This window comes from Myotis lucifugus, unplaced genomic scaffold (genome assembly GCF_000147115.1).
Source record: "Myotis lucifugus unplaced genomic scaffold, Myoluc2.0 scaffold_56, whole genome shotgun sequence".
Classification (NCBI taxonomy): Eukaryota; Metazoa; Chordata; class Mammalia; order Chiroptera; family Vespertilionidae; genus Myotis; species Myotis lucifugus.
The window spans coordinates 6,658,505-6,729,886 of record NW_005871104.1 but is presented as its reverse complement, the minus strand read 5'-3'; the positions used below and the strand labels follow the sequence as shown (position 1 = coordinate 6,729,886).

The 71,382-nt window shown below is 45.3% G+C and overlaps 3 protein-coding genes and 1 long non-coding RNA gene across 5 annotated transcripts in view; 2 read left to right on the top strand and 2 right to left on the bottom strand.

Annotated features, from left to right (window-relative positions):
- Positions 1-6,086, bottom strand: part of DCTN4 (dynactin subunit 4) — a 33,544-nt gene extending 27,458 nt beyond the window's left edge. The window contains exons 1-3 of the mRNA XM_006089136.3: positions 5,913-6,086; positions 2,697-2,767; positions 1-146 (exon numbers count right to left, since the gene is read on the bottom strand). The exon at positions 1-146 is cut by the window's left edge and continues 33 nt beyond it. Coding sequence (XP_006089198.1) covers positions 1-146; positions 2,697-2,767; positions 5,913-6,047 — 352 coding nt within the window. The 5' untranslated portion in view covers positions 6,048-6,086. The remainder of the gene's footprint in view (positions 147-2,696; positions 2,768-5,912) is intronic.
- A 12,139-nt stretch (positions 6,087-18,225) lies between these two features.
- On the top strand, positions 18,226-36,358 carry SMIM3 (small integral membrane protein 3). Of its 2 annotated transcripts, none has more exons than XM_014456195.2 (2): positions 18,226-18,463; positions 35,008-36,358. In XM_014456195.2, the coding sequence occupies exon 2, from the start codon at positions 35,019-35,021 to the stop codon at positions 35,199-35,201; it is 183 nt and encodes a 60-aa protein (XP_014311681.1). In that variant the 5' UTR covers positions 18,226-18,463; positions 35,008-35,018; the 3' UTR covers positions 35,202-36,358. The 2 variants fall into 2 exon arrangements, with proteins under 2 accessions (XP_014311681.1, XP_014311683.1); XM_014456197.2 differs by lacking the exon at positions 18,226-18,463 and adding an exon at positions 18,869-18,891.
- A 12,016-nt stretch (positions 36,359-48,374) lies between these two features.
- On the bottom strand, positions 48,375-54,866 carry ZNF300 (zinc finger protein 300). The gene is made up of 4 exons (XM_023754123.1): positions 54,799-54,866; positions 52,180-52,306; positions 51,816-51,942; positions 48,375-50,637 (listed from the first exon to the last, which is right to left on the bottom strand). Exons 1-4 carry the CDS (start codon positions 54,808-54,810, stop codon positions 49,095-49,097), a joined length of 1,809 nt encoding a protein of 602 aa, XP_023609891.1. The 5' UTR covers positions 54,811-54,866; the 3' UTR covers positions 48,375-49,094.
- On the top strand, positions 51,844-54,823 carry LOC111826130. Its single transcript, XR_002829383.1, has 3 exons — positions 51,844-52,069; positions 52,776-52,956; positions 54,524-54,823. It is a non-coding gene; the product is annotated as an uncharacterized LOC111826130 (long non-coding RNA).
- Positions 54,867-71,382: the final 16,516 nt, after the last annotated feature.

Genomic DNA, 71,382 nt, shown 5'->3' with positions numbered 1-71,382 from the left:
ATGTCCAGCGACAAAACCCACAGGCCAGGTAATAGGCTTTCTTCATGGTGGTCTTGGCTGGGTCATCGGGAAGCTGTGTGGAGATGCTTGTGGCCCGGGTGGAGAGGGTGTGCATGCAGCCGGGACAGTCAAAGCAGTTGGCGCATCTATGATACAAAAAATACAACAATTCATTCACTCCACAAATGTTACCAAGCACCTACCAATACCAGACCTTGTTCCAGGTGTTAGGAATTCAAAAGAGAACTGTAAGGGAGGATTGTCTCAAGCAAAAAGAAATAATCAAGTACTCCTGAGACTCTTACAAACTTTGTTTTAAAATTTCAAAAGTATTATATGTTCATTATTAAAAAAATAATAAATAAAAAAATAATAAAAAAATAAAAAGCAATCATCACAAAAGTTCCTGAAGAATTAGAGCCTGACCCAATCCTACTCCACAGAGACAATCAGTGTTAATAGTCTGGAGTTAACTATTTCCAGCCTCATTTCATGCTTGTACAGACCACAAAGAGTTCTGAGGAAAACAGAAATGTCAGAGCTTATGCCTTTAGAGAGAAGAGACCAATTGCACAATGGAAAACTGAGAGGCGACAATACAACGATCGGGAAATTGGTTTGGAAAATAACTTCTTGTTTGCTGTGCCAGAGAGCTGAAACGGATACCACACAATGTGATCAAACTGGAATGGTTCTGAAGTACTGCATGTTCAGGCTTCCTGGCACTATTATCCTAGTGCTCAGCCAGCATTTCCCCTTCAGGGCCCCTGTACCTTGTTGCTTTAATGTTTTCCACAACCAGAGATTATCAAGATTTCACCACGTCCTAGACTTGGTCTGAAGTTCCATGTCAAAACTCCAATTAGCTCTGATATTTTGCCATCTGGATAATATCCTCAAATAAAGATAATAGTATCCACTTCACAGGGATATTTTGAGGATTAAATGTTAAAATTAATGTGTGGACAGCATACAAAACTGTCTGGTTTATCAGAAGGTATTTCTCAGAGACAAGGAAGACAAATAATAGTGGTTCACATCCATGGAGGCATACGCATGTGAGTGGTAACAATGGACTTTCACATCAAGCAAAAAACCAAATGGTTCCCAGGAGCAATGACTACTATCCAGATCTTGGTTTTTGTTGTTGTTTTTTTAAATATGTTTTTACTAATTTTTAGAGAGAGAGAAAGGGAGAGGGATAGATAGAAACATCAATGAATGAGAGAGAAACATCATTGATTGGCTGCCTCTTGCACACCCCCTACTAATTGAGCCCACAACCTGGACATGTGCCCTGGCTGGGAATGGAACTGGGGACCTCTCTGTTCCTGGGTCAATGCCCAACCACTGAGCCACACTAGCTGGGCCAGATCTTGGTTTTTAATTCCATTCTCCAATAAAAGGAACCAGGGTTCCTTGGAGAAATGGCTAATTCTAGGAGTGAGGCAGAAAGTACACATGATGAGCCTCGAGTATTTTGTAGTACCAGAAAGTAAGAAAGTGCTCTAATGAATGAACAAACACCCCCACACACACACAAACAATGACTGGGGTTAAGTTAAAGGGATACAGTAGTCTACTGAAAAGTTACCAACAGCCAAAGGTAGAAAATTTGAGCAAAAAAAGTAGTATTGGATTACAACCTAAGGTATAAAATAAATATCCAGGAGCCCGTCTGCTTTAAGTAAATGATTACTTAAATAAGTGGGGAAGAAGAGAAATATCTTCCATGCAAAAGAATTCCAAATAATTTATGTAGACAACCCTCACAGAGGGGGAGCATAACTTCCTACTATTTAAGTGTGGGCTGTGATAGTTTTCCTTCTAAAGAGTACAGCATGGAAAAGGAGGTCGATAGTCATATTGAAAGTATGTTTCCTTGATATGCTGAGAGATACACTTTACCTCAGTGATCCTCCTCCCCAAAAATACATTCCCCTTCAATGGTTCACAAACTGCGGCTCACGAGCCACATTCGGCTCTTTGGCCCCTTGAGTGTGGCTCTTCCACAAAATACCGACTTCTGCGCATGGGCCACGAAGTTTCAATTGCACTGTGCGTGTGCGCCCGCACATGGTATTTTGTGGAAGAGCCACACTCAAGGAGCCAAAGAGCCGCATGTGGCTCGAGAGCCGAGGTTTGCCGACCACGGCCCTAGCTGATGAGAAAAACAGACACATTCCAACTGAGGGACATTCTACAATATATCTGATCACTATTCAAAACTTTTAAGGTCATCAAAACCAAGGAAAGTCTAAGAGGATGTCACAACAATGGGAGCCTAAGGAGACATAACTATTAAACATAACGTGGATATCCTAAATAGGATCCTGGAACAGAAAAAGGAGATTATGAAAAAAAAAAACACAAATCTGAATAAAATGTGGAGTTTATTTAACAATAATGTACCAGTATTGTTCAGTAATTGAGACAAACACACCATTCTAATGTAAGATGTTAACAGCAGGGGACACTGGGTATGGGATAAAAGGGAAATCTCTGTATCATCTTCACAATAATTCTTAAGTCTAAAACTGTTCCAAAATGGAAAGTTTATTTAAAGGCTAGTTTATCTTTGGCAAAGGTGATGCAAAAAAATGAAAAGAGCTAGTTAAGAAAGAGTTAGTTTCATGTGTTTTCTTACCAGCTATTACAAAAAAATTGAGAAAACAAAAAATAAATCCTGGTCTTACCTGTTCTTTTTTAGTTTGGCTTCAGCCGATGGCATATTTTCTAAGCAACTGGGGCAATAATGAGAGTCCACCTAGAAAGAAACAAGAAATCAAAAATCAGAGGGAAGGAAATTCAGTTTAGCTTGTGTGTATGTCTCTGCCAAACAGTAAAATGTGAAGTACATTATCATACTGAAGCAGAAGGTGAGAAACCACTCACCTGGCAGAGAACCTAAATTGTTTTCAGCTCAGGTTTTATTCCTCAATCACCTTTGTTTTTTCAAACCATCCACATTTTGTAAACCTTCTATTTTTTCTTTATGATCTTTCCGTGCCCTTTCATCAGGGTTTTATGAATTAGATGTGTTAAAAATTACCTATGTGCCAGAACTGGTTTGGCTCAGTGGATAGAGCATCAGCCTGCGGACTGAAAGGTCCCAGGTTCGATTCCAGTCAAGGGCATGTACCTGGGTTGCGGGCACATCCCCAGTGGGAGGTGTGCAGGAGGCAGCTGATCGATGTTCCTCTCTCATCGATGTTTCTAACTCTCTATCTCTCTCCCTTCCTCTCTGTAAAAAATCAATAAAATATATTTTAAAAAAAATTACCTATGTAAAAGAAGAACTCTATAATAACCTAAATAATAGATTAATAAATAAAATAACCTAATTTGTAAAAATGTGATCAATTATTCTTCTACCTGGTTTAGCTTTATTGGATTGTAGTAATTTGACCACACTTAAATTGTGAGATACTTTAAAGGTTTTCTCATTACTGAAGCAATACATGTTCACTGAAGAGCAGTATAAATTATCATTTACAAAGTCAGCTACAGCCAATCAATTAGATATTTAAACGACAAATTAAACTATTAAGCTAAACTATTGTATTTAACTCAAAAACACAGTATAAAAAATTCATTGTACTTTTTAAGGTCTGAATAATTATTTTCTTAAATGTAGGCAGATTCTATTTGACAATTCTAGAACTGTAGTCACCTGCAGATGGAAAGACAGATTCACTTGAACATAAATACTATAGAAACTGGCTTCTCTTTTCATCATCTGCTATAAGCAGAACCATCTTTGAAAAGATGAATACAATTGCTGCTCAAATAACCTCCCAGAACATAAGCTATAGTATTGCTAACAGATATTTGCCGTGACTCATCATAAAAGGCAAACTGTAAGTCATTCCTTTGCGTCCCCTTTCCAAAGAATGCTTGTCCCTTCATGTGCAGCTCCAATCCAGGTTCTCCATTAGAACCTTCTGGACTGCTCACGGGTATTAGCCTTCCCAAGCCCTAATGGCCTCTATCTCCCAGGTACACATCCGTCTGTAAAAGATGCAGTTACAGACTGAGTGTCATAGCTGAAGACATTCTTGGAGATTATGAAGATTAAGCTCCCTAGGAACCACCAAAGGAGAATCTAACCCAGCCGTGGGCAAACTACCGCCCACGGGCCGGATCCAGCCCGTTTGAAATGAATAAAACTAAAAAAAAAAAAAAAAAAGACCGTACCCTTTTATGTAATGATGTTTACTTTGAATTTATATTAGTTCACACAAACACTCCATCCATGCTTTTGTTCCGGCCCTCCGGTCCAGTTTAAGAACCCATTGTGGCCCTCGAGTCAAAAAGTTTGCCCACCCCTGCCCAACAAATTGTAAGGGTGGAGCTGGAGCAGGGAAGCATCTAATGAGAAAGGAACTGCTAAGGAGATACACACAGGTACAGCCGTTCGTGTACATACACACACACACACACACACACACACACACACGTGTTAATGAAGAAATCCATAAAAAATCAATGCCATGTTAAATACATGAAAAACCAATACCATATTATACATAAATGGCATTTATTTCTCTTGTATTATTTAAATACTTCCCCTGACCTTTTAAAATATATTTTTATTGATTTCAGAGAGGAAGAGAGAGGGAGAGAGAGATATAAACATCAGTGATGAGAGAGAATAATTGATCGGATGCCTCCTGAATGCCCCACACTGGGGATCGAACCCACAACCCGGGCATGTGCCCTGATCGGGAATCCAACTGGGAGTCAAACAGTGACCTCTGGGTTTGACACTTAACCACTGAGCAACACCAGCCGGGCCTGACCATTCTTAATATTGTGAAAAATATCCCCCCTCAAAATAATTAATAATATGTAAAGTGGCTTATAGTATAGGATATGTTTTTCATATGTGTTTCTTAATAGTCCAGGGATCTTCACTGAAGTTCTAAGTCAGGATACTCGTTTTCAAATCTTGGTCCTCCCAGTGTGACTTAGGGCTAACATTATGTGTCTGTTTCTTTACTTGTAAAAATGATTTTTTAAAAAAGGTATCCATTCCACTGGGTTGTAGAAAGATAAAGGAGATTAAGTAAAGCATATGGCATAGAGTACTGGATAAACTATATCTATTATTACTATTAGTGTTTCCTTCAGGAGACTGTGAGTTACTCCACGGCAGGATTTATGTCTTCTCGTCTTTGAATCCGCAGCGCTTCCTGAATAAAGGAGATGTGCCCAGCGCCGCAGGACTGGGTGATTTTTCACGGGGTGGGGTCTTCTACCTTCTAACAATCCCACCCCAGCGCCCATTTGCTGTGAAAGACGATAGCACCCTCCTCCCGGGGGAAGCGCTGTTAATATAACACTTCCAGCTTCTTACACGGCCTGCCCGACTCGCAACGCTTTCGCTCAGCTCGCCCCATCCCTGCAGCAGGCAGGCCTCGGCCGGAGCCAGGACACAGAGGGGCCAGTTTCCGGCCAACGTGGAGGCAGAACTTCCAGGATGGGAGGGGCATGAATACAATGCCTGTGTCCACTCCACGCAAATCAAGCGTGGAAAGTCAGTGTCTAATCCCGCAAGTGGCGCGAACTAAGCACGCCCACACCTTTTTCTCCCGGACCCACCCTGTCACCAAACCCCCAGGAGACAGCCAGGCTTCCCGAAGTCAAGTTCGTCCAATCGGAGGGTGCCCGGCCACCAGCCGAGCCGCTCAGCTCCACCCAAGGCCGCCCCTTCTTTCCAAGTGACAACTTATGAGCAAATTAAAGCTCGGGCAAATCTGAGTGACGGAAAACAGGCCAATCAGCAAGGTAGGAAAATGGTACCCGCCTCCAACCGGTGGGACTTCCCCGCCCGCCGCGGTGACTAATATGAATGCCTCTCCCCCTCCCCCTCCGCCCTCTCCATCCTCTTCCTGGGACGACGGCGTTACCTCGTGAGACACACATTCCAGCGACCGCAGCTCGCTGCAGTAGCGGCAGAAGTAAAGCTGCGAGAGAGGGGCCCGAACCTTCTTTTCTCCCTGGACGAGGTAGAGGACCCGCTCCGATTGCAGCAAGGACGCCATCTTGGAGAGGGAGGAGCCGACGACGCTCCGGTCGCGTCACGTGACCCGAGAGCCGGCGTTCGCCTCGCCGCCTCCCCTACGTCTTTCTACGTCGACTTTGACATCAGGTTTCCGACGCGGCGGGGCGAGAGTCCGAACGCGCCTGCGCAGCAGGGATTCCCCGGTTTCTCCCCCGCCGCGGGCCCGCCCCCTTCAGCGTTTCAGGGAGCGTCAGTGGCTTGTGTGGAACTCAGACTTGCTTACGGTTCAGTACAGAACCTCAGATCAAAGCCAGACAAGCTCAGTGCCCTCCTTTCGTTTCTTGCACAGAGGAAGGCAGCTGCTCGTTGTTTTATTTACAGCTGCCACTCCTGCCCTCACCTTCCAGGCGCACATCCAGAGGTGGACGGGAGGTTTCAGGGAGAGAGTTCCATGGGAACTGGAGGCTGAGTCACTCCAGCACGTTCTTCTGATAGTCTTGTCACCGGCCTGTAGGAGACTTTCACAGCCTTTCTCTCATAATGGTACAGTAGGCAGTGAGACACACATGAGCGAAGCAGGAACGATAGGCCCCGTACCACCGAAAGCCCTAGGTATCTAGAAGGACCTCACCCCCAGGGCAACCTTTCCTACCCTAACGTCTCACTGACCGTGTGGTTCAGACCCCCTGGCCGTCCCTCTCCTGGTCATGCTGTTCAGACCCTCCCCTGACCGTCCTCCCCTGGCATGTCTAGTCATGTGGTTGACCCCTTTGGAAGAGGAAGGGGGCGAGGCGCAGAGAATAGCCTCATGTGCCTCCCATACAGGCCCTTGCAGGACCATTCCCTTAAGCTTGAAGCCCTAGGCAGCGGTTCTCAACCTGTGGGTCGCAACCCCTGAAAATACATCCTGCATATCAGATATTTACATTAGGATTCATAACAGTAGCAATGTTACAGTTATGAAGTAGCAACGAAAATAATTTTATGGTTGGGGGTCACTACAACATGAGGAACTGTATTAAAGGGTCACGACATTAGGAAGGTTGAGAACCACTGCTAGAGGTAACAAATAGGCCTCGGTTGTGTTTCAGCTCCAGGCCTGAAAAAGCAACAAGGCCAGGCAGGGTGACACCATGGCTGACATCAAGACCAGCGGCAAGGACTTAATGACCCTCTACCTAGTACCAACCAACCAGTGGACACCAGGACCCTGAGGAGATGCACCTAGAAAGCTGATAAATATTCTATCGAGATCCTCCCCTGCAACCTCCAGATAAGCCCTTAAAATAGAGGACTCGGTGGCGCTCTCTCTCTCTCTCTCTCTCTCTCTCTCTCTCTCTCTCTGTTAATCCTCACCAAAGGATATTTTTCCAAACTTTTTTTTTTTTTTTAGAGAGTGGAATGGAGGGGGAGAGACAGAGAGAGAGAAACATCGTGAGGGATACACATCGATTGGTTGTCTGCTGCAGGGATTGAGCCTCTAATCGAGGTATGTGCTCTTGACCTGAATTGAACCCAGGACCCCTCAGTCCGTGGGCCGACGCTCTATCCACTGAGCCAAACCGGCTAGGGCGGCTCTTTCTCTCTGGAGCACCTTTCCTCCCCGCTGCCTTCCCTCTAGGCGCTTACCTTCACTTTCTTTTTCCTACGCTCCAAGTCCCTTCCTTTGCCTCTGTAACTTGTTTCCTGAGCCTACACAGTCCTACTGGCTCACTTCTTTCATGGCTCATTTCTTCTATCTCTGTGACATTCTAAACAAACTTTTGCTTATATTTGAGTCTTAACTCTAAATTCTTTCTTAGCCAACACTCAAGGACCTTGGTCTAACATCTGGTGCTATTTCGCTGTTTAACAATTTGAAATTTCTTAGACTGTGAGCTCTTCCACGCAGGGCCAAAACTCATTCATTTGCAGGTTTCAAGTACTTAGCATTAGGATTAAGTCTGCACAGTAGACCCCTTATCTGCAGCTTCACTTTCTGTGTTTCAACCTTGGTCGGAAAATATTAAATGGAAAATTCTAGAATTAAGCAATTCGTAAGTTTTAAAACATGAGCTGTTCCAAGTAGCTCGATATAATCTCATTCCGTCCCGTTCTATCTCCCCAGGAAGTGAATCATCCCTTTGTCCATCGTACCCATGCTGTATACACTACCAGCCCATTAGTCACTTAGACTTGGTTATCAGATCAACTGATATCGCAGTTGTGGTATTGCAGTCACCCTTGTTTTACTTAATAATGACCCCGAAGTGGAAGAATAGTGATCCTGGCAGTTCAGATATGCTAAAGAGAAGCCATAAAGTGCTTACTGTAAATGCAAATGTATGTATATGTAGGAAAAAACAGTACTGTGTATATAGGGTTCAGTATTATCCGTGGTTTCAGGCATCCCCTGGAGGTCTTGGAATGTATCCTCCATGGATGAGGGGGGACTACTGTATGGCGGATGTTCAATATGTATTGATTAATGATGGAATGATACTAATGAGTGAACCTAGGTGTCACTTACATTTTTATAATGCATAAACTAAGGTTTAGATATGTAACATGATCACTTTTTAAAATATTTTTATTGATTTTTTTACAGAGAGGAAGGGAGAGGGATAGAGAGTTAGACACATCGATGAGAGAGAAACATCAATCAGCTGCCTCCTGCACACCCCCCACTGGGGATGTGCCTGCAACCAAGGTACATGCCCTTGACCAGAATCTAACCTGGGACCCTTCAGTCCGCAGGCCGACGCTCCATCCACTAAGCCAAACCGGTCAGGGCTAACGTGACCACTTGGAACTGACCTAGCAAAGATGAACCCATGTTACCAGTACTTGACACCAGTTTTCTCGCTGTATTAGTGCTGTATTATTACAACACTGTCTGACATTTGACTTTGTTATGCCCAGATTTCAGGATCCCCAAGAGACCACACCAGGGAGCCAGCAGTGTCCGATGCAAAAGCATAAGAATCTTTATTCAAGCCCGGGCTTGGCTCCTCTACCCTCCTTACCGACTCAGCGGCAAGTGGCAGAGAGAGCCAGCTCTGTGGGGAAAGGGGTTTTATAGTAAGGGGAGGAGAGAGGACTGTGGGCCCTGCCGATTGACCAGGCGCAAGTCGGTGTCTTGTTACACAGGATGTGGTCGTATCTATGGCGCACACTTCCCTTGATTATCATTGGTTAGTTTAAAGAAATCCTAGGTGTGGCTAGCAGAGGCTTGGGCTTCTTCCGGGAAGAAGCTCCTTGCTGAGCACATGGCTCTGCCCAAAAATGGAGGATTTGGGGCAAGATGGAGGGCGTAGCCCTCGCCCTTTCAACTTGGTGATTGAGAACAAGTGGAACTGAATATTAGCTAACATTTACTGAGCTCTTATTGAGTGCAGAACACTGTGTCAAAACTATATATGTATCATCTTATTCAATTTTCACAAACACTCCAAAGGCAGTTATTATTATCGTCATCTCTATTCTACAGTGCAGGAAACTGAGGCTCAGAGAATTGCAATGACTGGTCTAAGGTTTCCTAAATAATGCAGAATGTTGTTCTGTCTGAGTCCACAGTTTACATGCATTACCCAATGCATACTGCCTCCAGCAAATTTTCTTTCTTTTTTCTCTAGCCTGATTGAGGAAATTAAAATTTTTATTTTAAGTATTACATATGAAAAAAAATAAATAAATAAAGTATTACATATGTCTCTTTTTTCCCCCATTGACCTCACCCCGGCCCCTCAAAATTTATTGACAATTAAAATTTATTTAAGGTGTACACCTTGGTGATTAGATATACATTGTGAAATAATCAGGATTATCAAGCCAATTAACATAGCCATCACCTCACATAGTTACCGTTTTCTTTTCTTTTTTTCTGGTAAGAACACAAAAGATCAGCCCTCTTAGCAAATTTCAAGTATATAATACAGTCCTGTTAACTATAGTCACATTATTGTACACTAGATTTCCAGAACTTACTTTGCATAACTGAAACTTTGTACGCTTAGACCAACATTTCTCCATTTCCTCTCTCTGCTAGGCCTTGGCAACCACCATTCTCTCTGCTTCCATGAGATTGGCTATTTTGGATTCCATATATTAGTGAACTCATGCAGCATTTGTCTTTCTGGGTGTGGTGTATTTCACTTAGCATAATGTCCTTTAGATTTATCCATGTTGTTGCAAATGGCAGGATTTCCTCCTTTTTTTTTTTTTAAGTTGAGTGAGATTCCACTGCTCAGTGACCAGCAGTCGCCAGTAGCACAACCCTGAAGTGTAGGTGACGATTAGCATGGGCCCTGGGCAACAGCAACACACAGACACTGGCGTAGAAGACAGGCACTGGGAGCAGAGGGAGAAAGAAGTAACCAGGGAGGACACCTGGCTTGGTTCCCAAGGTGCGCAGTGCCAGCCTGCTTCACTGGTGCTTGCAGGCTTACAAAAACATAAGCCATGGGTTGGAGTTTGTTACAGCCATAATATCCTGATGTAGTAGACTAGGTGGCTTACAATCATCACGTACTAAAAAGATCCTAGTTCAACCCTTGTATTTTTCAGATGGAGAAAATGAGGTCCGGAGAGTCAAAGGAACATGCCCACAGGTTTTCTCACTCCTAGTATCATATTCTGTTCTCTAATTCTGTAAATGCTGTTCTTTGCCCACCATATCAGTTCATTCATACCCATAGCCAAGTAGGAAACTTGTTGCTCTTTTAACAACACTTAAAAAGAAAAGAAAGTTGCCCAGCCAATGTAGCTCAGTGGTTGATCATCAACCTATGAATCAGGAGGTCACAGTTCGATTCCCGTTGGGGCACATGCCTGGGTTGCAGGCTCAATCCCCAGTGTGGGGCGTGCAGGAAGCAGCCAATTGATGATTCTCTCTCATCACTGATGTTTCTATCTCTCCCTCTCCCTTCCTCTCTGAAATCAAAATAAAAATATATTTAAAAAATAAAGAAAGAAAAGAAAGCAACTGCAAGGGAAAGTGAGACGCTAATGGATAGTCTATTCAATTTGCCCTGGAAGTTTGCTGGAATTGTGTCATTTTTGGCACATGAGTTTCAACATCTCTGGAATGCTCTCCCCTTGGTTTTAATAAGAATTTCTCAAGGGTACCTCAAGCCTAACCAAAGCTTGTTCTCATGCTCCCTTCTCTGTGCGTAGTGGACTAACTGGAAGCTAATGTCAATTCTGTGGCACCAAGGAACACTTCCTCTGTGCTCTACTGAGGATACAGAGACATGAGCTGGGCATCCTATTTTGGCTGGAGGATGCACAGGGTGGCCTTGGATTAACCACCACAGCTGTTACCCAATGGCTGCTAGTGCTTAAGGAAGACCTCTGGCCCCAAAAGTGCTGACTCATAACAGACAGTTCATGGCCATACACTATTCCACTCTTCTCCTCCTGCTTGTTTGCCTGTTCACCCTTGAGATTCACAACCAACTCAAGAGACCATAGTTCTTAGTGAAATAAGAGTAAAATCATGAAACAGTAAAGCCAGAAGTAACCGTAGAGATTTTCTAGTCCACTCCCTTTATTTTAAAGACTAGAGGCTCAGTGCACCCTCTCACAATCCAGGACTGCTGGCCCCTAACCACTCACCTGCCTGCCTGCCTGATCACCCCTAACCACTTGCCTGCCTGCCTGATCACCCCTAACCATTTGCCTGCCTGCCTGATCACCCCTAACCACTCTGCCTGATTGCCCCTAACCACTCGCCTGCCTGATCACCCCTAACCGCCTCTGCCTCAGCCCCCGCTGCCGTGGCTTCATCCAGAAGGATGTCCCAGAATGACGTCCGGAAGGTCATTTGGCTATCTGGTCTAATTAGCATATCACGCTTTCATTATTATAGATGGAGAACTGATGCCCAGAAGAGGAAAGGACTTTCCCAAGGCCACTGAGGAAGTGAGAGGTGAAGCTAGGGTTTAAACACAGGTCTTCCTGTCAAGTTGGTTGTCTTCACTGACTTGGCTGAATCTCCATCTTGACACAATTCCCCACCCAACCCAAAGGCTCGCTGCTGGAGACCACCAGTATAATGCTTGTTGAGTTGAATAAAATAGAGCAGAAGATTGAATTCCTGCCTTGCTCAGTGCCTGACACAGAGCAGGCACTCAGTAAGTATCTGTTGGATGGGTGAATGCCATCTTCAACTACCTGAAACTTGCTGGCAGATGGAAGATGGTAACTGGAAAATATTTTTCTTTTGATTTTTAAGCAGCACCTTCTTTTAGAAGAATCAAGGGAAGGGAGGTAGATCACAATTTTAAATAGGGTGGTCAGGTTAGGCCTTGTGAGAAAGATTTGAGGGAAGAGTTGAAGGAGGAGGGGAGTGGGCCTCGTGGATGTGGCAGAAGAGCTCTTCAGGCAGAGGCTGAGCAAAGTCTCTAAGGCTTAACTGAGGAACAGCAAGGAGGCGGGGGGGGCATTAAAGAGTGAGCAAGGGGGAGAGGTAGGTATAGGTGACGAAGTCTCAGAGGTAAAGGGGTGGGGGGTACACTCATGTTATATCTTTCTTAGGCATTTTAAGGATGTTGGATTTGCTCTGAAGGAACTAGGGAGCCATCACAAGATTGTAAGCAGTGCAGTGACATGATTGAACCTACAGTTAACAAGGGTCACCCTGGACACTGTTTTGAGAATGGACTGCAGAGAGACAAGAACAGAAGCTGGGGGGTCAGTTTGGAGATACGGCAGTGATCCAGGCCTGAGGTGACAGTGCCAGGAACCAGGAATTCTGACTATATTTTGAAGGTAGAGCCTGAGGCCCAAATCTGGGGGGAGGGGGTGCGGGGGGGGGGGGCGGCGAGACACGGACATGTACGTAAACTGCCATGTGAAGGATAGTGTGGAGCCACACCAGGGAGGCCTTTGATGGGCCAGGGGATCATCCATTTCATGGTTTGGCCGAATTCAGCCACTGGGAGTTTATTTGCTCAGAAATTATCAAGACTATTTGTTTCTTCTCTCTGAGGTCAAAAAGAAAACATCATGGAAAGAAGGAGATGACGCTAACTTGTTAAGTCTCTAGTTTACTTGGTTCCAAATCACAAAGCATTCTGATTACCACACAGGAAAGCATATTTCACAAGAGGCTCAGAGAAAAAGCCAGTCCTCCCTAAACACATTAATCGCATGGTTAGGGCTCTAGCTTGGGCTGAGAAGGAGAAACTGATGTGGGACAAAGCCCAGCCTGTTTGGAATGGTGCCAAGGGCTCGAACAAACAAGCTTTGTCCGCTGCTGTGAAGGCAAAATGAGTTAATAAAAATTAATGTGGGTAGAACATAGAACATCATAAGTTGCTATGTAAGTATTTGTTATTAGGCCACAGCGATTAGTCAGGATTACAAGTGGGAAAACAGGTTCAGAGAGAGGAAGTGGTTCGCCTGAAGTTACACTGGATCTCCCGCTTACTTAATGAGCACTAAATTGGTTTCTTTTATTATGTGTGGATGATTGGGATTTCCAGTCTTGCCCACACTCCCATCTTGGGTGCCTCTTACAGTTTGTTTCTGGAAGCTCTTTTAGACTTGGAGCTGTCTGTGCCTCATCTGAAAACCTTCCTGTCCTCACAGGGAAGGAAGTTCAATGGGATATATTGTTACTCTTGAGCACCTATGCAAGCCAGCCTCCAAATCTGCCCTCGGTGGTATTCACACCCCTGTGTGCACTCCTTCCACATTATACCAGGGTTGTGACCCATAGCACACAACAGAAGTAGCAGTAGGACACTTCTGGGATGATACAAGTCTATAGTTCCTGTGCTGGGTGCTTTCTTGGATCACTTGCTTGGGAAAAGCAAGCTGCTGGGTTTTGAGCAGCTCTGTTGCAGGGAACTAAAGCCTCCAGCAACAGCCAGTGAGGACTGAGGACTGCCAGCAACCAGTACATGAGCTTGGAAGTGGATTCCTCAGCTCCAGTCAAGTACAGTGGGGCCTTGACTTACGAGTTTAATTCGTTCCGTGACCGAGCTCGTAACTCAAATTACTCGTATGTCAAATCATTAAAGTGAACGAGTGAGACACGTGATGCTGGGCTGATGTTGTGGTGTTCACTCTGACGTTTAGCGGTGGGGTATCTGAAGCTGGCTCGTAACCCGAATTTTAGCTCGCAACTCAAAGCAAAAAATTGGCTGAGAAACGGCTCGTATCTCGAAAAACTCGTTAGTCGGGACACTGGTAAGTCAAGGCCCCACTGTATTGAGTTGAGTATAGACCCAGCTGGCATCCTGACTGCAATCTCATGAGAGACCCTGAGCCAGAACCACTTGGCTAAGCAGCTCCTGGAGTCCTGACCCCTAGAAACTGTGAGATAATCAATGTTTAAGCTGCTAAATTTTGAGATACTTTGTTACACGGCAATAGCTCTCTAATATACCCACCCTCCCTTACCAGTTAGCCTTTGTTGCACTGTGCACTTGTCTCTCCATCTCTGCTCCCTCCACCATTCTTGTCATCGCCTGTGCACCCTCCATATACCCTCATCACCAACTATCTGAGGCCAAATCCAGAAGTCGTCAAACCTGCTGAATCACTAGTGATACCAATAGGAGCGATGGTGGGCTAACATCAGAATTAGAGAAAGGTTTAATAAAGGGATTGTTAAGAGGGTGAAGAGTGATCACAAGGAATGCTGCAGTGTCCCAGGGCTAGTGAAGGTGGGTGCTGCTTATGGCCTGAAAGTGTAAAGGGAGGGAGCCTCCACTTCCTGGAACCAGAAGAGAAAGAACTGTGTGAAGAGGCCCCTGACAGGAGCAGGACCTTTGGGTCCAGGACAGAGCCAGGCATTGGCAGCCCCTGGGGTGGAGAGTAGAAATGCAACACGCCTCAGCTCTTGCTGGCACTTCCCTCTTAGCTTAACCCGACAGGAAGCCAGACCTCAGGGAAGCCTATCTTAGTTTGTGTTCCCTCAGAAGCAGATGATGGGATAAGGGCTTAAGCGAAAGTCTACTTGAGTGAAAATTCATGTAAGAAGTTCAGAGTGCACGAGTAGAGGAGTGAGGGAGTGATGCCCAAGAGAAGGTGACCAACAAGATTGTGTTATTAAGCCGGCTACAAAAAGGGTTTGGTCTCATAGAGAAACTCTGGAAACAATGTAAACACATGCCCCAGACTCATTCCTCCAAAAGGTGAGGGCTTTGGGACATTCATGCCCCTGGAGTCTGGTTGAGGGCTGCTCCTGGGATTGGGCTATTTCTTGGGTACTTCTGGATTGCCAGGCTGGCAGACTGGCCTTTTTGTAGGTCTGGGGACAGTCCTCAGACACAAAGATGCAGGTCTTGGCAGTTGGAAATCTGGCGAGAGCTGAAGTTGGGTGAGGTCCAAGGGATGTGGGCAAGGCATTGACCGTGCCTGCTGCAGGGCTCCTTGATGGGGCCAGATGTGGTACCACCCCATGCACAAAGCAGGATGGAGAAGTGTGTGGAGGGTGAATCTGGAGGGACAAAGAAACTTGCATTCATATTTAAAGTAAATAAGTAATATTTACCGACCATCTAAATTTAATATCACTGTTTAGATGTCAAAACAATTTTTCTTCTTGATTCCCACAACTATTGTCCTCTACTGTCTATCACAGTCATGCATCTAATGGTCTGCTTGTGCTTCTGTATTTTGCATTGTGCACTAGCTAGGGCGGGAATCACCCCATTTCATAGAGTAAAAGACAGAGGTGCAGAGGGGACTTGGTTCAGTAGGTGTCAGTCAGGTGTAGAACATTTAGAAACAGTTTTGCCACTTACTGGCTAGCTAATCTTAGACAATCCAACTGGTCCTTTTGGGCCTCTGTTCTCATGTGTAAAATGGGGGTTAACATTTTCACTATAGAATTGTAGCAAGGACTAAATGGTATGATGTATGTGAAACACTTGCTACATGTTAGATGTTCAAGAAGTGTTCTTAAAGTAAGTTTTCTTTTTTAAGGCAGAGGCTTTTATTATACAGGGTGGGGCAAGAGGGTTTACGGTTGTGAGTACATGAAACAGAGTTTATTCTTGTATTATTATTTCTTATTTATTGTGTTATTTTTCCATAAGAACAAGTGTAAACTGACTTTTCCCCCACCCAGTGTATTTTTTCTTGAGACCACATTTACTTCAAAAATAGGTGGACTGGACTGAGGATATCTGCCAGTAATAGGCAGTCTTTTGTCTCTCAGCTACATGACTGTGTAATAATTGAACACTTTGGAATTAAGCCACGAGAATGGATTCAAATAATTATAACCACACTAATGAGACCACATGACTATCGCTCCACTTCAAAGCTAGAAAATGCAACCCTTCCATTTCCTTCTCTTTCTTCCTGTCTGCTCAGTTTGTTTTATCTCAGATACCACATGTTTGGAAAATTCCACCATTTTACCTCCTTGCCTAATCATTAGCCCAATGAGGTCTTCCAGCTACAATTTTAAAAGATGTAATTAAAAATAAAAATTCCTACATCAGTTTTCAGACTAAAAGCATATTTCTTTTGAAGGTCAGCAAGCAAGTGCGGCTTCCTCAAAGAACAGAGGCATTTTGCCCAAGGATCTGTAGAGCAAAAAGAACCTCAGGAATTTTTCCAGCGGGACAGAGGAAGGGAGGGAGAGAGACAAGGGGAATCTCAGTGCCTGCCTCCTCGGGAAGAACTGAGCTGTCTTGGGGTCTGTAAGGAGGGAGCCGATACCTCAGCCAGGACGTGTCCATCAGTGGGACAAGATGGATCACCCCACACAGACATGATTTTAACTCAAAACTGTAATAATCTTAAGATCCTTGAGCCTCAGCTTCGAAAGCATTTTGGAAGTGTGAGTGACTTCAGAGAATAGCTAATTCAACTCCCTTCTTTTCACTTTTGGAGTCACACGACAAGGCAGTGCGAGAGCCAGGGCAGGAAGGCACGGTTTAGTGCCTTTTAGTGTCAGCTTAGGGCCCTTTTCATGATCCCAGAGTTCTGAACTTAAGGCCTTGATAAAATCAGACCCTGCCCCAAATCCTTAGTGCAGAGTGCGTAGACTTTCAGCTCTGTAATCAGACAGTCCTATTCTGGTGACCGTGGTACGTCACTCCACCTTCCTGAGCCTGAGTTTAGATTTTCCATCTATAAAAGGAGCCATTTGGGATGAGATGGTCTTCAATTTCCCCTTTTATTTTGAACATGCTCCAGGCCTGAGCTCCTGCTTTTCAGAAGAGTAAGAGTGAAGAACGCTGGACTGCTGAAGTAACATCTGTGGGTGCCACAACAGGCCCTGCAGCCTGGCCGCTGGGTGGATCATGGAGGTGGGCAGGAGATGGCAGAGCTGGCTTTGTCCTGTGTGGAGGCTGGGCGGGGACTAGTAGGGCATGGCAGGCCTCTCTGAGGCTCCGCTCTAATGGGCCGTTGATCACCTTGGGTTGGACTATCTCACTGTTATCAGAAAATAAACAGGATGCTCAGAGATATGTTACAGCCAACAACCAACCAGCTTCACCCTGATCCTCTAAGTCAGCAATTTTCAGCCGGTGTGCTGCAAGAATGTTTAAAGCATGCAATATCTGACTGTTTATTCAGGGGCCCTGACCCCTTTCCCTTGTCAAATAAACGAATGACAACAGCCAACACAACAACAGCCGTCCAGTTCGAATGAATAAAAATTATACTTATTTTTTTGGTCAAAATATAACATACTTGGTGTGCCACAGAGTTTTAGTCAGGAGCTCATGTGTCATGAGATGAAAATGGTTGAAAATCGCTGCTCTAAGCCAATTTTCACAACTGGGGTGGGAGGCAGTTGCTGGTACCTTCACTTTACAGAGAATGAAAGTCCACCAGGCGAAGTTTCTTGTTAAGGATCCTGCACTCAGTACATTGCAAAGCAGGGGCTCCGAGGCCGGCTCCTCCATCCTTATCCGTGGGTTAGGCTTTTCCCTGGTAGCCTACAGCTGGGAAGGCTCTTGGAGGACACATTTTGGGTCAGCCCTACAGGGCTTACATACAATACAGAGAGCGGGAGCACCCCCCACCCAGCACCCCTTTCCCCCTCCCCCTCCCCCCCCCAAAAAAAAAAAAAAAGGGGCAGATAAACTTGAAGGGGCCCTAGGCCCTGTGGCTGGAAAGGGGTGGCAAGGGGACCCCAAAAACTCCCCCCCCTCCCCGGCCAAAGGGGGCTCATTTCTCACCCGCAGCCCCGGGGCAGCAGGGGGAGGAGCTGAACCGGGTGGCGGTGCCCAGCCCTGCTTTCCGGGGGGCGGTCCCTGGCAGCCGCGAATTCCTGAGCCTCCGGATCAGAGAGTCCGTCCGCTGCCAGCTGCTCGTCCCAGCCGCCGCCGCACGCGCCTGCCTCCCGGGGCGCGGAGATTCCAGGGCCGGGGCCGCGTCCCGCTCCGGGGACTTGGAGAAGCGCTGGGGCCGCTCCCGTCCCAGGAACTTCTCAGACCCGGCGCGATCCAGCTGCGATCCAGCTGCGGCGGGCGCCGCGCTTTAGAAGCAGCCGCGGAACCGGTGAGTGGGGCCGTCGGGGTGGTGCGTGGGGCTCCGTCCTCGCGCTGCCCTGTCCCAGTGCCTCCCAACTCTCCTCTCTTGTCCTCTCCGCGCCCTCATTTCCCGCTTCAGCACGTTTGCATTTCCCCTTTTTCCTCCTCTCAGCCGTCAGTTCCACCACACACACACACACACACACACACACACACACACACACACACACACACATATATATATATATATATATATCTTGGGCCTCAGGGGAGGCCGGACCACGGGCGGGTGCGCTCCAGCCCCACAGGAGACAGACTTCTGTCCGGTCGGGAGTTTGGGGCCCGGGGTGGTGGGTGGCCGCCCTGGCCGTCACTGCACTGTCAGCGCCCCAGTCTCGGAGCCTTCTTTCTCCATCTGTGAAACGGAGGAAATAGCCTTTGCGTTACAGAAGTCAGGTGAGAGGGGGGTGTGCACAGCACCTTGGAGAGGAGGCCTCCTTCCAGGCTTCCTCCTTTCCTCCTCGGCCTCTTTCCTGCGTGGGGACCTGGTTGCTCGGGTGGCTGGTTCCCTTGCATCCGTGTCCCTTCCACAGATTCCTTAAGGGTAGGGACTGTCTCTAGGCGCATCTCTGATCCTCAGCACTTGGCACCGGGCCTGACAGTGCTGTTTACGGAGGGAAAGGACGAGAGATGGGAGCCACAGAAACTGTCCCAGGGGCAGAGGTTCTGATTTTGAAGGAGCGGCCAGGCTGGGCTCTTACTCACAGGGCCGGGCCCAGCGCTTCTCCGGGTCCCCCGCAGCTCCACTGGGTTCTTCCTGACAGCACTGGTCCTGTTGGCCCCTCGGGCTCACACATCCCCCCTCCGTCTATAGGTTCCCCAAAGCGCTAGACTGCAGGTGTGCAAGTGGCCCAGTCATTCAAGTATCAGAGATTCCGTGCACACCTGCCGTGAATGGTGCCACCACCGCAGTGCCCAAGTAGTCAGGAAGGGGTGTGGACGCCTGAATGGGGTCAAGAGTGGGGGGTGGAGGTGGAAAGTTCCCTGGGAGTCAGGAGACACTGAGTTACCTTCCACGGTCTGCACCGCGCCTTCCCATCTGTAGGATGAGGAAGTGGGGGTTAAACAGATGGGCGGTTGTAGTTGAGCATCACGTGTTCTTTGGGTTACGTAGGCCACTTAGCCATCCTCTGAGCACATTCGAGACAGCCCCGCTGAGCTCAGGACAGCATGCACGTTTGCAGTAACAACCGAAAAAGCCGAGGAGAAGGGCTTCTCTGCTCCAGCAGGGACCTCCTGTTTCCAGCTGTCCCGGGTCATGAGTCACGCTGTGGGAGGTTACAGTCATGCTCCATCAACTCTCCCAAACACTGACCTCTCAGGGCGTCAGGACTGTGGGCCCCATTGCATAAAAGGTCTGGGGGATTCCCCCTTTCTAGCACAGCCTGAGAATCACCGAGCTGTGTGAGACATAAAACAAAATAGAGACTGGGGCAGGAGGGGTGGGTCTGACGTGGCCGGGTTGTATTCTGAGGCCAGGGGTAAAGAGGCAGTCACAGCCTCCGGGCTTTTCCCAGCCTTGTTCTGATCCTTCTTTGAAAGATGCACTTCTGTTTCCTCTCCATGGATGAAACCTACAACGGAAACAACTCCAAGGAAAGAGGATCTTTATCTGAGTCGATCTTACACTGCCGCTATTGACTGTATATCAAAGATAGACACAAGTACTCACACTCACAGTTTATAGGAGCCAATGTTGGTATTGTCACACCCCGCAGGCTCCCACCCTGATTGGCTAGGTAAGATGAATGATGTAGTATAGTTGGCATTTATTGAGTGCTATGAGCCAGACATTATTGTAAGCATTTTATATGCAGTAATTCATTTAGTCTACCTCAATTCTATAAGGTAGAGACCATCATTACATCCATTACATCGAGAGAAAGAGAGAGAGAGAGAGAGAGAGAGAGAGAGAGAGAGAGAGGAAGAGAGGAAGTGACACACCCACTGTCACTCAGGAACTAAGTGGCAGAGCTGTACTTTGAACCCAGGCAGTGTGGCTCCAGGGCCTAGATTCTGAATTGCATTGAAATTGGGGGCTATGCGTTTAGATCTTGCCTCAGTCACTTACTTGCAGGGTGACCTAGGGGGGAGTTAAATGACAGCCGCTGGACTAGTGAATTATGAGGGGCCGTGGTACCCTTTCAACTCCCTGAGGAAACAGACAATGAGTGTCAAGTGAGAATGGTGTATTTCCAGAAGTTAGGTGGCCAGAAAGGGGAACAAGTCAGAGTTATAACTGCCGGACACATTAGACAACAGCGAACCAGATTCAGTACGAAACCATGTACTTTAAATTGCTTAGTTGTGTATAGAGATAGCTTCCTTATTTGGACTGATTTGGCCTTTGACTGGGCAGTTGGGCATGTGAATTGCTGGTGACCCACTATGTAGGATCAGGGGAAATGAAATGGGAGAGAGAGAAGGAAAGACAGAAAAAACTAAACTGTGTTTCAACTAGTGATGACACATATCTGACACACATGTCCCTACTCCCCCATCCCAGGCCCAGGCAGACATTGATCATCAGGGCCTTGCACAGAACCCCCACAAGGCCAGGAAATCCTTCTTTATTTTTTTATTGATTAAAAAATATTTTTTTTATTGATTTAAGAAAGGGAGAGGGAGAGAGAGAAACATGAATGATGAGAGAGAATCATTGATCAGCTGCCTCCTGCATGCCCTGCACTGGGGATTGAGCCCACAGCCTAGGCATGTTCCCTGACGGGGAATTGAACCATGACCTCCTCCTTCATAGGTGGATGCTCAACCACTGAGCCACACTGGCCGAGCTAGGAAATCCTTCTGAACTCAGTGCTCTGGACAACCTCTACCAGTTGACTGTGAAGCTTTTATCTTGCTCTCCCAGACTTCCCACTTCATTCCCCTGGGGTACAGTTGAATCTCCTTCTGAGTGTCCTGGTTGCCTCTTAGGAGACTCCTTGGGGCTTTTTAAAGATTAATCTTCTCTCCCCGTCACTCCTTCCCATTTTTTCTTTAATGGTTTTCAAACGAAGAGGTCCTGGACTTGGGGCAGGGCTCTCGGGGAGGCGGAATGTCAGGAGAGCAGAGGCAGACCCTTGGACATAGATCACTTTGTCCATCCTTTCCAATTGACAGGAAACTAAGGCCCAGTTTGAAAGAAAGGATTATTTAGGGTCACACAGTGCATTGGTTTTCTAATGTCATCACAAGTTACCACAGATTTAATGGCTTAGAGAAGTCAAATGTATTAATATATCACAATTCTGTAGGTCCGAAGCTTCCCTAGAAGAGAATCAAGGCATCACTAGGCTGTGTTTCTTTCTGGAGCCTTTAAGGGAGAATTGGTTCCCTACTTTTTTGAGTTGTTGACAGAATTCAGTTCCTCTGGTTGTAGGACCAAGGTCACCGTTTTCTCATTGGCTGTAAGCTGAGCGCCATTATCTGCTCCTGGAGGCCACTGCATTCCTTGGCTCATAGCCGCCTTCCAGCATCTTCCCAGCAAGCAGCGGAGAGCCGGGTCCTTTTCATGGTGAATCTTCTGCCTTCCTCGTCACCTTTAAGGACTCGTGATTAGATTGGGCCCACTTTGTATCTCCCAATCCCAAAGTCCTTAACTTTAATCACATGGTTCCACCCTCTGAGTCATGTTTCCTTTTTCGTATTCAAGGTTCAGGGGCCCAGGACATGGACACCTTCAAGGGGCCATTATTCCATCTACCAGACGCAGCGAGGCAGGGGATTAGTGCCACTCTAGTGCCCTTGCAGCTGCCACCGAGCCCCCCTGACAGCCCACCTTTTGGACAGTCTCCCAGTCAGGCCAGCAGGCAGCAAACACTTAGTCACTGGCAAGTCACAATGATGGATGGTGGAGGTTTAAACAGGATGCTGTGGATTTGGCCTGGGTTTCTCCTCTGCTGGCTCCCTGTTGGTTTCTAAGACTCTGTGATTGGCTGGGTCGGATGGTACGTGCAGTCTTGTGCAGCTCTGCCTGCTTTCTGATCTCTTTGAAGTATCCTGGTGTTTTTCCATTTTCCAGCCACAGAGGAACAGAGAGAAACTCGGACACAGAACAAGTCTTTAGATTGTTAAGAATTTTGGAGGAGACAGAAGCCAAATGGGGTAAAATGAGAACAGAGCGCTCCTCAGGGACGTTGGGTCATCGGAGAAATGCCTCCGATTTGATTTATTTCACATTTTTGATAGTTGTGTGTCCAGACCATTCCTCCCTCCGGCCCCTTAACATGGAACAAAAGTCCCTGGTGAAATGGACTCTGTGCTGGGTTGGTAAATGCTTGAGACTAACTCTTACATTATAGGAGGGGAACTTTTTCCAATATGAATGTGAGCTGGGATGGCCTTTTCACACCGAACTTGGCCTGGGAAATCTCCTCCCTTTTTATCCGCCTCCCTGTCCTCTTCTAAGAACAAAGAAAGGAAGGTTCAGACCCTGGGCAGCAGCTCCCACATCCCTTCACCAACCTCAATGCCCAGCGTCTGAGCACAGGGAATCAAAACACTAATATGAGTTCACCAGCCCCAGCAAATGAGCAAGAGCAGATTCTAGAAGGCATTATTCTAAAAGTCCAGTTCTCCTCTGCCTGGTAAGGACAGGGTGGGCTGGGAAACAAAGAGATCCCCATAATCCTTCCTGGATGTACAGAGAGCCCAGAAAATGATCAAATCAGAGATTGTCATTATTTTAGAGATAGGGTTCTGACTTTTAGGGTCACTGGACTTTCTGCGGGGTTGAGAATCCTCTCTGGACCTCCAGCACTTTAGTCCCAGGAATTGAGCTCAAATCGGAAGTTCCCCGGTTAGCCCATATTCATTCCTACACCGATCTCAAGTGTATTGGGCATTTACTGTGTGCCAGGGCCGGTGATAGGTGCTGAGGGTACAGCAGCGAACAAGAGCTGAGGCTTCTGATCTCCTTGGGCTTGTATTGGAGTGGGTACAGATGGCCAATAAAAACAAATAAACAAGCAAATAAACAGGCTTTAGATTGTGAAAAGTGTACAAAGAAAATAAAACCAGGTCAGAGATAGAGAATCTGGAAAGGTTTTTCCTAAGAGGTGACATTTAAGTTGAGATTGTGGACATTGAGACACTGGATGTTGAAAAGGAAGATCTGGCCTGACCTGTGTGGCTCAGTGGTTGAGCATTGACCTATGAACCAGGAGGTCATGGTTTGATTCCCAGTCAGGGCACATGCCTGGGTTGTGGGCTTGATCCCCAGTGTAGGGAGTGTAGGATGCAGCCGATCAATGATACTTTCTCATCTCTCTCTCTCTCCTTCTCCCTTCCTCTTCGAAATCAATAAAAATATATTTTAAAAAAAAGAAAAAGAAGATATGGGGGGAAGAGCATTCTAAGAAGAGGGAACAGCTCGAACAGAGGTCTCAAAGTGGGACCAGCATTTGGGACACAGGTCATTAGGTTACCCAAGCTCCTAGGTGGCCAATGGGGCCCCATCTGGGTACTTGGGTTGTCTTCTATGTCTTGTCTAAATGCTCCAGCCCTAGCTGGTTTGGCTCAGCGGATAGAGCGTCGGCCTATGGACTGAAGGGTCCCAGGTTCTATTCTGGTCAAGGGCACATGCCCAGGTTGCGGGCTCGATCCCCAGTAGGGGGCGTGCAGGAGGCAGCCAATCAATGATTCTCTCATCATTGATGTTTCTCTCTCCCTGTCCCTCTCCCTTTCTTTCTGAAATCCATAAAAATATATTTTTTAAAAATAAAAATAAATAAATGCTCCATTCTCCTCTGATAGTCTCACCAGCTCCTGAGGGTAGAGCTTTACAGGGGTCCCATAAGCTGTGTGATGCTGGTAAACTCCCAAGTCTACTGCCCTGAGAACCATCAGCCTCATTGTTCACATTCTGCAAGATGCTTGAAGAGATGCCGCCAGTGTCAGTGACGCACAGCTGGTTCTAGCTGCCTCCTCTCTGGCCCTTGTGTCTGGTGGGAATGAAGCAGCAGCAGCAGCACTGTCTGTGAGCTCTGGCAGTGACACCTGCAGGAAGCAACCTGCCTCTCTGCCTTTTCTCCCACTTCGGGGTAATTAAGCTCGCCTGCCAGCAGGAAGTCATTTCTTTTATTGCCTTCTTCCTCAGTGAACTCCTTGGCGATAAAACTGGTCGGATAACCTTGGCAATCTCTCAAAAGTTAACTTTTAGCAGCAGTTCAGATGTGGAGGGTGTGCGTGTCTGGTGAAAGGTCAAAGCTGGGACAGACTATCAAAGGGTATTTGTTGATGACACTATCACTGTGGTTTCCTAGACCAGATTCAGCGCAGTCACGGCACCCAAACTGAGGGTGAGGCCTCTGAACTCTTGGAATTTAGGAGCTATGCTGTGCTCACTAGCTCAGTTGAACATATATGAAGCCCTCACTGTGTACCAGCCATTGTCCTAAGTGCTTTATGTGTATTCGCTCATTCAACTTGCCTGGCATTCCAATGAAGTAGTTACTGTCATTAATTGCTATTATTTCCACTTTACAAATGAAACTGAAGCTTACAGAGGCCAGCCTCTTGCCAAAGCCACAAGGACTACATATGCTCCCAACACACCAGGTAGCTCATCACCTCTGGGCTTATTCTGCTTATCCTGCCTTTCCCCTTATTTCTTCTTTTTGAGCTCCTACTTATCTTCAAAGCCCGTGTCCAAAGGCCTCCTTCCTTGTAAAGGCTTTTATTTTACTTAGACAAAAACAAAGGAATGAGAATTAATATTTTTGAGCATCTATTATGTTCAAGGACTTTACATATTTCGCCTCACTTTATTCTCACAATAGGATGGTGCAATGCAGTGCTTTTAGCGTTCCTAGTGTACAGATCAGAAGACTGAGGTTTGGAGATTTTAAATAACTTTTCCAAAGTCACACCTCCAATAAGGGTGGAAAGCAGGATTCAAATTAAGATCCTCTTAACCCCAGAGTCAATGCTCTTTTTAATTCTTCCCTCTTGTCAGTAGCATGTGGTTTGTACCTTCAGGTAACATTTCTTTGCCTTCTATTGCAATTAGAAGTTGTAGTTAATGTCTTTTTTCCTCCATAAGAGAGTGAACTTCTTAAGGACACTTTTATTTATCTCTGTCTCTACACCACTCCTTGATCCCCAATGTTAATTACAGTGCCGTAAATGCGTCTTGAATTAGATTCAATTGCTACTCTACCAGTTTCATACTTGAACTGGAGGCATAGGTCAGGTAAATCAAGCATGCTGCTGGTTGATTTTTTAAAATCATTACTATAGATTAATCACCTATCATTTTTGTTGATAAAGATATGATCCAAGTTAGGGATTCTAACAAACTAGCTGAAGGAGGGTGGAATATTTGCTTGGATCAATGAGTTCCTACATAAGGCCAGGAATTATTAATCATAGAACAAACATTCATAGAGTACTAATTGTGTGTGTTGGAACACTGCTGAGAACTATGTGTGATTGTCCCATGGAATTCTCTGAACCCTATGGGGTAGATCCCATTCTTTCCTCACTTTTGTTTTTTTGTTTTCAGCTGAGGATATAAAAGCATTATGAAATTTAAGTAAGTTGTGCAAGGTTGGTCAGCTAGAAAGTGGTGGAACCAGATTTAAATCCAAGCCCCCTGGCCCCTAAGCCTGGGCATTTAACACTACTCTGCAGTGTGAGTGTGAGCGTAAAGGACGGACTTCCTGCCATTTCCCAGGATTCCCTCCACCTATTGCATTCCCAAATACAGGAGCTTGGGGATTGTGGATTTAAGAATTGTTCGCTCGGTATCAATACCACTGAGGAGAGAGGAAAGGCATTCAGGGAGGAAAAGTGAGGTCGGTTGGGTGAAGTCTGTCAGGGCAGAGTGGAGCCCAGACAAAGTTATCCATTGCTCTCCTAGTCCTTCATCCCATATGCATGTGAGCTTTTCCCCCAATTTGGTGGAATCTCCCACTACAAATAGGATTCCAGTGTCTCCCCCTCTCTTCTCTGATGTAAGTTACAAGATTTGGCCATTACCTTCTTCACTAGATTTAATTGCATTTGGGCCTTAGGTTTGGCCATTACCTTCTTCACTAGATTTAATTGTATTTGGGCCTTAAGTTAAAAGGATGGAATGTAAAGGACCGATTCTGACAGGACATTTCTGTGTGTGTGTGTGTGTGTGTGTGTGTGTGTGTGTGTGTGTGTTCGTTCCTGGAAAACAATCTCACCAAGATGAAGTTGCTTAGGGCTCCGGGCCTCAAGGTCCTCTGTAACCGTTTACAAGTAAAAAGGTATAATCAAGAAACCTGGCTAGTGATGGAACTGAAAAGAGTTCTCCCCTCTGTCCTGCCATGAATTTGCTCTGTGACTTTGGGGGAGTCATTGCCTTCAATCTGTAAAGTGGAAAGTAGGTTATGTGGGTTAAACTAGATAGTGTCTAAATTCTGTGTAGATTTCCAGAATTCCATTAGTTTGTAGAAGTTTCATCTGCACAGGACAAACCCAGTATTGCAATATTTGTTTTCTAATGTTGCCATTAAAAATGAACACAAATTTAGTGGCTTAAAACATACATTCATGATCTCACAGTTTCCATTTATTTCTATTATTATATTTTCCAGTTCTAGAATTTCTATTTGGTTCTTTAAAAATATCTGTTGTGTTTTTTCTTACAGTTTCCAGTTCTCTGTCAAATTTCTTAATCTTCAATTTTTTTTTTCTCTTTGAACATAGTGGACAAGTTTATTTCAAGTGTGACGATTCCAGTATCTGGAGTCCTACAGATCTTTTTCTATTGTCTCTTGTTTCTGATGGTTCTGTACATGTCATCGTGCCCTTTTTTATTCCTGCTTACTTTTTGGTTATGTATTGAACATTATGTTTGAGGGGGGGAAAAATTGAAGCCTATTGTGATGTTATCTCCTTGAGAGAGGATAAAGGTTTGCTCCTGCCAGGCACCTGGCAATCTGGAACAACCTTAATTCAGTTTCAGGGACTGTGATGATTCAAAGCTGCTTGGTATACGTCTAGTACACGCTCAGCACTAAAAAGTGCTCCCTGAAATCCAACCTCAGAATGCAAGGGTTTAAGTCTCCCTGTCTTGGCGGGCTTGGACTCCCGAGTCTGTCAGAAACACTGCTTAGTTTCCATTCCCCACCAGTGGGAATGCCGCTTCAAATGCCGAACTCAGCGCCTGGATTTCTGTCCACTCCCAGATCTTAGCCTGGTAATTCATTATTTTGTTATTTCTTAGTGCCTTCAAGCATATTTTTTGGGTCCAATTTTTCCAGTTGTCCTCAGTGAGTATTGGTCAAAATGGTTTAGTTTGGCATTTGGTCTAGAACTGGATATAAAAGTCCTGATCTTTGTAGATTGCGTATCTCTTCTTAATTCTCTAAATCTAAAATGGCTTTGGCCAAAGCAGTAAGAGCCTCACCTGGACTTAGAAGAGAGCTGTGGCTCCGCCGTACGCCATGCTCGCACACTTGGGGTCCATGTGGCTGCTTTGGAGGTAGCTGTGGGCTGTGGTGAAGGCAGGGTCAGGAGACCCGAGTTTGAACCCCATTTACTTAGCTTTATGGTCACTAGCCAGTTTCCACATCTGTGGAATAACATATCCCGCACAGGATTGTTGGAAGGGTGAATAAGTTAATGTATGGGACAAGGCCTAGCACAGTGCTTAGCACTTGCCCCATACGTCTGTTAAAGAAAGGCTGGCTTGTGGGCTTCCATGTTTAAGGGTAGAAAGGAGAGGGGTACTTAACTTCTCTGTGCTCCTTGGAAGTAAAAGAGCTACGTCTTCTGAGTAAATAATGGTAATTCCTAAAAGAGTAACTTGTACATAGCAAGTACTTGACAAGTGAATGAATGAATGAATGAACGAACGAATGTCCTGGACAAAGTTACTTGGTCTGGTAAGTGCCAATCAAAAAGAATATTGCTCTGTCAGAGAGGTAAAGTTGCTGCTGGGGATGAGCCTCATAATTAAAAGGTGGGTAGATGGCACAGATTATTCCCCTTGAATTCAGTTATTCTAAAATTCTGACTTGTGGGAAATTTTAATGTAGGAAATTAATATATTTTTTATTAGAACTAAAAAATTTGCCATATGATGGAATTGGCTGGAACGGTGACTTTTTTTTTCCCAAAGGATTTTTAGTTGCTTACAAAAATGGTCTCAGAATCAAACTTGGTGTTTCCCCAAGGAGGAGACGGGGCACCCATCCCCTTCCCTTCTTAGACTGGACCATGTACAGTACTTGATAGATGGGATGGATTTTCCACCTTTGGAGAAGGTACAATGTTTTCTTCCTTTGGAGGAAACTACAATTTTTCATCCTTACACTTAATTTTGTTAATGGACACAAAAACAGTCATTTTGGGATTATTAGCTTTTGCATTACATTGTCCATACTGCTCAAACTCAGGGCAGGTGTAGGGACCTGGGAGTGTCAGTGGTTGGTGAGAACAATGGCTTCCCTGCTTATCAGCTCAGGGTGGTGTTAATTCAGTTTCTTAGACAAACTTACATTAAACACATGTCCAGTTTATTATTCATGAATGAGGTCAGCAGATAAAGGATGCCAGTTTAAAAAGACAGGAGTTTAGGATTGACAGCTGTTTTACCTCCCATGGTCATAAAAACATCACGTTTTTATCAGTAATAAGGTTAAGTTTGTGACGTGAATGGATTGGGCCATAGTCTGACGTGACCCATTCATTAATCAGAAATAATAAGGAATATATCTGCAAAGCCAATGAAAAGCAGGTCGATCTTTGGTTATTAATTAAATGTGCTGAGAAGCAGGGTTTTACGCATTCACAAGGAGCCAGTGCACCCGGATGCCAACAGAGGTCAAACAGAAGTCAGCTGCAGCAGCTCAGAGCCCTGCTCTTTCTCAAGAGGATTTTTCCAGCATGCCATTAAGGATGCTGAACGTTTGCGGAGCTCTTATTTTGGGGACAAAGTTTTTCTTTCACGGTGCGGGGAGGTGGAAGTGAGTGGAATCCCTGTCACCTGGGAAGGAACAGCCCGCACGAGGACACGGGCTCAAGGATTGAGAAGGTTGACACAGGCAGATGGCGCTCCCTGTGCCCTCTGTCATCTGGCTACGTGGATAGCCAGCCTTGGAGCCCTGGGACCTAGGGGTCAAGGGGAAGCTGAACAGCTGTGCTGTACCAGGTGAGCAGGCTGTGCTAAGCAGACACCAACAAAATAACTGGGAAAAGTGATTTCCTCCGATGTTTTCAGTTACCAAAAAAAGCGACTTTAATGTCACTGTAACATGTACATTTTTGTGTTGTGGTGTAGTATTACTTTTATTTTGAATTGTATATGTGAAGGGGTGAGCACTCTAATCTTTAGTGCTTAGGGCCTCTAAGGATATTTATCCAGCCCTGTTGACTGAGTAGGCCCCAAAACCTCCCTCCCTCACCCCCTCCCTGGCATTCTAGAGTAGCTGCACTTTTATCTGTGGTGTGTGTGTGTGGGGGGGGGGTGTTAAACAATCTTATGTGCAAAAGAGTAATATTAGTACAGTCGAGAATACACTTTACAGAAAAAGTTTCATTCATTCATTTACTTGTTCTGTTTTCTTAGATGGGACAGCGACTTGATCTGATTTATGACTTGGAATGATTCTTCGGGAAGGGAGTGGGGGTGAAGGGGGGAACCTCGGGCCTCAGCGTTGCCATCTGTGAAATAAGGTTGGCTCTGGCTTCAGTGTTCTGTGAGTCTTGGTTGTGGATGAGCCCTGAAGCCTGAGTTCCTGTAAATGACAGGTTTTGCTTACGAAAAGCAGCCAGGGAGATGATGTGTTCCTGGCATCTGGAGTCACAGACTCATGTTAATGGGTTTACCAGAAAGAGCTTTGTGGGGTTCTTTTGGCCCAAAGCAAGCTAGCTATTGATGTAGTCAGGAGACCACAGAGAATAAGCTCTCCGCCCCCATACCTCCCGAGCACTGTGCCATCCCCGGTGACTCATGCTTCCACGCTGTAGACCTTGGAGAGAGTGACCACGTTCCAAGGCTGAGGCAGGGCCAGCCAGTGCCTCTCCCTCCTCCGCAGGCCTGAGGGAGCCTGGCCAGAGGCTTCTCCTTAACCTCAGACTTGCCCAGATCTGACCAGACTGGCAACGGAGCACCTCGGAATCAATTCTCAAATCCTAGTGCTAGAAAGAGTTGTAGAGGCCTTAGAGATTGTTGAGTCCAGGGGTTCCCAAACCTGGCTGCGCATTCAAATCACCTGGGAAATGGGGAGAAAAGCCCCCCTTCCATCTCCTCTTGAGTCTAATTCACTAAATCTGGCATAGGACCCAGAAATTAGTGTTTTTTATACTGTCTGCAGGTGGTTCTCACTGAGCACACTCTATAGCACTTGCTGACCACTGATCTAGTCTCAGACTAGAATCTTATTTGACTTAAAACATCATAAATGTATGTATTTGCTCTTATTAATACAGAGAATTATAAATAGCCCCCCCCCCCGCCCCGTTTCCATTTGTCCCTCCATCCAGTTGATGTAAAAAAAAAATTAAAAGTAAAGAAGACATACAGCTGGCCAGAATTCACATGAAAAGATGCTCCACATCACTAATCATCAGGGAAATGCAAGTCAAAACCACAATGAGATAGCACCTCATACAAATGAACGTCAAAACCACAATGAGATGGCACCTTACCCCTGTTAGAATGGCTGTTATCAAAAAGAAATAGCAAGTGTTGGTGAGGATATGGAGAAAAGGGAAGTCTCATGCACTGTTGGGAATGTAAATTGGTGCAGCCACAGTAGGAAACAGTATGGAGGTTCCTCAAATACTAAAAAATAGAACTGTCACATGACTTAGCAATTCCACTTTTAGGTATTTATCAGAAGAAAATGAAAACACTGATTTGAAAAGATAGCTGCACTCTCATGTTCATTGCAGCATTATTTACAATAGCCAAGACATGGAAACAACCCAAGTGCCCATCAATGGATGAATGGATAAAGAAAATGTGGTATATAAATATGGAATATTATTCAAAAATAACGAAATCTTGCCATTTGCAACAACATGGATAGACCTTTAGGGCATTATGCTAAGTGAAATTAGGCAGAGAAAGAGAAATACCATATAATCCTACTTATAAGTGGAATATAAAGCAAAACAAAACTTGAACTCATAGATTCAGTTAACAGATTGGTGGTCACCAGAAGCAGGTGGTGGGGGCTGGGTGAAATGGGTGAAGGGGGTAAAAGGCACAAACTTCCAGTTATAAAATAAATAAGTCATGGGGATGTAATGTGCAGCATGGTGACTACAGTTAATAATACTGTGTTGCATATTCGAACATTGCTAAGAGAGTAAATCTTAAAAGTTCTCATCATCAGAAAAAAAATTTTTAACTATGTGTGGTGATGCTAACTAGATTTATTGTGGAGATCATTTTGCAATACATACACACACACACACACACACACATATATATATATATAAATTCAAATCATTACGTTGTGCACCCAAAAGTAATATAATGTTCTATGTCAATTATACCTCAATTTTTAAAAAAAGAACAAAAAATGCAGAAAAGAAGAAAAAAAGAAAGAAAATGGGGTTGCTTCTTGGACAAAATCAAATTCTTAGGCCCTGGAGATTCCTCACCTGTGCTGCTTCCAGTGAATAGAAAATCTATGTCCATCCCCATAAATCTTAGAATATTCGAAGCAATTAGCAGATGTTCTATAAATACCAATAAAAATAACAATCGCAGTACATTTTCAGTACAGTAACTTCAAAAAAAGCAATACATGCGCATGTAGAAAGTTCAAACACTGGAAAGACATGAAGAATGAAAAGCAAAACCTTCCACTCCCAGTCTAACACTCAAAGGTAATCACTATTAACACTGTCCTGGGATTTCGCTCATAAAAGACTTTTCATTTTTATACCCTTACCTATCTATCTGATTAATTCTATGAAATCCAAACCAAAGGAATGATCCTATCCATATTATCCTGCACTTAATTTCCCCCCACAGACCATCATTCTTTTAATAACTATTAAATAAGTTAATACTGTAACATATTGGGACAATGCTTGATGTGTAGTAAGCACTACATATTTGCTAAATGAATGAATGGAATTGCGGTAAGGTATTTCATTATGGATATACCCTACTTTATTTTACTACTTATGGACATTTCTGTTACGTTGGTTGATATAATAAACAATGCAGAAACGAGCATCCTTGTATGTACATCTTGGGGACTCTATAATCAGTAGCAAAGTATGGTAATCAGTACTGTACTTAGAAGTACTGTACTTAGAGTGGCAACAGTGGGCATGGAGCCAAAGGGTCTAGAAAGGAAAAGTTACTAATTACATAAAAGCAGGAAATAGGACTGGACTTGGGGATTTTGTCTGGGACCCAGAATCACCAGGATTAAAGATCTTAGATCTAGTCTGGCTGGTATTGCTCAGTGGTTGAGCGTCGACCCATGAACCAGGAGGTTAGGGTTCGAGTCCCGCTCAGGGCACATGCCCAGGTTTTGGGCTTAATCCCCAGTATGGGGCGTGCAGGAGGCAGCCGATCAATGATTCTCTCTCATCATTGCTGTTTCTCTCCCTCTCTCCCTCTCCCATCCTCTCTCTATAATCAATAAAATAAAATAAAAAAGACCTTAGGTCTAAAAGGAACCTTGGGAGGTTGTTTATACCAGCCTCTGGGCGGGGAATGTATCACATACTAGTATGATGTTCTCAAGTTGTGCACTGGGCCCTGGGGAGCCACAGTGAACTCACTGGAAAGTTGGGTGTATAGGGACTGCAAGATCTTTAATATTTTTGACAAGAATAGTGATATTTGACATCTCTCAGACACTGTGTAAACGACTGGCTCAAGAGAGCTTACAGTTTAACATTAATCCTACTACATTCCTTTTGATGATGTTATAATTTGTAGAGCTGAGCTTTGGGTGGTTGCTATGATACAGCAAGTACTACACACCGATGAATGTAGAATAGGAAGTGAGCATCTCATTGTCCAATCTGACTCTTAAGTTTCAAAAATTGTGCAGTGTCCAAATGTTGCACACATCCCATTACTCAATAACTGGTTAAGAATTAAAAACATATTTTTTTCTTTCTATTTGTGTCTATTATTTTTTTCAAATAGTTACTATTTTAGTTCGGACATAAATGCTTATTAAGTTCCTTGAACTTAACTACGTAATAAACAGAACTGCTAGCTATTTCTTTTGGCCTGGAGTGCTGTCAGGAAATTACTAAGACATTAAGGGCGCTGTGAATTGAAAAAGTTTGGGAACAACTGATTTATATATTGTATCCATCAGAACTCTTTTAGCTCCAAGTCAGAGAAACCAAATTGGCAATGCTTAAGCAAAACCCAGAAACCATCCTATTTAATAAAAGGCTAACATGCAAATCAATCAAACAGTGGAATGACCGGTCACAATGATGCGCACTGACCACCAAGGAGGAGCTGCCCGCTGGTGGTCAGTGCACTCTCACAGGGGGAGTGCCGCTCAGCCAGAAGCAGGCTCACAGCGCTAAGGATGTCCCACTGATGGCTTAGGTCCGTGGGGAGTGCGCATAAACTGTTAGTTGGACATCCCCCAAGGGTTCCCGGACTGCAAGAGGGCACAGGCCAAGCTGAGGGCCCCCCACCGAGTGCATGAATTTTGTGCACTGGGCCTCTAGTTGGTTTATAATCTGGGATGTCCTGGTTTGCAGATGGCGTCAGACTGGGCTGGATTCAAAACAGGCTCTATTTTTCTTTCCTTCTCTAGCACAGGCGCTCCACATATGGGCAAGATAGCCCCACACCCATCCTTTCCAGACTCACACCCTTCAGTTTAGCATCCCAGCAGAAAGGGTCATCTTTCCCAATAGCTTGTGCATACGAGCCCTGGGAGGACTTTGGTCGATCTACCCTGGGTTGCTCGCCTGTTCCTGAATTGAGGCTATGGAGATTTTGAATGGCCAAGCCCAAGTCACATATCCACCCCTGTCCTCAGGCGAGCACCCTAAGACATGGAGTGTGTAGGTTCTTCACAGAAAAGAGGGGGTTCTGTTACCAGGAGAATGGGAAAAGGGGTAGAGGACCAAAAGCATTGAATCTCCCATTTTATAGGAGAATAAATACACTGGGAATTTGGTGGTTTAATAGTTGAACATCGAGGCGCTGGAGTCCCACCCAGCTGGCTTCACTTCCTCAGGCAAATCAACTACATCTACACCTTGTAAGGCTTTAGAGTCCTCGTCTTTAAAATGGGAATAACTGAAGATAAAGGGCAACAGACAAAAAAGCCCTGAGAGTCCCTACCTCCTAGGGTTGGTGGTTGAAGTGAGGACTAAGTTAGTACCTATAAGTGCCTAGCACGGTGCCTGGCACATAGGAAGCCCTCCGTGAATGAGGCCGTTGTTATTATTGATCAAGCAACTTTAAAGATCACACAGCTCGTCAATGACTCGAGTTTCTGACTCCTGGAGCAGGTTTTCTCCCCACGAGGGAGGCAGGGAGAAGGTACAAAACAGTGATTTCCTCTTCGCTGTCTGTTACAGAGTGCAGCAGCATGGATCCCGGCAGTGAGGTCCTCACGCAAGACACGCTTCCCAAGCACATCCTGGATATCTGGGTCATTGTCCTCATCATCCTGGCCACCATTGTCATCATGACCTCCTTGTTGCTGTGCCCGGCCACTGCGGTCATCATCTATCGCATGCGGACTCATCCTGTCCTCAACGGGGCTGTCTGAGAGCCTGCTGAGAGCGGGCAGGGGAGGGATGAGGGCGGCGTCCCCTCCCTCAGGCTCTCCCGCTTTATCAGAGAAGCAGCAGGAAGGACTTTGGAGTGTAGACTCTGAAGCTTGATATGGGAGGGGAGACCTGAGTTCTGGTTTTGATTCTGCCACTGACCAGCTGCATGAGTTCCACTGGGGGACCTAATTCCATGAGTTCCAGGTTCCTTACCTTTCAAATGGGGATTGCAATCCCTGCCCTTCCTACCTCATAGGGTTGTGAGAACAATGACGTGGTGGAGGTTAAGGCTGTTTGTGAGCAATGAAGCCAACACCGATATACAGGTGTTACTGCTGGATGCTGAGAAGCTCGGAAGAACCAAAGAACCCAATTACTGATGATGGCCTTCAAGGTGGCGAGGGAGACAATGGGGCCAGAGCAGCCTTTGTCAGTGCCCCTCAGGTCAAACCAAGCAAAGGCACTCTGTCCTCATTCCAAGGGCCCAGCAGCGCACTGGCTCAAAGCGATTTTCTTTGATGTGCCACTCCCTCAAGTTTTCTAATTTGGGAAGGAATTCATCATGGCAGTGGGAGGGAGGGGGAGGGGAACTTTCCAGGACTTTCTCTGTGCCAGAACCTCTGCCGGTCTACAATCTGGAGGAGGGCTCTGCCACGTCCTGGCGATGCCAAGGGAGCTAGGGCAACTCTTTCTGCTCTGGAGTCTCAGAGCTCTGACACTCCAGCAATGTTGGGAAATGCAGGGTAGCGGAGTTCCCCGGCCAGCTTTCAGCATCTCCAGTCCCCAGCGCCTCGTGACCCCGCTGCCCCAGCTCCTGCTAGAATTAGCTCCACGGTATATGTACCCCCTTCACTCACTCCCACCAGCACTGCAAACAATCCGAGGTACAGACTAATGTTTTAAGAGATGTTCCCAGGACTCTGGAAACTAGCTCAAAACAATAATGGTTATTTTAGATGCTATGATTTATATTTATATAAAGAGATTTCTGGACCACTCAAGCTCTTTGACTCAAATCAGGAGCCTCATTGGATTTATTAAATTATGTAAAAAGATAGCACAGATATCAGGATATTATTGTGTGAACATGATGCTTTTACTTTGACCTGATCTCATTGATGTACACAACCAATTTCCAATAAAGTACTAGAACGAGCATGTCTGAGTCTTTCTTTAAAGAGTACTAACACATATTAAACTTAGGAACTCGGGTCAAAGACTCCACTGAATTTATGGGTCACAGAGACACAGTTCGAATGTAGGAACAGAAATGGAAAGAGAAGAATCAAATAGACTTCTAGGGTTCTAGCTTTGGCAAGCGGGTGGATAGTTGTGCCATTTACACAGACACAGAATGCAGAGAAGAAAGATTTTGGAAGATAAGAATTTAGTGTTGGATGTGTTGTGTTTGAGGTGTTTGTGATATTCAGGAGGACACTTTCAGGGTGCAGTTGGGAACCTGGGTCTGTTCGTTGGGATAGATCTTATGGCTGGAGTTAGGTTTTGGGTGGGTGGGGGGTCACCTGCATAGGGCAGATGTGGCACAAAAGTGGACAGGAGCAGCCAGGCAGAGTGTAAGACTGAGAGGGGGGAGGTGCTAAATGCAGGACCTGGAGACCACTACATAGTAGTGGAGGGGACTAGAGAGAACCAAGCGAAGCCAGGAGACGGAGAAGGTCAGGTGGTAAGGGGTGATAATGAGGGATCATATACTTTGAGAATTAAGGAACAAGTGGGAGCTTAGAAGTGGACACAGTGGGAACAGACAACTCTTCCCAGGAACAGGACTGTTGCACAGAGGCAGGAGGTAGAAGAGGGTATCGGGAAAAGTGGTCAAGGGTAGACAAAATGTATGAGGTTGCTGCCAGCATAAGATGGCACAGTAGTTTACAGCAGACTTTTTCTTATGAGTAGAGAGTACACTCTAGGATGCAGACCCTTCATGCCCCCGCGGACACACTGATTGAACAGCACACAGACCAATTCCATTTCTGAGAAACCTTAAGATCAATTTTGAGGATCCTGTACCCAGTGTGAGAACAAACCCAGCTGTATTGGAGCTGGTTGGAACATCTGTGGCTCGGTCTTGCCATAATTCCTTTCTCCCCCCGCACAGCGGCACATGATCACAAGGAAACCCTCAGCTCCCAGCTTCTCCCTGGGGAGGAAGGGAGAGGAGTGGACCCAACACCCAACATTCTGACCTTTTCAGGGGCTGCGGGAGGGACTGGTTTCTGTCTTGCCTGAATCTAAACACTGACAGGAAAGGACCCCAGGTTGGGAGCCACTGAGAACTAAAGCAACAGCTTGGACTAATACACAGTCATTTTTTTTGGCTAACAATACATTTAGGCCTTACTTTATTTTTTTTTAAATTAAACTAAGTTCTGAAGGCAGTAATAATCCAGAAGTCACCATAATGTACCAGGCAAATGGGCATTCATGTAGCCCAGTTGGTGAATGGGCGGGTATAAGCTAAAGAACTCCATTGTGTTACTGCTCTTTGGACAGTTTAACCTTGACTCCCTGCCCCCAATAACACTCTAAGAAAGAACTTAAAGCACCAGAACCAGTAATGGAGACCAGCCAGGTTAGTCATATTGCTGGTGACTTACAGCAGAGGCACCTGTCCAACACATTCAGAAGATGACAGTCTCGGGGAAATAACATAATGTCACTATATGGGTTTTAAAAAACAATGCGGAGGATGTGGCTGGTGTGCGGGGCCCTCTGGGCCTGGGCCCTGCCCTTGGCGTGGTCCTTGGGGGTGTGGGCCCGCAGTGGGGCTGGGGGCGTCGCCTACACTCAGAGCCAGAGCCCGGTGCCCTGCACTCGCGAGTACTTTTACTACATGGACCACCAGGGCCAGCTTTTCCTGGATGACTCCAAAATGCAGAACTTCATCACCTGTTTCAAAGAGAGAGCTGAAGGGAGAGGGAGAGAAAGAGAAACATCCATCAGCTGCCTCCCGCCTGCACCCCAACCGGGGATGGAATCTGAAACCTGGGCACGTGCCCTGATGGAATCAAACCGGCAACCTTTTGGTACATGGGATGACACTCCACCGACCGAGCCACACCGGCCACAACAGTAGTAGGGACACAAATCTACTTCCTGATTTACCTAGTCTGAGTAGTTCGCATCAGCGGGATCATACAATACGTGACTTTGTGTGTCTGATTTTTTTAAACTTAGCACCATGTTTCTGAGGTTCATATAGTGGTTTTAATAACAATCACCACCACGATGACAATGATTAGGATTAGAATGATTGAATGGAAGCAAATTCTGAAATTGCAGCGCATGCAATTCTGCTGTGTGGGAACCCAAATACTCCCTTGGGGGCGGGGGGCTGGACCCGGACTATACTCCTTCCCGGGTAGTTGGTGTTCACTCTGGGATTCTTAGCCCATGGGGGCTCAGGAAACCAGGGTTTGTGCACGACCTCTCCTTTCTTCACCCCAGGGCCCCCTGTCACTGTATCCACTATGGTGCTACTCCTTGTGAGAGAAGGTTTATAGATGGGGACCCCAAAGGTAGGTGTGCTTAGTGTGGGAAGTGAAGGGGACTCTTACCTTCCGCAGTAACAAAAGCCCTGCAGACACGCCTCGCAATTGTCAGTGTCATGGGGCCTTTCAAGAGAGATTCCTTGATTGTAGGAATCTCCTCCATGGACTTAAATCCTTCTCTACAGCATTTCTTCGGAATCCGGAACACCAGGCTGTTCAGGATCCTTGAGACGTCCTCTTCCGTGAATTCTGGAACCTCAAATGGAGGCTCAGAGCACATCTGACATCTCTGGGCAAAGATGCTCATCTTCACCTGGCCCGGGGTTTCCCTCTTACTCAAGTGCACGTGGAAAAGGACTTACACGTGGGCAGAGGCCCAACTGCGAGAGCACCAGGAGCACGCGAACCTGTGGAGGCAGAAAACGAGGCCCTCAGCTTGACCGAACCGTGGGCTGTGCCAGAGGGAACGTTACAGAGACACGGCTGGACTGGGGTCCTGGATCAGCGGGGGAAGAAGCGACCAAGTCCCTCGTTTCTATCTCCGTTGTGGGCCAATAAGCTCGTGACTCACAGGTGTCTATCATTACGACAGCGGGTCACACGCTCTCAGAACCGAGGGATCTCGGGCAGCTTCTAAGTCCCACGGGGTCATGTCAGAGACGAGGCACGCACCGGGAGCTTGTCAGGCCCAGGGACTCCGCGGGTGTAACAGGCAGGACAAGAACGGTTTCCTGACTCCAAACCAAGGCTTCTCCGAATGTAGATTGAAGTGGGTCAAAGGCCACAAGTGAAGCAGCTGCCATTCAATCAGCCCCGAACCACAAATGGATACAGGTGGGTGTCTATATCTCTGGGACGTTTACTCTTGCAACCTCCCTGCAGGGTAATACAACGACATAGCCACAGTTACAGATGCACAGAGGGCCCTGGACCTCCTGGGTTTGGGAAAATGGGGACCACATACATCAGCAGCAGAGACCGTCCTGATTCCCAATCCAGCTCTGCTCCATCCCGGCTGAGGGGAGCGCCCAGGCCTGGCTCTTATCTGTGAAATGGGAATGATGTGCTGGGCTGGTTCCCGGTGGGAAATGGCTGGGCAGCAGGGGTGACTCTTACCTCCTGCAGGTACAGGAACGGCCAGCAGAGGGCAAGAGCACCCGGTTACCCTTCAGCTGGGCCTTCCAGGGACTGCACAGGCCCCTCTGGACCCCTTGCATGGACTCTGGACGGGCCACTGCTCTCCTGTCTCCTTTTCAATCCCAGCTTCACAGTCCCAGCAGGAGAGAGATGGCACGCGCAAACGATTTTCTGGAAGGACTTTGGCAGAGGGACTGTTGACAGGGGTGAGAGCAGGGGGCAGCCAGCCAACCAGGGAGGTGGCACTTGGAAACAGACCATGCAAGGTCTCAGGAGGGCGGGGCCACATGAACACAGGAGCGAAGGCGCCTGAACAAGGGGGTGGGGCCAGGTGAAGACTGAAGGGATGTGGCCAGGAGCCCCCAGAAGCTGAAGAGGCAGGAAGGACCCTCCCCTGGAGCCCTGGGAGGGAGCACAGCCCCAGACACCCTGATTTCAGATTCTGGCCCCAGAACGGGGAGAGCACATGTTCCTGCTTGTTTAGGCCAGTCTGTGGTCATCGGAGCAGCAGCCTCAGGAAATAGACCCCTTCCTGCCCCTCCTTTTGGGGCTTTGACCGGGTTCTGGGAACAGCTGAGCCCTGTGCCCCAGCAGGGGAGACCCCTTAGACCTCTCGCTGCAGGGCTCAGGGAGATCCATCCCTGTGTCTGTGCCTCGGCCCAGTCTCCCGCTCCTCCAGGGGGCTCCTTGGCAGTGACAGTGCAGTGGGCACCAGGGCAGGCTGCTCGGTGGGAAGTGCAGGTTACGTGGCTCAGGGACTCCTCGCCACCTTGCCGAGCCCCCAGCTGGAGGATGATGCAGGGCACTCCCCAGCCCCGCCCTTACCTCCCAGGCCTTCCCCCTGATGAGTCCAGCCTGGGCCTCAGCTTCCTGGAGCACCTGGGTTGACAGGAGCCAGCAACTGGTTGTCGTGCCCATATTCTAGATGCCAAAACTGAGGCTCAGAGAGGGGGAGCAGAGGTCCCTACCCCCAGCCCACCTCCCCCTCAACCCAGCCCAGCTCACAGGTGGCTTCCCCAGCTGCCACCTGGTTGCTATGGTGTCGGAGGAAGAGAAGGAGATTTCTGAGAAACGATCCAAAAATAAACACCAGCTGGTCCCTTTCCTCCCTCTCTCCAGCTTCAAAGCCTCCTTTTGTGCAGGTCGGCAGAGGCCTCATCCTGGCCAGGCAGCCGGGAGCAAAGGAGGTCAAGGAGGCAGAGGGTCCAGGTAGTGGGTTCTGGGACCCCAACCTCACCCAGCAGATTTCCTGCACCTGGGTTCCATCTCCCTCCCACAGTCCCCAGACCAGGCGGGCTGTTTCCTGCCTCCCTGCCTTCACGCATGCAGTTCCCTCCACCTTGAATGCCCTTCCTCATCCTTCAAATCTTAGCTCGGCTTTAACTCCGCTTAAACGGTGCAGGATGCAGAGGGAGCCCCAAGTGAACCTTCCCTGAGTCACCTGGGGTTCCCTCTGCACCCCGTACCGTTTTCTGGATGATGCTCTCACGGGGCGGTGAGGTCTCGGGGATGCTAGCTTTGCCTTTGTACCCCAGCCCCTGGCACAGACAGGTGTTCAGTAAACCCAGAAGGAAGGGAAGGAGGGAGGGAGGGAAGGGAGCGAAGAAACACCTCTTATAGGATTGGAGAGGATCTGGACCGTGAGCACCTGGCACAGGCTAGGAACAGAGCAAAGCCCACTCTCTTCCTGCCGCCTCCACTTGAGCCTGGGCTCCAACACCTTCTGTCTCATCCGATTTGGAGCCGGCTCAGGGGTCATCTCCATACCCGCAGGCCTGTGTCTGTTGCTCATTTGGATGCAAGGTAATTGCACCAGGATGCAGACGTGCACTTGACTTTATAAGGAGCTAGTGTGTTTGGGAGAAAGGCCTCCATTCTCTGAAATCCTGACTGTGCAAACTTGCAAGGGCCCGAGGGCTGACCTTGAGCAGGATTTTTCAGTTTTCACACTGAATACTTTCTGCAAACAAAGCCTTATCTGATGGCCATTACATAAAACAAATGGCTGCTTGGGGCGAAGTGGTGGGTGTTGAAGGGACTAGGAGAGGGGACCAGTCCCATCTCCCCTGTAGCTCTGGGTCCCGGGGAGATGGGGGTTGGGGTTGGTCCTGGCGGTGGGATGGGGCAGCCAGGAGAGAGGGAGAGCTCTGGGGAGAGTCCAGTAGCTGACATTTACTAACTGGTACAGAAGGGCTTCAGTATTTTCAGAACTGCGTGTTCATGCCAGTGTGGCTGGGCCAAGGAACTCATCTTTCACAGCAAGAAGTCAGTTTATACAAACAAAAATGAAAATATGTCCTTGGAAAAAAATCATAATGACTACAACCTTTAATGTTCTCAGTTTCTTTTTTTTTAATCTTGAAGGGATATTTTTGGGGAGGTATCTCTTGCCTAGAGGAAATATTTATATGAATTCAGCAATCCCATCAACTTCTTTTTCTTTTGTGAAATTCAAGTAAAATTAAATTTAAAATTGTCTAAAAAAATAACGCTTGCATGTAATTGCTATAATGTGCATTTTTGAGCCAATTGTGTGTTAGGTCGGAGAGAGCCCAGGATCGGATACATGCAGGCATGTGATGAGACAATGGACTCCCCCTGGAATTTCTCACAGATCTGGGATTTCTCACAGGTCAACGTGCCAGACACAGATACCTGCTTCTTCTCCCTGAATTCACAGCGATCCCCACACAGATACTGACCCATTCCTGAATGTCCCGCCCACCCCCTGCGGCTGAGACTCCCTCAGTTGAATGTGTGGTGATCCCTGCTGCGGACACTTCCTCAGTTCAGGCCCCCGCCCTCACCCAACCACAGTATAAAAAAAGTGCCCCCCTCCATGTTGGCGTGAATCCACGTGCCCTGTCTTTGGGGGTACGTGGGTCTCCCGGGGACGCAGAATAAACTTTCCTTTCCTTTCTTTTCTGATTCACTGGACTCTATTTCTTGCGCCGCCTCCTGAGCCACCTAACCTAACATTGTGAAACTAGTCTGTGACTGTTGGTTTAGTCTGTTGTTAAATTCACACAAGATTGTTGAAGTTTATTTTTTTAAACCTATTCATGAGTGTCTATTTTGAATTTAATATTTTTATGCCACTACAAAAAAAAAAAGCAAAAAGTTCTGGAGGGGAGAGCAGACAAGCTCTACGTGGCACAAGAGAGCAGAGCTGGCTAGGGTCACTGGTACATTTTGTTAGGTTAGGTGGCTCAGGAGGCGGCGCAAGAAATAGAGTCCAGTGAATCAGAAAAGAAAGGAAAGGAAAGTTTATTCTGCGTCCCCGGGAGACGCACGTACCCCCAAAGACAGGGCACGTGGATTCACGCCAACATGGAGGGGGGCGCTTTTTTTATACTGCGGTTGGGTGAGGGGCGGGGACATGAGCTGAGGTATTCAGTTGAGGAGGCTTCAGCTGCAGGGGAGTATGTGGATTCAGGGAGAAGAAGCAGGTATCTGTGTCTGGCACGTTGACCTGTGAGAAATCCCAGATCTGTGAGAAATTCCAGAGGAAGTCCATTGTCTCATCCCATGTCTGTATGTATCTGATCCTGGGCTCTCTCCGACCAAACACATTTCATTTAGAGAACTTTACGGTACACAGCTCCCTCACATCTCCATGGCTGCTTTGGTCGGTGGCATTCTCATGTGCTGGGGTTAACCTTATTGCCTGATGGAGGTTGCCTGTGAAGGAGATTCCTAAAAGGCAGGCGTGGGAAAGGTGTGAGGAGTCAGGACTAGGTAAGTTCTGAGTCCCTTACAGCTCTCAGTTTTGATTTCAGGACTCTCCTAATAAGAACCTTGATTTATGAAGTTGTAAACTTCTGGAACTAATGGTGAAGTGCTCCATTTGAAAAAAAGAGCCACACTGCCATCTGGTGATCATCACAATTATTCTTTTTTTAGTCATTTGTTTTTGATTATTGGGAGAAAACTCATTCATTTCTTAACTTGTTGACATTTTTTTCCTGCAGTACCTTTTCTTTGTAGCATCCCTTCCTGGAAAAGACCTACTTTGTTTCTACTTTTCATTTTGATAAAGGACAAATGTTTGCATCTAAATCCCCATTCAGCTGTCTGATAATTTCCTGGCAATAATTTCCTAAGAAAGGGTCAAAGATTATTGTTTAATGGAAAGCGTTGCCTATGCATTTTCCAATTGTCCTTGCAGGGAACAGAAAAAGAGGATAGACCCCTCACCTCACTTTATAAGGGCAGCACAACTTTGATGCCCAAACCTGAGAAGGACATTATAAGGAATGAAAACTATAGGATACCATGTTAGAAAGCTGAATCGATTTCTCTCGCCCCCTCTCTATCCATCTAGGTAATGGTATATTACAACCATATTGTTTATTTCCATAACTCGAGATTGATTAATGTGTAAAAGTAAACTGTTGACAACCACCACAGTAAGCACACGCCAAGCTCAGTGATGCAGAACGTGCATTTGAGAAGGACGTGGGTGCAAGTGTTTATTTGGAAGATGGTCCCAGGAAATCCAAGAGAGGAAACTGGGAAAGTGAGACAAAGGTGGAAGAGAAGCGAGAAAAAAAGTGCAGTGCTCGGCTGGTGTGGCTCCGTGGTTGAGCGTTGACCTATGAACCAGGAGGTTAGGATTCAATTCCCCATCAGGGCACATGCCCAGGTTGTGGTGTCTGAGTGGGGCCAGGGTGCTTTGGCCCCTGCAAAGCAGGTAGTGCTCCGAGGCTCACTTGAAAATGAATCGCATTGGGAGGGGTCCAAGGATCAATGAGCCACCATTTGGAGGTCTTGTCACGAGGAGAAGGTTCCTGGTGCTTCCAAATTGCTCTGTTTCCTGCGGGTGAATTTCAGAGCTCCCTGGATGCCAGCTCCTGCATCCTCATGCCCAATGTTGTGATGCCCATGAAAGCACACTGACCATCCAATCTATTCTTGAACACTTACAGTCCCAATACAGGCAGTCTGGTCTGTTGTGGGACATTCTTAACTAATAGAAAGTCCTCCCTTTATCTGAGCCATAACCTCTCTCTCCCTGTGACCATGATGCACTGATTTTTGTCTACATCAGAGGCCGTGCAGCACACTGCGCATGTGCACGATTTGTTAGTAGCTATCAAAATGTAAAATATGCATACGCTTTGGCCAACACTTCTAGGAATCTATTCTGCAGATACATGGACAAAGTATATCTATAAAACCCTAATATGCAAATATACTGAACGGTGGAACAACCGAACAATTGGTCCCACGCTGTCAGCAGGTGGGGGGGGGAGCGGGGAGGGGGGTTGGGTTGTGATTAGGTCATGAGGGTTGAGCCCTCATGAATGGGATTAGTCCCTTATAGAAAAGGGTTCTCTCTAGGACAGGACCGTGTGGTATCCCCTGCTTGGTCTTTCAGCTTCCAGAAGTGTGTGAAATAAATTTATGTTTCTGATAAGCCACCTAGTCTATGTAATTTGTTGTAGCAGCCTGAATGGATTAAGACACCACGCTTTCCTCCTGTATCAGAAAGGAAAGGTCCTCTTTAGACCCCACTTTCCCTCTGTGTTCTAGATCCTAGTCATCCCACTTCACTGGGGTCTTTTGTGCAATACAACAGCCCCTGTTCCCTGTACACAGCTGTGTTCCAAGATACAGAGCCATCAAAATCTTTGCACACAACACATACTCATCTGTTTGTCTGCAAACATCACACCAGCACCAAAGTTGAGCAAAGGGGCGATGGATGGTAGGGGCGCCATCCCAGTTACAACAAGCATTACTTCATGATACAGAGATGGGCACTGCCCTTACCTAGAGATGCAAAGAGAGATTGTCCTAAACCCTGGGAGGTAAACCCCACAGTGAGAGAATCCATTTTCACTTGTGGATGCCAGGACCTACCCCTTTGCTGGCCTGAGCTGACTCTGAGGTGAGTAGCAAATTGAAAAGGCACTGGGTGAAGAATATAGGAAGACATCCACTGTGTTCCCAAAATTTCGGAATCAGTCAGGGCTCCATAAAAAAATGGTTTAAACTTTGATGGGAAATGGAGAGACATGAGAATCTCTATGGCTGAGCACCTGAAAGAAGAATGTTTGCATGTGAGTCATTTAAATAAATGAGGTTGACATCTGGCTGCTGCTGTGTGATATCAGCCCAGGGTCACAGTGACTCTGGCATTGCTCGAATGGAGCCATTTTTCTGGCTTTTGTATAAAAGTGCCGCTGATCACTTCTTCCTACTAGAAACGCCTTCTTGGCACCAATGAACACCCACTCTCCTGGTTTCCTTATTTCCTGGACTGTTCCTTCTCTGTTTCCTTCCTGGGTTGTTTCTTCTCCCCTGTCTCTGGTGAACTCTTCCATCTCCTGGTTTTACCTATGTCTGTGCTGAGAACTTTCCAACTTTACCACCAGCCCAGCTCCTCCATAGAGCTTCAAAATCATAGCCAAACATCTGCATTTGGCCGCCTCCATCTGATGTCAAGCTTTGCCACTAGCTGTTCTTTTTATCTTCACCTGTGTCTCCCTTCAGATGTAAGAGAACATCTTTTTTTTGTTTATTGTAAAAACCTTGTTTACCTCCTGAGATCACCAGTGGAGCCTGACAACCATATGTGGGCCATTTCACCGAGGGCACAATGTACATACCTGTCTTTGAGGTAAAAGGCAAGCAGAGACCAGAGGTTAAGACTTAGCAGAAACTCTAGAAGATGAGGCTGGAGTGACGAGGGAAAGGAGTCAAAGGCTGGTCCTGCAGTCTTTGGTGCTCTCTGAGACTCATCTGGAAAAAACATCACATTTGGAAGGGCCCAGGGCCAAATGAGCCACATTTGAGAGGTTTTCCCAAGGGCGAATTTCAGAGATTCCTTAGATGTCAGCTTCTCTAATGCCCTCTACAGAATCCAGATCACTAACTCTATTCTTGAAAACTTATTACTCCAACACAGGCAACCTGATCTGATGTGGGTTATTTTTAACTATGAGAAAGCACTCTATTTTTAACCATGGTCTGTCTCCTCATGATGGTCATGCACTGATTTTATGTCAGAGGTAGTTCAACATGGTTGTGCACACGTGAACAATTTGTTAGTAGTTACCAAAATGTTAAATGTGCATACCCCTTGGCCAGTAGTCTCACCTCTAGGAATGTATTCTGCAGATATATGAACAAAAGTGTACAAAGGTGTATGAGGATGTTCACTGGTGAACTGTAGTGGTTCTTTTCCTCATTGGCTCAGGCTCATGAGGGTCACAAATGCTAAATCACGGATCATGCAAGGTAGATTGGTAAGTACCACAAGAAAGCAGCCAAGTAACATTAAAAGGATCTGGCTGCTTTCCTCTCTGGATTATGAGCTCCATAGGGCACGAGGTCAGGTCTACTGTGTAATGAATTGATGTCTCCTGTGGGAAGAAATGCTTCATTGTGCTGCTTGCCTACTCTGTGCCAGGTGTTGTGAAACTGGCACTTTACTGTCAGTTTATAGCTAATGCTCATAATGAGACAGGCCAGTAAACTAAGACAAGTGGATTAGGGAAACTGAAGCAGAGAGCTAAACAAACTGGCAGAGTAATTTACCCAGATACAGAAGGTCACCTCCCTAGAAATGACAGCTAGGCCTCAACTGCCCAGAAGAGCAGCAAAACCATGTGGGTGACACCAGGATCGGCTGCAATGACTGATGAGCCCCTGCTCTGACACTGACCAATCAGTAACGACCACGATTCTGTTGAAACCCTCCCCCGAGACCTCCCCTAAGATTCCCACCTGCAAGAAAGAGATAAAGCCTCCAGACAAATGACCCAGCCCGTGCTCTCCCTCTGGGGAGCAACCCCCTCACTGCTCATAATGAGACAGGAATTGGCCCACATCTCTGTCAGGTGTGCCCTCTCCTCTGCAGAGGTTCTCCCCAAAGGGGCCTGTCTTTTCACAATAGACAATTCAGCCATGCAAGAAAGGGATCAAGTGAGCAGGAAATGTGAAGGAATCAAGTGGGAACTAGGTGAACATGGGTCAACTGTTTATTCATAAAGACACCCTCATCCTTTCCAGGTATGCTTTCCTACAGGCACCTCCAGCACAGGTCCTCCTCTAAAGCTGCTCATGAACAAACAGGTAAAACCACAGGAAGGAGGGCAGGAAATAATTTAGAGATATCAAATGCTCAAATCGATGGCAGGCATGACTTCTCACCCCAACAGTTTCCTCTGTAAGTACCCTCAGCTCTCAGGGAGAACAGCTGAGGCTGCAGGGCAGGGGTCAGAAAGGAACTGAAGAGATATTAGACTGGGTCTTTATGTGCAGTCACCACAGTTAAGGCAAGTGTATGTAAATAATAAGAGTATAATAAAATATAAAATGTCACTTTAACATAGCAATAAGCAAGGCCACCAAGACCAAAGACAGTAAATGAGCCAGTCATAGGAACGAGATATCAAGCAAGAGTGTCTGAAGTGCAAGTACAGATGTGTCTTTTAGACATTAACACCTGTTATGGCAGGAGAGAGAGTATTAAAGAGGACTAATATTAACTAAAAATCTGCTGTGTATTATACTTTTATTGACCAATAAAAAAAATATTCAGATGGGCAAAGCAGGCTTGCCTGAAGTCACACAATCTTTGAATAGTTGAGCCAGGATTTAAACCCAAGACCATCTGGTTCTGTACCAAAGTCTTTCCACCATTCCAAATTCCCAGTGAAGGAAATAAAGGGGATACCTGGTCAAGAAGCATCCATTTCAAGGTTCAGGACACTTCCAGAGATACAGGTCAATCTATATGCTTGAGATGGGGAAACACATAAACATCACCTTTATTGCATTTGATTAACTATCTCTTTCCATCATTGCACAAGAATTTTACAAGTATCATTAGGGGTCATGCTAAGCCCCTCCTTATAATGCGATGTCTAGGAATTTATTTTTCTTTTATTCAAGCTTTCTCCATGTCCTCTATAGGGTCTGGCTGTATGGCCAAAACTATGATAAGCTAATAGCAATTTCACAATGTCTGGTTATTATTATATTGTGTAATAAGGAATATGTAACTTGACATCATTCTGTATACATAATTTGTTCTATTGACCATTCAGTTCAAAGCTATACATGCCATGTAGATTAAGTTTTGCATCATCTTTGCTGAATTACATATCATCACACTACAGACATGAATTATCTTGTAAAATTTTATGTATAATGATGTCTTCCACAAATTTATCAAATTATTCAGGTTTCTAGTATTTATTAAGGCTTGAGCTAATACTGAAAGCTTTTCTGTGTTCACTTCATTATGGTTTTTCCACCGTTATGAATTCTCTGGTGCACAGTGAGTTGTGACTTCTGTATGAAGGCTTTTCCACATGTAGCACACTGATAGGGTCTTTCCCCAGTATGAATTCTCTGATGTAAAACAAGGTCTGACTTTTGAGAAAAGGCCTTTCCACATTCAGCGCACATGTAAGGCTTCTCTCCTGTATGACTTCGCTGATGTCCTGGGAGGTGGGACTTCTGAGAGAAGGCTTTCCCACATTCAGTACATATATAAGGTTTTTCTCCTGTGTGAACTCTCTGATGTCCAATGAGATGTGATTTCTGACAGAAGGCCTTTCCACATTCATTGCATTTGTAGGGTTTCTCTCCAGTATGTGTTCTCTGATGTATGATAAGCTGTGACTTCCGGGAGAAGGTCTTCCCACATTCAGTACATTCATAAGGTTTCTCCCCAGTATGAATTAACTGGTGTGTGATGAGTTCTGTCTTCCTGCTGAAGGCTTCTGCACATTGATCACATTTGTAGGGTTTTTCTCCAGTGTGAATTCTTTTATGTATAATGAGGTGGGACTTCTCACAGAAAGCTTTCCCACATTCAGTACACTCATATGGCTTCTCTCCAGTATGAGTTCTATGATGTATAATCAGTTGTGACTTCTGGGAGAAGGCCTTACCGCACTCTCTACATTCATAAGGTTTCTCTCCAGTGTGGATTCTCTGGTGTATAATGAGGGGTGATTTCTGGGAGAAGGCTTTCCCACAGTCACTACATTCATAAGGTTTTTCCCCAGTATGGACTCTCTGATGTATAATGAGAGATGATTTTTGAGAGAAGGCTTTTCCACATTCAGAACATTCATAAGGTTTCTCCCCTGTATGAGTTCTCTGATGTACAATGAGATGAAACTTCTCACTGAACCCTTTCCCACATGCACCACAATCATATGGTTTCTTTCCAGTATGAATTCGTTGATGTACAATAAGCTGTAACTTCTTAGCAAAGCCTTTTCCACATGTAATACATACACAGGTTTTCTCTTTAGTTTCAACATTCTTATAATGAAGAAGGGATTGTCTAGTTAAAATGTTTTTACCATCACAGGGTATTACTCCATTTTGAATTTTCTCAAGATTAAAATTGGACACATCGTGGCTAGATGATTTTTCACATCCAAATCTCTCATCAGGATTTTTTCTTGAACCAATCTCATTACAACTAGGTAGGTCAATATTAGATTTCAAGTACTTTTTAAATTCATCATAGTTATGGGGTCTTTGTCTTGAAGTATCTGGCTCTATGAACTCTTGAAACATTTTCCCCAATGCCTTATATTTATGGCCTGCCTCCACAGTCACTCTGTTGTTACTGATAACTGTTACTTGACTGAAAAGTCTGTCTTGATTTTGTGGACATCTCTGCAGCTGGCCATCAACGTGACATACTTTTAAAATGGAGTACAATGAACCATCCTTTGTGACTCCTTTCAGTGTCTTATTATGGAAGGAAAAAGACCCAAAAATACATGATTGGAGGTTTTCAAGGTTACTCGTCCTGTCTAAAGAAAAGAAAGATAAATAAAACAATCATAAAGAACAGTTAACAGAACACAGAGGTGTGAAACCAATAATTGATCTAATGTAGATGAACTCAGAAAACAAGGGTGGAGACAGGCCATTTTGTCAGATAGTACAGCATATAGTATGATCAAGTGAATGGACATACAAAGATCTCAAAGAGAAATATCCATGGCAAAGATAGACTTGAAGAAGATAGAAAAGTGTTCATGTTATTATCACTCTAATCTTGGATTACTATACTAGCATCTTCCCATTTACACCACCTTCTTAATGAAAACACCTTTCGCCTTTTTAGTTCATTTATTTTATAAACCATTTGCCATATATATATATATATATATATATATATATATATATATATATATAATTGTCCTGCCACCACTATCTAAAGAAATAAGTACTCTCTGGTACTCAAAATACTTTACTTCTCTGTCTACATTCCTAATTAACAAATAATATAAACAACAGAATAATCCACGATCCTCTTATGGGTTCAATATCAGATTCACACCAAGAATCCAAACTTGAATTCCACTATTCCTCATAAATATCTTTCCCACATTCAGTACATTTATCTTCTATATGCATCAAATAAAACTAGCAAAGTTCACCCAGAAGAGCCATATTTCCCTAACTCATATACTCCCTCCCCACGCCCCCACCACACTACAGCAGTTTGACTTCATCTTCCTCCTTTGGCATCATCAATACTTGATATCTTTCAAAGCAGCTACTGCTGCATACTCTAAAAATACCTTCTTAAATTCTGTTGCATCTCTTTAGATTCTAATTTTCTCTGAACTTTTAAAATTGGAAGCTATATTCGATATTTAATTTTGTATAGCCATGCACCTGGAAGTCTTACCTTCTAAAGTATAACCTATGTATCTTGTATGGCCTATTAAGACTTTTCATAAAGTGTGTGTGTGTGTGTGTGTGTGTGTGTGTGTGTGTGTGTATGAATGAAAGAGTGGGGATTAGTGAGAAATAGCTCCCCCTGTAAAGACTTATAATTATTTAATTGATTATTAGTTGAATGCCTACTAAATTCTCAGCACAGCAGCAAAGAATAAGAGATTTCAATAAGGATAGAAACATAAGCCTTGGGCACCAATCTGTTAAATAAAATAAACCAACAAACTGATATTTCACTTCTCTTGTCTCCCATCTGCCAGATTTTTACCTGGATAAATCCAATTTGACATGTCTCTCTTAATGATCCATGGATCTTCTCCTTGTTCCAACTTGGAGATTACATCGGGTTTGGAAACTGGATGCCCTATTAAATGGAAAACACAGAGGAACTGGGATACACTATATTGAAGGAAGAAGAGAGGGTACCGTTCAAGTGTACAATGAAGCAGTCCAGGTAGCCCTCAACAGAGTAATGACCTCCATTTGGGAAGGTATGAGGATCATAAAAGTCATTATATGTCAGGAACCACCTAACCACAGCAACTGATAAGGAAAGGTATTGGATTGTACAAGTCTGAGTTATGCAGAAAGCCATCCTTACCCATGGAGACCAGATGGCTGTAGTTCTCCAGCATCACATCCCTATACAGGGTCCTCTGAGCAGGGTCCAGTTGTTGCCACTCCTCCTGAGTGAAATCCACAGCCACATCCTTGAATGATACTAACCCCTGTAACAGTATATTCCTGTTCAATCTGAAGTGGTCATTCTTATTTCTATTAGAGCATGCAATACTATATCTACACTTGGTTTTATATCATGTTATCTGGGATAAACAATGTAATATACTGTCATTAGCTGGAAGAGCCAGATAGACCTGGAAAACAGAAGAGGCAAATAATAAAATGTCTACCTAATACAAATGATAATTTGATATATGATAAGGGCAGCATTCAAATAACTGGGAGGAAAGTGGATTATTCAATGGATAGTAGTAAAAATACTGGATAGTCAACAGGTAAAGAATAATGCTGAATCCAGGTTAAATTGTCTCCCCTGAAAACTCGTATGTGGAAATTCGAACTCCCAGTGCCTCAGAATGTTTCCTTATTTGCAAATATGTCGTTGCAGATGTAGTCAGTTACATGAGGTCGTTAGGGTGGATTCTAATCCAATATCACTGATGTCCATATCAATAGGAGAAAGTTGAACAGAGGGACAGGAGGACATAGAGAGAAGAGGATGATATGAAGAGACATGCGGAGAAGATGGCCATCTATAATCCAAGGAGAGAGCCCTGAAACGGATCCTTCCCTCACAGCCCTTCGAAGGAACCGATCCTACTGACATCTTGAGTTTCGACTTCTAGCCCCCAGAACTGTGAGATAATAAATTTCTGTTGTTTAATCTACCCAGTTTGTGGTACTTTGTTATGGCAGTCCTAGCAAACTAATACACCGTATCTGATGTCTTAGAAAACAGAAAAAAATCCATTCCAAAGGGAGCCAAAATTTAAATTATAAAAAATACCGAAGGCCATAAAAGTAACAGAACAAAACATGAGAGAATTTTTATTAATAATTATAGGGGAGAAAAGGCCTTTCTAAGCATAATACTTAGAAATCACAGAATGTCAGAGTTCTTGAATTAGATCATAATTGAATCCCCTCATTTTATAGAAACATAATCTTAGCTTCTCTGGAATTCAACAGTTCTACTACATATACTCAATAGCCAGTAATATAATGAAATACATCAATTGAAATAGCAATATCACAGAACAAACTTAAGAAATGTGCAGGAAATATTCATGGGGTGGGGGAAGAACACCTCACCAAGAAATTATTGACATGGCATTAAAATAAAGGACTTGGGTAAGTGCAGAGCCAGAAGATGTTTCTGGAGGGAGAAGTAACTATTTTAATGATGTCAGCATTATGTTCACAACAGTTGTCATCGAACAGAATCTGAATGATCTGTATTATTTTAAACTATTTGTCAGTCTTTCCTAAATATTCCATTATTATAAAACATTGCTTTCAGAATGAAAACAAATTAAATATTGTTTTCAAATATCAACATTCCCCTTCTTAAAAAGCCTCCTTTGGACCCATCCTCCTGGAACATACAAATAGCCTCATCTCAATCTTATAGTTTCTCTCGTCCCACCCCACGTCCCATATTCAGACCATCAAGCTGCCAAGCATTTAGTTTATCCTCATAACAAATCTATTAATTTTCCCATTTTATGTTTTTTTTTAAACATATTTTATTGATTTTTTACAGAGAGGAAGGGAGAGAGATAGAGAGTTAGAAACATCGATGAGAGAGAAACATCGATCAGCTGCCTCCTGCACATCCCCCACTGGGGATGTGCCCGCCACCCAGGTGCATGCCCCTGACCGGAATCGAACCTGGGACCCTTCAGTCCGCAGGCCGACGCTCTATCCACTGAGCCAAACCGGTTTCGGCCCCATTTTATGTTTGAGAAAACTGAGGATTACAGTGCTTAACTAACCACTTGCCAGAGGTTACACACTGAATATATGATTGATTAACTGAGATTTAAAAGTATGTGTTCTGATTTGGTAGTTTGGGTTCTTAACCACTGCCTCCTTGCTATTGTAAACATGATCTTTTATATTTTATGACTTCAATACCATTTGTAGTCAAACTTTACATGAAACAGCCTCCACTTTGGTTTTCCTCAAATTCTCAGCCTTCCTAAAACCACTCTGCTCTTTTTACTTTTGCAAATGCTGTTTTCCATCCTCACCCTACCTTCCTTCATGACCCAAAGTTCAATAATCTTTTAATCCTATTTCCAACTTCCTTATAAAGCTAGTTGCCTCCCCCTCTCTGCTGTAACAGTTCCTTGCACTCATGTCTATATGTCAATGTTGATTTCCACTTGGTTTACCCCATTTTCCTCCCTCGTTCCTCCTAGGAAAGAACCATGCCTAACCGTTCTTGAGATAGTCCTCTTTACAGACCTGTAACTGATGATGTCTGCAAGGAAGATCTGAAAAATCAGTACATCAATTCATTTAAATGGTTTCAGGCCAGGTTATCTACATATTACCTAGCAACTCTTTTTAAGTTTTGATCTTTATTTTGCCTACCTGTGACCTAACCCAAATTTTAGCTCTTTTTAACTTTTCCATTTGAATATGTGGAAAACCAAGGAGGAAATTTAAAAAATTAAAAATAAAAGCAACTCACCTGGGACTTCATCTTTTCTGCTCTCTTCTAAAAGAACAGATGCCTGAAAAAAGCAAAACAGGTGGTCAGGAGGACGTTTTCACAGACCAGACCCAGAATGCAGCTTCCGTATTCACCATTCGACAAACAACAGGGACCAGAAGTTGGGTGGATGACAGGCCAACCTGTGGAGAAAGTCGATGGGTCCTCGCAGAATGTTCAGCAAGCACCATGTGAAAGAAGTCCTCTTCTGACCAGATAGAACTTAGACAAGGTTTTTTAATTGTATAGAGTGAAGATGTTACATGTTGATTTACTGACAACTTACTTTCCCACCTATGAACCAGCAATTATATTTGTAAAATGTTTCCGTAAGGCATACACATGGATAGATCTCTATAAAGATTTAACTGCAGATGGAGATCCCTGGCAATAAGAACGGCAATGACCAAATGGAAAACTATGGAATGTATTTCTTTATTCCTTAGAAAGAACCAGCAACTGCATTCCAATACTCTATTATTTTCCTTCAACTCGGCAAACTCTCCTGCCAATCAATATTCATGGACCTAAATGTTGATTTCGACCTGTTTTCTGTTTAAATTTTATTGGAAGGTACATACCTGGTAAATGTTTCTCAGTCCCAGTTGGAGGCGTGCAGACAGGACTGAACTGGTTCAGAGGACGTGAGCGCTCCCATGACACGGACACTTTATCAAAACAGATCTGGAAGGAAAACCAGGAGAAAAAATCACACCAATTTCTCGGAACCCAGCAGGTGCTCAATAAATGTTTCTTGAATAAAATATAAAATGATTTCAATAAAGTTAGAAACAAGTAGGTCCAAAATCACACTTTTCATAATAATCCTATCCTTTTTGTTTGGTCTTGTTTTAAAATGATTATTTCTGGGGGGAGCATCAGATTAAGGGTGCAATGATGGATTTAAGAACTCGAGTGTCCTATGACCTGTGGAAATTTTAATGGATGTAAAACCTTTTCCAGTAAATTAGGGCTGATCACCATGATGCCCTGATACCATTACTGTTCCATCCAAATCGCTGAATCCTGGGGCTTAACAATCACATTCCCCACAGAACTCCCCTATGCCCATCACATCACTGACCACCACAAGGGCACCCCCATCATTTAGTCCACAGCCCCCTCAGCGATCACTGATTCCCAGCGTCCCCTAAATCACCGACCCAGTCATCCCCACCAGTGTGTCACCTTACGCGCCACTGCAGATTCCACAGACAACCCCGTCAATGACGCATCACTCCCCAATTACTAGTCTCATAGTTCACACCATCCCAGACTCCCAAATAAACGCAGCACCAATCCCACATTCCTTCTCCACCAAGACTTCTTAAAGCTCCAATCACTGACCCTCACGGACCCCTCCCTCCTCATTGCCAATCCGCCTTCTGACCTGCGGCTGCGTTTTCAGGTCCCCAAACGCCGGTCACTGGTCACGGCTCAATGCGAGGCGACTGTCACATCCATATGGATGAACTCTCTCGCTTCCTGTCCGGGCGAGCAGAGCGAGGGGCCTCCGAGCCTGCGCTGATCCGTACACGGCTGCTTTGACACCTCGCATCCTCAGCGGCTTTGTTCCGGAGGCAATGTGGCCGCCCCCGCGCTCTGTGTGTGAATGGGAGCCGCCCTGTTGAGGGTCCCTGCTGTTCCGTACGCGGAGGAATTCCTTCGTTCCCAGCTGTGGTTAGCAGCGCCGCGGCTGTGAGGGAGGGCAAGTGATGGGAAGGAGGATGATACAAACCAGTGAGGCGCAAACTTTGCAGAGAGATTTTACAGGAGTACTGGGGAATACTAACTGCTAAAATATTTGGGCAAAGAGCCCAGCAATGACTGAATGTTTAGAGACTTGCAAATCTGCTATACTTTTAAAGCATTCTGACACATGCACAATTCAGGTGGCAAAGAGTGGGAGCCATACTGGCTGTAGATGTCTGATATAACTTCTGTTCAACACCCTAACTCACTTCTATTTTGTGCAGGTGCAGGGGAGCCCTTAGAGACCCTGGGTTTAAAACAAAACAAAAACTAAGCAGAGAAATCGATAATAACACTCCATGGGAGAAACAAATGTCACAGTTTGAGTCTAAGCAAGTTAAATGTTTTTATACCAAAAACAAAATCTTCAGAAGGACCAGCAGAATTCAGAGACACTACATTACAGTATATGGTCTACGATGTAGTTTTAAACCAAAGAAACAGGAAAATATGACCTAAGGAACAAAATCAGTCAATAGAGACAGACTTTAAGGGGGTGTAAATGTTATATTTAGCAAACAAAGTTATTAAAGAAGCTATTATAAACATTAAATATTTAAGGGAAAATATGATAAAAGTGAATTAACAAATAGGCAATTTCAAAAGAAAGTACATAAAAGAACGAGTTGGACTATAAAGAGACAGCAAGAGGAAATTTTGAGAGTAATGGAGCTTTTTTATGTCATGATTGGGAGGTAGTTAACTCACTTTATGTCTCTGTCAAAAATTAAAGAAGGAGTAATATGTATTTTATATAAATTAAAAGACAAAAAAATTCCAAGGCTGAAATACAAATTTGACTAGATGGGCTCATTAGTAGATTTGACAAAGCACAAAGCAAAATCAGAATTGTAAACTGGTAGCTAAGTCACTACAAATTATCCAATCTAAAGAACAGTAACAACAAAAAGATTATAAAAAATTAAACGAAACCTCAGTGATCTATGGAACAATATTAGGCATTCTAGCATATAAGTAATTGGCATGAGAGAAAGAGGGGAAAGAAAGAGGCAAAAAATGTTTGGAGAAATGTCTTTAAAATTACCAAATGTCATGAAAAACATTAATTTACACATCCAAGAAGCTCAATAAACCTCAGAGAGTATACCTAGACAACTAGCCACATTACCTTGGCTAGTTCACAACACTGAAAGCACAAAGAATAAAATGTTGGAAGCTGATCCAACCTACAAAAGAATCTAACAATTCACTAAGGCACAGAAGACAGGTTCACTCAATATCATAAGTTATACAATCACAGGAAGGTAAATACCGTTCAAGCTATTCAACATAGGTTTTTGAAAAGAAATAAAACATATTTTCAATGTTTAATTAATTGCAGGGTAGTAGTTTTACTATATTTCCATTTCTCTATACAGCTATAACCAACAGTAAAATAGTGTTTAATGTTTTGACAAGAAAAGTTTAAAGGTCACAAAACAATCAGGGTTAAGAGGTTACTTCCCAGGAACCTAGAACAAAAGCCAGCCAAATTCTTTATTACACAATAGTAAATGCTGTTTAGGCCTTTCTTTTTGTTGTAATTTTCAAGCCACATGAAAACTGTAATAACATGAAAGGTGATTATCCAATATTCTTTTTTCCAAATAACCAGTTTCCCTAGAAGCATGGCTACCTATCAGATAGGGCACTGATTAATGTTGCACTAGATCAATTTGGAGGAATAGCATCTTCATAATATTACACTGTCCTGTGGAGGAAAGCTACCTCTCAGCTTTTTCAAGTTTTTCTTTTTAAATATTACTCAGATGAGTTAGCTATTAGTCTTTTTTTTTTAAGTTGATTTTTTTTTTGAGAGAGAGGGAGAGAGAGAGGAAGGGAGAGCAATGTCGATTTGTTGTTCCACTTATTTATGCATTCTTGTATGTGCCCTGACCAGAGATCAAACCCACCATGTTGGTGTATCAGACGATGCTCTAACCAACTGAGTTACCCGGCCAGGGCTTAGCTATTAGTCTTCATATTTGTGTAATCTATATGCATGTGTGTGCGCGCTTAGGAAATAAGCCACTTGGTCACAGAATACTAATTTAAAGCACTGTAAGCCTTGATTTACAGGCATTTTAAAGAAATCTCTAAGATATATTTCCCCTTTCGTCATAACGTTTTACTCACAGATCCATCCAGGGAAGTGGAAATGCTGACCACAAGAAGTAGGAAAGGCCTTGGGCTCAAACTCAATTTCCACAGTGCAGCCCTCACATCTTCAGTGAAATGTGATCTCACCAGGCAGAATTCTTGCAACGGAGAAGGTCTGGTCGCTATCCCTAGGCTTGTCGCCAAGCGCCGCCTGTACCTCGCTGAGCCTGCGTCTTTCTTAAGGAGAGTATTGGGAACGGAGGTGGGGACCGCATGCTGGAATCGGTGGAACTGGCCTAAAGCCTCGCGTGCACCTGACCTATCACTGCGCCCTGTGCCCGGCCGAAGCGCAGGCGTTCTGGGAGATGCAGTTTGCAGGCGGAGGAACGGGCGTCCGCTTTTGCGCAAGTGCTCTCCTTGCCCTCCTAGCACTACCCCACGGGGCCCAGTCCCTCACTTGGCTGGCCTTAGTCACAACTGGGGGTGTGCTGAGCCGAGGAAGTGGGTGCAGGCAGACAACAGAACTCAGCAGGACTTGGGGGTAGGTGTGCACTGGAGTGTGTCAAAAGCTGCTGTGAGCCCTAGCTGGTTTGGCTCAGTGGATAGAGCGTTGGCCTGGGGACTGAAGGGTCCCAGGTTCCATTCTGGTCAAGGGTACATGCCCGGGTTGCGGGGCTCGATCCCCAGTAGGGGGTGTTTAAGAGGCAGCCAATCAATTCTCTCTCATCATTGATGTTTCTATCTCTTCCTCTCCCTTCCTCTCTGAAATCAATATATATATGCTGTGACCCTCCATAACCTGGTCCGTGTGCTGAGTTAAACTGGGCGGGTGGACCGGTGGGCGGGCCCAGGACTGCGTTCTTGCGGGTACACTTGCACCTAGGTGTCCCGCCCTGCGCTCCCAAGAGTACCCAACCCTGACATTATGATGAGGAGTGCCTCCGGGGATTGGAAAGAGAACCAAGCTTTACTGAAGGTCTGAAATGTTCCAGATGAAGTGTTTCCATGGGTGACTAAATTTAACCTTAGAGCAACCTTGTAAGCCAGTTTTTCAAACTATGGGCAGCCACCCAGTAGTGACTACGGATGGTTAAGTCTGCTTGGCGACTGAAGACTAGTGTATTTATGTGCCAGCACTTTTCTTAAGTTGGGATACAATTTACATAGAGTGTGTTGCACATAAGTTACAGAGAATAAAAGTGTAAAATTAGTTGTAAACTCATCAAAGTAATATAATATTTTAATCCTCCAGAAAGTTCTGCCCTTTTCCAGTCAACCCCTCCCCACACCTGCCCCCAAACGACCAGTTTTCCAGTTTCTATCTCTATAGGTTAATTTTGCCATTCTACACCATCACATACATGGAATCTTGCAGTATCTACTCTTGTATGCAGGCATTTCAGAAATTAAGTAAAATAGCATATATGTATCCCATGTGATAAGGATTTTTTATGAAACTTATTCAGAGAGATATGAGAGAGGGAGAGAGAGAGAGAGAGAGAGAGAGAGAGAGAGAGAGAGCATTTGTGACACGGTTCCTGGTGCTGGGGATGCTACACTGAATCAAACAGACAAAAATCCCTGCCTTCATGACATTTTAGTTTTAATTGATCTAACTAATAAGTTTATTTTTAGAAAGGAGTAATGGCAATATATTGGTTGACTGTAGCCTAGGGTAAGTGAAATGAATGGTAGCCATGTCATGAAGAATGGGAGGGAGAAACTGTCCTTTAATCTTTGTCTTTATATATGAGTTTCTTGTGGACAACGTACACTGCTGGCGGGAATGTAAAATGATATAGCCACTTCGGAAAACACTCCGGAAGCTCCTTAAATGACTACACAGAGTTACCATAGGACCCCAAAAATCCACTCCTAGGTATGTCCAAGAGAAATGAAAACTCACGTCCATACAAAAACTTGTACACATATGTTCGTAGCACCACTATTCACAACAGCTAAAAGGTAGAAACAACCCAAATGTCCATCCACTGATGAACAGATAAGCAAAATGTGGTATATATCTGTACAATAGAATATTCTTTGGCCATAAAAAAAAAAGAATCAAGTACATGATACAACTTGGGTGAACCTTGAATACATTGTGCAAAGTGAAAGAAGCCAATCACAAAAGACCACATGTCCTATGATTCCATGTATACGAAATGTCCAGAGCAGGCAAATTCTACAGACAAAAAAAGTAGACTAGTGGTTGCTTAGGACTAGAGGAAGGGATGAGGGGATAGGGGTATGATGGATAAGGGTATAGAATGTCTTTGCCAGTGTTCTAATATTTTCTTAAATATGTTTTTTAAAATTTATCTTTATTGTTGAAAGTATTATAGCCCAGCCAATGTGGCTCAGTGGTTGAGTACTGACCCAGGAACCAAGAGGTCATCAGTTTGATTCTCGATCAGGGCACTCGCCTAGGTTGCAGGCTTGATCCCCAGTAGGGGGTGTGCAAGAGGCAGCTGATCAATGAATCTCTCTCATCATTGATGTTTCTATCTCTCTCTTCCATTCCCTTTTTTCTCTCTCTAAAAATCAATAAAAGTAAATATTTTTAAAGAACTACATATATCCCTTTTTTCCCTGTTGACACCCACCCCCAGGCCTTCGCCACATGGGTTATGCATATATGCATAAAAGTTATTTGCTTAATCTCTCCCCACTCAACCCCCACCCCGCCTTCCCTCTGCAATTCTTTAGAGAGAGAGAGGAAAGAGTGGAAGAGTGAGAAACATTGAAGTGAGAAAGAAACATCTATCAGCTGCCTCCCACTGCACCCCAACCAGGGGTTGAACCCATAAGCTGCGTATATACCCTGACCGGGAATCAAACCCATGATCTTTTGGTGCACAGGATGCTCCTCAACCAACTGAGCCACACCGGCCAGGGCACAATGTCTAATATTTACTGTGATAATAGTAACACATATCTGTGAATATACTGAAACCACTGAATTATACACTTTAAGTGGGTGAGTTTATGGTATGTGAACTATATCTCCATAAATCTGTTTTCAAAAATTGAATTGTTGGGCCTATAACATAGAGAGATTTAACGTATTTTACAGTACAAAGGAAGGGAGAAAGAAATCACAAGGGAGTGAGGAAGTGACATCAGATGGTAACTTGAAAGCACAGGAAAAATTGAAGAGTGCCAACAATGGTAAATGTTTTTTAAAAAATTATATATTTGTGTGTATGTATATATGTGTGTGTCCTTTCTTCTCTTAGTTTCTTCAAAAGATATAAAGTTAGGTAGAACAACAGTTAGAATATTTGTTTTTAGCATATATAGACATATATGATAATAATAGCACAAAGGGGTGCAGAGTGGGGCAAATATTTTATATATCACTGGAACTGAGTTAACATTAATCTGAAGGAGATTATGGTCAATTAATAGGTAATGTCTAAGCCCTCGAGCAACTGCTGAGAAAATAATAAGTAGTTTTAAAGTCAACAGATACTCTGCCCTCAAGAATGTAGAGCATAACTTCTCAGTCCTTGAATGTGTGCTGTGCATAGTGACTTCCCCAAGGGATTTTACTTTTCTAACAGACAAACCCTGGTAGAAGACCCAGACCTCCAGCCCTGGATCCTTTATTCTCCTTGGTCCCTATTCCCACCTTCTCCCACCCAGGACTCTCTGCGTGGAGCAGGTCCAAGGAACAGAAAAATGACTGTTGAGGCTGCCTCTCAGCGAGGCCCACGTCTCTCGGTTTAACATAAACATCAGTTTATATATGTGCATGCAGTGTACTGGAGCATGAGATATGTTTAAAATATATGACTCAGCGTACTCCCTGACTCAGATTGGCCTGTCACAACAGGCAACCAATGGGGTTCTTGTTTTACTAATAGGTTCCCCACATTAGATGAGCTAAGTGTTTCGAATAGCAATACACATGCTCATTGTTAAACACTCAGACATACAACTATAAAGAAGAAAGTGAAAAGCAACGGAATTTCACCTCCCAGCATGAACACGATTAACATTAGATGTTTACAGAAAAGGAGCCAAGTTTATATGTTTATAGCTAGAGTTTTACTTAGCAGTACATCATAGAAGTCATTATATTAAAATGGCTCGATAATATTCCCTTGTGTGGGTATATCATCACATATTTAGCCAAACTCCTATTTGGAGGCCTGGTTACTTTTCAATTTTTCAGTAAAAAAAAAACAACAACCACAAACACACACACACACAACAATGCTGAGATAAACCTCTGGTTCCTAGATTATTGATATTGATTGGTTTTAATATGCGATTTGAATTTTATCCACAAGGGGGAAGCAGGCTACTGTGAGAAGACAAACTAAGATTTTAAACAAAACAAAACACCAGAAATTTCTTTAGCATACGTAAGCTCACCCCAAGCTTGTGAGGCAGACTGTAGTGTCTTCCCTTTGTCTGGATAAGGAAACGCAGTGGGCAGAGTAGGCGAGGTGTATGGATTTTCACCAACAGTGAGTGCCCAGGGGGGTTGAAAGCTGACCTCTGGTTCCTAGAGCTGGCTCTCCGCTTGTCACTGTGCTTCCAGAGCTGGCAGCAGGCAGACCTTCTCCCCACGTCCCACTCAGTTCTAGGAACTGTGCCGGGCACTATTCAGAAGGGAGTAAGAGGATCCTTGCTCCTCGGGGCCGGGGGGTGGGGGGCATTCATTATCAAGTGTGAGGACAGACCTATTCATAAATAGCTGAATAACTAAATGCCCCCAGAAGACAGAGAGGCCAGGAAGGCAGGAGAGTCGCTCTGACAGTGAGCTGGGCACAGCTTTATAAAAGAGGTGTGACAACCATAAGAGTTGAGGTTTATTTAGCATTTTCTCTGTTTGAGGCAGAATCTCATTTAAAGTTCCCCATGGACTCAGAAAGCAGTACAACCCACACCCTCAATGTTTGTTTGGTAGGGTCTAGAAGGGATGGTAGACCTTCAATGGGCAGAGCTCGGAGAAAGACTCATAGAGAGGGAAACGCAGAGACAAAATCTGGGGGACAGGAAATGCCGGCACATTTGGGAACACAAGGGGACCGGTGTGCTTGGAGTATGAAAGAGGAAGGATCTGAAGAGATTAAAACTAGAGGAAGAAAACTGAGCCAGATTGGAGAAGTCTGTGAATAGCAAGCCAAGGAAATCCTACTGTATTGTATATTCAGGCGGGGAACCGACCGCAGAAAATGACATCACCTGTGCTTTCTGAAGATTACTTTGGTGCATTGCATAAGGGAATAAGGAGGCTAGTTAGGGGGTTGTTAACATAATCCTGGCTAAAGATAAAAAGGAATGAGAACAACAACAAAAAACATTACTGAGATAAAATCCCCAAGATCTGACATCTTATTATATATCGGGGAGAGAGAGAACTGTGTCTCAGCTTTCCATGTTTGGGCAACTGGGAGAATGTGAGGGTGTGCACCAAGAGAGGGGCTGCGGGGAGAGAAGAGGTAAGGTCACTTTTGTTTTATGAGATTGGGGAACCTGAGCCACCTCTGGGTGGGTTGTTCAGTGGGGAGTTAGAAGTAGGAAGCTGGTGACTTAGATGTGCTACCTGAGAATCAGAAGAAATGACCGGGGAGCCAGCCAGGGAGAGTCTATACTTGAGGTTCAGCGGGGGGTGATCATGCCGTGGGAACTGTTGAGAAGAGGCTGCTCCAAGACCTGAAGGCTGTCTGTCCTGAGAGCTGGACCTGGGTCAAAATGGAGGTTGCTCACTGCAAACCCACCTCCCTTGGGGACTAATCATAATCGACATCGACCATCTGACATAAACCAGCACCCCTCCTCCGCCTCCTGGTGCATGCTGGTTCCCGGAACAGGTCACTGTCCTGACCTGGTCAAGCATGTATGGTAATTTCCCATACCTGGTAGCATTCACGTGCTATCCCTCTTTTATTTTCCTTTTTAAAAATAATTCTTTATTGTTGAAAGTATTCCATATGTCCCCTTCTTTCCCCCATTGATCCCCTCCAGCCCCCCTCCCTCTTTTATTTTCTATGTAATTCTTTGGCACCTGCAAGTGTGCAGGGATCCATTTGCCTGGCGGCCGCCCAAGACATGCCTCATAGGTAAGTTTCCCTCTGTCAGTTACCAGACTGAACTGGGCGGCTCTTTCTTCAGTCTTCCCTACCCTCCGCGTACAGAGGTAGATTTTCAGACCCAGGAACTTTTTCTGAGTCTGTAAGTACTTAAAATAATCTGTAATTCCACTGCCAGCTTTCTGTCCCCAGGAAATGAAATCCCATGTGCACAGGAAGGCGTACGGAGGCTAGTCACGCAGCACTGTTTGCAGCCTCGAGAGACCGGGTGGCCAGAGGAGTGAGCCAATGAACCATAAAACACCCACACGGTGCCATGGTTAAAAATTAAGTAGATTAAAAATACTAACGTGGACAGATCTCTAAAACATACAGTAGTGAGAAAAACAAGTTGCAGCACAATAATAATGTGTAATAGTACTTACGGAAAAAGAAGAAGCAAGCCCCAAAATGCTGCCACCTCTGCATTTTAAATGCTGACTGTGCGCGTTTGTGTGCGTATAGAGAACATTCTGGAAGAATAAGCATACTGCTGATTGTGCTAGAGAGGCGTTGTGACAAAAATGGAGAGCAGAGGGGGTGAAGTGGGATTTTAGCCTCACTTGTCAAATCTTAATTTTACAAGGAGAATGTAATCACATATCACTCATGTGGAAAAAACTCTCAAACTTTTAAAAAATATATAGATTCAATGGGAAGAAGAGAGAATGGAAGAGAGAGGCACATACTCCGAGACTGTGGGTTGGACACTGTTATTGGGAGCACTGGAAGACGTTTCTGGAAGTGCGAGGTGGAGGGGGCCGCTATTGCACTCCTAACCCTGCAGAGGCAGCCTGCTGGATGGGCCCTGTGTGCTCAGTTAGTTTTTAACACCTTTCAACTACAGAACAAATTCCTGTGTCTTCGAAAGGTCACCATGCCCCACCACTGGCCTTGGAATGAGACTGTTCTACGTTGTAAATGTCATAGGACTTTTCATCCAATTCCTGTGTTTGCACCTGCCCCTCTTTCCCAGAAATTCCACAGTGGTTGCTCTTGGTGATCTCATTTTGATCCTTCAAGCTGCCTATGAAATCCACTCCCCCAACCATCCAGCCCCAGCAAATAACCCGCCGCATATTCCCAATCCAGGTCACGTGTGAGAGGATTGCTGGGAGAGGCCTCTGATGGACTTTCTCAAGGGGACACTGGAATAGATGTAGCTAAGACTGAGCTCGGGGAGGTGCCAGGCACTGTGCCCAACTTCATAGAAAGTATCTCTAACCTTCCAACAACCCAGTAGGTCAATACTATTACAGCCCTTGTTTCATAGCTGAGGCTTGGTGTGCTGGTAAGATGGGGCAGTTGAGTGTGTGTGTGTCTCACTACTCGAGTTTGTCTTAAGGGACTGAATGAAGGTGGGGTGTGGGGACTAGGGAGGAGGAGGGGCTGGACTAGGGAACAACTTCTCAGGTGCTCAGGGGGCTTCAGTTTGCCAAGTGCCCTGACAGCCATGATGTCATCTGATTTCACCACGGCGCTCTAATGGGGCGGGGGGTCATTAGGGAAAATAACGAGATGAGTCAAGCTGTAATTCCCTTAAAGTGGCAACCACTGGGTCAAAGGCTTCTAGGGCCCATTAACCTACTATAGGGCCTTGAGCAAGTCGGGAGGGGTGGACACAGGATGTGCACTCTCGGTGGCCTCTTCTGGCCCAGCTCTTTAAGGATCATCGAGTTCCTGGCAGCCGCTCCTCCCAGTCTGGAAACTCTTGGCCAGGCACCTCCTGCTCTCCATGGCCGCCCACCCAGCCGATAAAGCTAAGCAGCAGAGGAGCCAGTTTCCCGGGGTTAATAAACAGGCTGTTTATATCCAGGCGCAGTCACGGGTTGGGAACAGGTCACGCTGCTTCTGAATGTTTAAACATTTGCCCAGGGAGCCTTCTGGGATGCAAGGACAACTCCAGGCCCATCGCCCTCGCGGGGTAGAGCACCAAGGCCCTCAAACCTCACCTCCTTCTCCCTTCTTCCCACTGTGGCTCTCCTCCTCTTTCCTGTCTCCTGTCACTCTCTCCTTTCTTCTATAATGGAAAGGGGATCCATTTTCACAGTAGACGCACCCATAATTCATCCCTGCATCTCAGTTTCCTCCCTCGTAACAAAAATAAATAATTTTTTTTTAAAAATGGGGGTAACTGCCCAGCCGCAGCATCGGCCCATGAACCAGGCATGAACCAGGAGGTCATGGTTCGATTCCCACTCAGGGCACATGCCCAGGTTGATGGGCTCACTCCCCAGTGTGGGGCATGCAGGAGGCAGCCAGTCAATGATTCTCTGTCATCATTGATGTTTCTATCCTTCTCTCCCCCTCCCTTGCTCTCTGAAATCAATAAAAGTATATTTTTAAAAGACAAAAACAGGGGTAACAATGGGGCCCTCCTCACAGGGTGCATGGGAAGGTGCCTAGCACTGTGCCTGGCACACTCTGTGGGTATTTAAAACATGTTTGTTCTTCCCTTTCCCCCCTTCAGTCCTCCTTTCCTCCCTAACCCTGGCCCCTGCCCTTTTCTCTGTCTATTTTCCTGCTCCAGTCCTGCTTCCCACCTCCATCCCCAGCACTTCCGCCCCCTCTGACTGTGCTTATGGGGCCTGGGTGGGTGAGAGAGGGAGCCAGGCTTAGCTCTAAAGAGGGCTGACCACTGTGGGACCAGCCAAGCCCACAAGGACACACCCTGGGCCTCTTTGCTTTTACTAAACAGTCATAGGATTTGGGGGTAGAAGGATAATGTAGAATGGGAGAGACTGGGGTATTTTAAGCTTCGGCTCATATTTGCCTTTCATATATGACTCTTCCAGTGGCTTAATGGTCAGAGATCGTCGCATAAGTCGCTGTGTGACTTCGGGCAAATCCCCTTCCCTCTCTGGGCTTCCGTGCAGTGTGGGATAGAAGTGAAGGGTGTAGGCCCTGGAGCCAGATTGTCTGAAATGGAACCCCATCCCCACCACTTCCTAGCTTGGGTTATTAACCTCCCTGTGCCCCAGTTTCCTCAATTTTAAAATGGAATTTATATTATACATACTTTATAGAGTTGTTATGGGATTACATAGTCTGTTTAAAACACTTAGGCCAGAGCCTAGCCCGTAGCAGGCATCACTCAGTTAATCTTGGCGATTATATGTGAATGGCAGGTTGAACAGAGGGTGTGTGCCCATGGGGAGAGCAGGCATTCTAAAGTCCTGAAACCTCACATTCCTCCTCTTTGTTGACCTCCGGAGAAGAAGAGCTCAGAATCTTGTAAACAAAGTCGTTGCCTGTCCCGGGGAGACCCTAGGAAACTAGTCAAAGGTTTTCCAAACCGGGTGGAGCCCTGAGGCCATGTGACCCATGGAGCAGAAAGGGCAGGGGAACCGGAGCGACTACAGGGACGACGCTGTGATGAGTTGTAGAACTGCAGGTGGTGCCTTCAGAGCACGGAGGGGTTAGAGGGGGCAGTGGATGGTAGAATGCTGAGGGTTCGAGGGTGCACTCACTCCACAGCTAAGACACTTGGGGCCTCATTGATGTCTTTAGTGATAACCATGTGAGGAGGAAGGAATATATCCGAAGCACTGCACCAGATGTATTTACATGCATTACCTCAGTCCACACAAAATCCCCTTTTACAGACGAGGCAAGAATCCTTGCTTAGGGTGAAACAACTAGAAAGAGGCAGAGCTGAGACTCAAGTCCAGGGTTTTCGGATGCCAGTGCTCGTGTGACACACTTTTAGTGCTTCCCAGCCTCACTTGGGGCTTGAGGCCACACCCAGAAAAATAAGGACCTTCCATTTTTGTCCAACTGACTGGCCAAGCAGATAATACCAATGGGTGAGTCTGGGCTGCAGGTGATCTTCCCAGCCCTGCTCACCCTGACCCGCGAGCCACGGTGGGAGACCAGCCCGTGTGGGGAGAGGACACCATCCTCTCCTTCAGGGGCCCTGCCTTGATGCGATCTGCCCCCCCACCCCCCGCCCTGTCAGGGGAGAAGTGGTGGCTACTTTTTGCCAGAGGCAGGGAAGGAGGGCTTAGAACCTGGGGGGAAGCTTATGGGCCTGACTTGCCCAAACTTCAGCCAGGGCCTCCTTGATCGACTTGGACGGAAGATCAGGAACAAATGGAAAGTGGGGGGAGATGCAAGAAAGGGGGTAACCTGAAAAAGAAACTTCTTCCTCTCAAAAAAAGGAAAGTTGACATGAATCTGTTATTTTACTGCAGTGTAAGAAACATACGATTTACATTATACAGTCTGCCTTCCCACACGTGCGGAAACCCATCTGTTAGTTCACTAGAACATGCTCAGTGCCCAGCCCAGGGCCTGATGATGGTCGGTGCCCAATAAACATATGAAAATACGGACGGAGAGAGTGCGACCTGGGTCAGAAGACCTGCCTGTTGGTGTCTAGCTCCCTGGCTCGCTATGACCTTTGGGCAAGTCCCTCTCTGACGCCATCAGCCTCAGCATCTGTAACATAGATGCCCTGGTAGCTCCTAATCCAAGGGCTTTAACATCATAGGGTTCAGGGTGGGTAATAGTGGCTTAAACGCTGAGTGTCAAGCTGACAATGGTATCCCTCCAGCGCACAACAGATGGCTGGGTGTAGCAATGCATTCAAAGTGCCTTGCCAGCCCAGGGCAGGGCAAGGCCAGAGTGTGGCTCTAGAAATGGCAATTAAACAGGAGAAAAACTGCAGAGCTGCTTGGAGAAATACCATCCAGGAGGGTGCAATAAAGCAGGCCCCTGAAAGAGATTCTTCAGCCTTGCCAGTTCAGGGGATCGGTTAGCACTATCTGGGGCACAGAGAGACTTAAATCTGAAGGGCTTCTAGGTCATCTAGTCCACATGCCTCCCCCACCTTCTCCAGGTAAGAAGACAATAGTCCTGTGAGGGGGGTTCGGGGCTGAGTGACAAGGACCACGTAGTCTAGTCTCAGCTCAATGCTGTTCCCACTGCACCACGTCAAGAAGGAGGGAATGCAAGGGTGGGTTTTAAGAGAAACAGGTTAGGACAGGGAAAGAGAGCTTCCACAAAGCAATTTAAAATGGGCTTACAAAGGGCTTAAAGAGGAGGAACCAGGGGGAGGGAAGGGTTGAACATAATCTCTTACCCCTGTGTGGATTGTGTTTCATGTGGGACAGCTTGTTAAATGTGTGGTTTTAAGGTGGAACGTTACGGATGGGGCATCAGAAAGGCCCTTTTCATCACCCAGCTCTGCCATGTACAAGCCCTGTGACCGTGGGCAAATCCTCTCTCAGATTTGAAAATTATCACTTGAAGCGGGAGGATAACAGTGCCCACCCTGCAGAGCTGATCCTCAGGGACCCACTGGGTGACGGATGGGGGGTTGCTAATAAAAGCTAACAAAGCCAGACTAGATCCCAAAGGTCCTGTTACACTAGATGGGAAAAGAGAGAGCCACGGGCAGGGCAGGCAGCTTTGGGAACGTCTGTCAGTAGAGTCCCAGGACCACATTTTGAGTAGCAAGGAACTAGGTCGTCTCCAAGGGCCCTCTGGCCTGATAGTCTCTACGAGGTTGAGAGATCAAAGCCTGAGAAGTAGGACAAGAACTGATTCTGACCCTGCCCTAAAAGACATTGGAGTTCAGCATGAGGGCCAGGCTATTTATTTCCCATGGACCACAGACCCCTTAAGAAAAAGGAACTTTATGTCCAGAGCTCAGGCAGGCTTTCAGCTTCAGGGTCAGCTTATCCGGATTCTCCTCACTGGCTCATTTCTTAGCCTAACCTGCACTTCACTGCCTGAAGGCAAGAGAAAAACTTTCCAAGCCACACCCCTCCCCTTTGGAGGGTGGGAGGCCAAGGCTTGTCCCTAAATAAAAGCAAAGGACAAACCAGGAATAAGACACACTCTCAAATCTATGTGCCCCACTTCTTTTTCTCATTCATTCATTCATTCATTCATTCATTTATAAACACACACACACACACAAACTATGTATTGAGTACTTTATGTGCCTGGTACTCTGCTAGGGGCTGGAGTTACAACAGAGAATAAAATAGACATGGTCTTAGACTTCATGTTGCTACATTCCCTTTGGGAGGAGAATGGCATAGACCATAAATAGGTAGCTAAATGAATGCGATTATTTAAAATTGTGAAAAGTAATAAAAGAATAACAAAACAAACAATGACAAAACAAAGTGACGGGGTTTTCTTCTGTCCACTGTCCTCAAGATAAAGTCCAAGGCCATCAAAACCCATCACCATCTGCCCTGTTTAGTGCTCCAACCTTCTCACTTTTACCTTCAGCCTTTGATCATGTGGTTCCTTCTACCCCAAACACGCTTTCCCTTTTCCCCGACCACTTTCATGTCTCTCACCCAACTGCTCCTTGTCCTCCTTCCCAGTTTCCTGGATACTTCCACCTGGAGGCCAGCCCTGCTACCACTGATCTGGGTCAGTTGTCTGTCTGTGCTGTCCTTTCCCCACAAGAGCATCCATCACCCTGTGCAGCCAGTTGACTGTCATCAACTCACCAGGCTGTGAGCCCCTTGAGGTCAGGAATCATGTCTTGTTTGCTCTGAATGATTGAATCCTCAGTGGTTGGCACAGTGCCTTAATAAACACCTGTTGAATTAATTAACACGTAGTAAGTTTAGGAGCTCAGTAATATGAGGAATGTATTGAC

What these genes read in the sequence shown, in the direction of transcription:
- SMIM3 (XM_014456195.2), top strand. Translation starts at nt 35,019, where the DNA reads ATGGATCCCGGCAGTGAGGTCCTCACGCAAGACACGCTTCCCAAGCAC.
- ZNF300 (XM_023754123.1), bottom strand. An exon ending in CAGCCATCTGGTCTCCATGG is followed by an intron (nt 51,943 to 52,179) that starts GTAAGGATGGCT and finishes TCCATTTAATAG; the next exon opens with GGCATCCAGTTTCCAAACCC. An exon ending in GCAGATGGGAGACAAGAGAA is followed by an intron (nt 50,638 to 51,815) that starts GTGAAATATCAG and finishes TTCTTTAGACAG; the next exon opens with GACGAGTAACCTTGAAAACC.